Here is a 72,089-nt window from a genome sequence, read left to right as displayed (position 1 = left end):
TTTGGAATAAATTGCAAGAAGCTTTAGGCACCAGATTGAATTTTAGTACAGCATTTCATCCTCAAACAGATGGACAGTCAGAGCGAGTGATTCAAATTTTAGAAGATATGTTAAGATGTTGTATACTCGAGTTTGGTGACAGTTGGGAAAGGTATTTACCATTGGCTGAGTTTGCTTACAACAATAGCTATTAGTCTAGTATAAAAATGACACCATTTGAGGCTCTTTATGGTAGAAAATGCAAGACTCCATTGTGTTGGTCTGAATTGAGTGAATCAAAAATAGTTGGGGTTGATTTGATTCAAGAAACCGAAGAGAAAGTCCGGATTATTCGAGATAGTCTAAAAGTCGCCTGGATCGTCGAAGTCATATGCGGATTTAAAACGAAGAGACATAGAATATGCAAGTGGATGATCGAGTATTTTAAAAGTTTCACCATGGAAAAGGGTGTTACGATTTGGTAAAAGGAAAATTAAGTCCGAGATTCATAGGGCCATATGAAATTGTGGAAAGGGTTGGTCCTGTGGCTTATCGTTTGGCTTTACCTCCTAACTTGAGAAGATTCATAATGTGTTTCATGTGTCTATGCTAAGGCAAGATAGGTTAGATCCTTCACACGTAATTCCCCATATTGAAATTGAGCTTCAACCGGATATGACTTATTCGGAAGAACCGGTGAAGATTTTGGCTCGTGAAGTTAAGGAATTGCGAACAAAAGAGTACCATTGGTTAAAGTATTATGGCATCGACATGGTATGGAGGAGGCAACTTGGGAAACAGAGGAGTCAATAAGATCACAAGATCCAAATCTATTTTGGTAACAAATTTCGAGGACGAAATTTTTAAAGGGGGAGAGTTATGTAACGCCTAATTTTCAAGTGGTGTCGGAAATGGTGATTTGAGATCACTAAATTCGATAAATAAGATTGAACAAGATAGTAATTTAATATTTATGAGTCAAGTAAGAATTTAGAAGAATTTGTGAAATGGTGAAATTAGTGAATTAAAAGAATTTATTAGGTCAAACGGGTCAAAAATGAAGTATCGAGACCTCAAAGTCGAAAATCGAGCTATAAATATTTTTATAAATATTTATGGAGTGTCATTGAGTTAGTATTAAAGTTTCGTTGGAAAATTTTAACGTTTGACTGACTAACTAATTAAAAAGGACTAAATTGAAAATAGCACAAAATTTGTTAAATTGTGAGTAAATAGCTTAAGTATTTAAAAGATGGATTTAAAGAGCAATTAGACCCAAAGGTTAATGGCTGGACGGTTTGGGTATGAAATAAGCAAGAAAACAATGTGAACAAGGGCAAAATTGGAAATAGAAAAAGTTAATAGTTAAATAATGATGTAATTGAAAAATCTAGACATTTCTTCATATTTTCTCAGCCAAAACGCCATAGAAGGTCTGGAGAAAGCTGGTTTTCATATTTTTACATCATGTGAGTTTAATTCTTGCTTTTTCTTGATAAGTTTTATGTTTTATGACTTTTACAATTAGGTCCACTTGTAGAATTCATTAGTTTTTGATTTTATGGGTGAAATTGGAAGTTAACTTGGATGGATAAGGAATTTTATGATGAATTATTATGAAATTTAAGTTCTAATTTCATATTAAGGTGGTTTTATTAAGTGATTTTGATAGGAAATGATATTTAGGACCTAATTGTGAAAAAGTTGTGAATTGAAGGTTGCTGTTGAAATTCAGAATATAAAAGGTTTTAAATAGTTTATAATGATAAAATAAAGTGTTAATTGAGAAAAATTAGTTCAATTGATGGGTGAATTGAGCAGGACTAAATTGTGAAAATTGTAAATTTTGGGGTAAAAGTGCAATTTCGAAATTTGAACAGCATAAATTGTGAAGTGAAATAGAAATCAAATAAATGCTAATGAGTAGAAATATTTTATATTATAGATCAAGAATCCAAAGAAGAACGAGGAAAAGAAAAAGTTGCGAATAGTCCCTAAATTTCAATATCTTCTACAAATTAGCTGTAAGTTCATATGGTTGGAATTAGATGTTTATTTGTGAATGATTGAAGTTTATAATGTGTTATTATATACTGAATTTGTTGTGGGATTGTGTAGATTTTGTTAATGAAAGAATAAATGTGGAAATGCAAATTAGGAAAAACGCAGGATTGAGTACGCTCAGTATCGTGACGTGTGATGAATTGATTGGATAAGACCATGGTTGTTCCATGGAAAAGTGTGAAATGTAGGTATGGTATCATCCATACTGAGTTGTGAAATGTAGGTATGGTATTATCCATACTGAAATGTGAAATGTAGGTATGGTATTATCAAATCCATACCGAGTTAAAAAATGTAGGTATGGCATTTCCCATACCGAGTTGAAAATGTAGGTATGGTATTTCAATGAGGAAAACCATACTGAGTTGTGAATCGTGGCATTGAGCAACGACGTACTCAATTTCGTAAGCCGCTTCCTAATTTGATTATAAGAAATAAAATGTAAGTGATCCAAATGAAAGAGATTGAGTAGTTGTTATTGTTGAGCTCAACTATGTGAATTATTATAACAATGGTTGTGAATCACAGAAACTTTAGTAAATGTTTTGGTATTGTTTGGAAATATTATGTTTGGTAAGCATTACTTTTAACCTATGAACTTACTAAGCTTCAATAAGCTTACTTGTGTGTGTTTAATATTTTATGTAGATTGACTTGAAGTGAAGTGGGTAGATCGGATCAACACAACAAAGCATACTATCCAGATCAATTCGGTAGCTTTTGTTTTATGTTTGAAGATTTATATGGCATGTATAGAGTTTAAATGAAATGAAGTAAAGATGTTATAAACTAGTTAACAACATTTTGTACTAAAACAGTTTTTGGTTAGTAGCAGTAGTTTGAGTTTGAAAATTTACCATAAATCATGAAAATCTAATTAGAGGTTGAATAAAATGTGAAATTAAATCTTATTGAATCTAGTTTCACATAGAAGAAACGATGTAAGCAAAAGGCTTTCATATCAGGAGATATTTGAATTTCTGTGAGACAAGGTCAGAGTGATTTTGAACTCCCCTGTTCTGATTTGTAAAAATAATTAAAAATTTTAAAAAATTAATTAGGAGTCCTACGATATATGTATGGATTCCTTATTGAGTCTATTTTTAAGAGAAATAAACGGCTTGGTTATTTGAATTCTGTACATGGAGAAATTTGGTTCGTAGTGAACAGGGGTCAGAGCAGCTTAATCCTGAAACAGGGGAGACTTCAACTAATAAACTGTACTAATTGGCTCAACCAAAAATTCTAGAAAAAAATTAGTAAGTAGATATATGAGCCTAGATTTGGGGAAAATTTACGGATTTGGATTTCGAGTTTTGTAACTTGAGATATGATTTTTTTTTCATCTGTAATGCAGTTGGACAGCTTGTCTGGAAAGTGTGATATAAATTGTTTGAATTTGTTTAAGTGCTCAAATAAGTTTAGTAATGCCTCGTGCTCGACTCCGGCGACGGTCTCGGGTAAAGGGGGCGTTATACTGACCATCAAATTGACTTGGATTTAAGGTACATTCTTCTACTTGTCGATGAGTACTGATCTACTATACCAATCGTCGAATTACTTCTTAGAGCTCACTTACGAAACTTTTTTTTAGAAGAAAACTTAATAGCCCAATAACTTAAATAAAAATTTTTAAATAGTTTAATGACGTAAATAAAAAATTTTGAATAATTTAATGACTAAACTGTAATTCCCTTTAATTAAATGATGAAAACAAAAATTTATATATAACTTAGTGAGTAATAGTGTTGTTTAGCATTAAGATAAAAATCAGTCAATGTGTATAAGAATAATATTGGGTGTAACTTTCCGGACCTTAACATGTGTTGAAAATGGAATAAGAACCGGTTTCCTTGAAATGACCAAGAAAGAAAGCCGACGCTTATAAACAATGGGCAGCGGATAAAGACAAGCAAGTTCTACAGTTTTGTGGATGACAAAAGATGCCCCTAATGTCTCTACGTTTTTAAATAATAATAATTGCGAAAAGGAATGATTTCTTAATCAGTAAAAGCAAGAAAGTCGGTAGTGTCCCATTATAGCTCAGCTATGTCTATATGGCAACTTGACAACCCCTTTTTCCATCATTTGCTTTTTCTTTTTTCTTTTTTTTAATAAATTTATTAAAAGTCTATTTATGAAACATTTGTAACAGCTCCATACTAATGGTAAAAGTGTAGCTTGTTTATACATTTGTACATTTAAGAAAAAATCTCTTTTGTCAATAGAAATATAAATGAAATATTATTAATCTAAATTTTTCTCACTTTTCAAGGATAAGAAAAATGATAAATTTTGGGATCACTCTATTTCTCTAGTTTTTAGTGTCTATTGTATTTGTTGTTTAATTCAAAGATAAGGTCACTATCATGATAATATATAGTTACATAGAAATTTATCGTATCAAAAACCTTTTTTTTTGTTGATATATGGTATCAACGGTTCTTCGCCTTATAAGGGTGAACCGTTCTAAATTTACAACAGTTATTTTATTTGTAACAGTTACTACCCACGAGGGTAACTTATGGATGGTCTCAAGGTAAGGTCACTTTATAACCTAACTATCAATTGAAGGGAATATTATAACATCCCTACCTCAATTTAGACCTGGTTGGACCCTTCATTGGGTTACCCAGGGTCCACTAAGTGACATAATTGGGTAAGAACCATCACTCTCTTATAAATATCTAAATATATCAACATTGTAAGTAGACTCCTCTCCTCTTCCAAAACCCTAATACATTAAGCATTCATTCTCTTCTACTTGAGCCCCTTTACTTTTTTGGCTCTCGGCCTTAGAATGGGTGAATCAATCTTCTTCAGCATCGCCCCCTCTCATTCTTTTCCACTTCTGTTGATACTGCATATCAACACCCTTGATAGCTGAGAGTGCTACATTTGTATTATAGAAATCAATGTCGATGTTGAGATCATGTAGCACGAATATAACACTATATTTTAAAGGTCCCGAAAAGAGAGTTATTTTCTATTTCATAAAATGATAAATTTTACTCCCTTTCCGAGGAAAAATTAGCCAAATATGTCGATTTCAAACAAAAAAAAATAGAGGAATAGGACTTTTTTTAAAATTTAGGGAAATAGACTGATTTCGTGGGACATACTTGCCACATAGGCAAAAGCACACCCTGCACAAAATTTTTTAAAAAATGAATCGTTTGAACCTCAACGGTTAGAAAACCTAGACTGTTGATTTTCTAACCATTGGACCAACTGTTAGAAACTAAAAAAAAAATTTAAAACACCCTAACGACTCCCAAAGCTTAACCTTATATAAATCCCTCTACTTATATTTCTTTTTCATTCAATTTCATCCATCTTTTCTTTCAATTTCAAACTCATTTTCTCTTAATTTTCCATCTTAATCTCTCAATTTTCTCTCAAATTCTTCTTCTCTAAATTTTATATGTAACGACCCGATAGTCATGGGTATTAAAAATATTTACAAAGCTAGTTGTGTAGTTAATTAGGTTTTGGTTAAGTGAATTTGCATGAATTAAGAGTAATTAGGTATAAGGACTAAATTGCATATAGGGTGAAAGTTGAATTATAGAGTAAAGAAAAATTAAAGGAACTAAAGAAGTAATTATTCCATTGTCTTAAAATCAGGCGGCATAAGGTGAAAATTAATGTAGAATTTAAAGTTAATATATATTATAATAGATTTACTTAAATGTTAAGTGTATATATATTACTTATTATAATAAGTAAATGAATAAAGAAAGAAAAGAAATAGAAAGAATTAACAAAACAGAAAGGAAAAAGAAAGAAAAGAAGAAAGAAACAAACGCACCTAGGGGCTTCAATTGTTCAAAATTCAATTGCAAACGTCTTACCGGAATCTTCGACTAAAAAGGGGAAAGATAAAGTCGATGATGGATAGTTCGAAATTTCTGGTTTGTAATTCTATAATCTGAATTTAGTTGTTAATTGTTATAATTCAATTTAATGTATATGGTAAGTGTTGATGTGAGAATTATTGTGTTTTGCAATTAAAATGGATTGATTTAGTATGTGATGACTTTATTAAATTTATATTGATTGAATTGATATATATATATTGAATATATTGATTATTTGAATTGAAATGAATATTGGTTATATTTGAAAAGTGAAATTAAACCCTATTAACTATATCGGGCTGAGTCGGATATAGATGGCATGTCATAGGATTGGAAGAGTTCAGGGATTTCTTCGATTTCAAGTCGATGAGACACTGGGTGTCAATTTACTACTTTGGATTAATTCGATGAGGCACTGGGTGCCAATTTACTTCGGTTTAGCCGATGAGACACTGGGTGTCAAATTACTACTTTGAATTATCCGATGAGGCACTGGGTGCCAGATTGGTGTGTTTTGGTTAGGTCCGTGTATCTGTCTAAGTTCGAGTCATGTTAATAGGGGAAAATGAATAATAAAGTTTTATAATTGATATTGAAATGGCATGGTATGGGAAATGGAAATGAAATAGTGAATTAAAAATAGAATGTGAAATATGTTGCAAATATATGGAATATATGAGTTATATACTCCTGAAATGAATATGGAATGGATAATCCAATTGTATAAAGAAATGTGAAATAAATTGTGAAAAGCTAATTATATAGCAAGTATGTGAGTTGAGATATTTGTGAAACAAATCAAATATGGTATGGTTGTTGTAATATTTAAATATTAATATGTGTTTATATTTCAATTGTATATTTGTAATTTCTTATCTTTAAATATTCGGATTATAAAAATATCACTGAGTTTTACTCAGCGTACGGTTTTTTTTTTTTGTGCGCAGATTAGGTACAATAATTTTGAAGAATTGTAATTGAGGTTGTGAGCATCCATCTCATCACATGTCCAAGTGCCAGGACGGTACGTTTCAAAATTTTGAATAGAATGACATGTACTTAGGAATATCAAATGTGTTTGAAGTAGTAGGAACTAAAATATAAGTTATATAAATTTATTTTTTTTAATGCTCAAATATATTGGTGATTAGCCAAAATCACTTTAGCACCAAATGTAATATTTCTATATCAAGTTCCTTGGGTCGAACCGGGTATAGGGGTATTACATTTAGATAATCCTGTTGGTTAGTAACTTCTTGCTTTTCTTCAATTTTTCATAATCTCAAAGATTTCAAGTAAAATAATGTAATTTATTTTTTAATTTTTTAATTTTTGTTAGGTTTAACAATATTTTGTATGCTAAATAAATTGTTAATTTAGTGGTAATTTAATAATATTACAATTTTTTAGTTTATTTCATTGTCTAGATTAATTAATCTTTTTAATTTGAGGAACGTTACAAATTTTAAACATGTCAATGTGACCTATGTTGGAAAATATGGACATCACATGTATAATAAGGGTAATTACATGTTATTATTTACTATAATGATAGGTTAGCCCAAATTAAAACTGATCTAATTTGGTTAAAATTTTGTTATGCTTTAATTATTAAATAAAGTATGGGTCAAATATGTGTAGATGTTCTAGTAATTGAATTCTAATCAAATTCTGATTAATGATGGGAAAATTAGAATTTAATTAGAACTAATATGCTAAGGTTATAAATATTAGGGTTATGGTCCCAAAATTATACACGAGATGTCTTTTCTAATATCCTATCATTAGGGAAGAGAGAGCAGTTATTCTCTGAATTTCTTGTGTGCAAATTTGGAAGATCAAATCCCCAAAATCTGGTAAAAATTCAAGGAGTTCATGGGTTCAGGTATGCTTCCGCATTTAGTTTTTTTCTTGATTTATTCTTGATAATTTGACATGATAGATCCTAGTTTATTCAATTTTATTTTAGATTTATTTTACAAATCTAATAAGTGGTATCAGAGTTTTGTCATGTTGAATCATTGAGAATGGATTGATTCATTTTTCTTTTTTTAATTTTATGGATTTGATATTTTAATTATATATTATGTTGAATCTTTGAGATTCTTGATAAATTTTTGGATTTTGATTCTTTAAATAAAGATTTTAAGGTTTGGTATAGAAATTGGGCAAGCAATGGTGTTTCGAAATTACACAATTTAGATGCAGATTAATTATTTGACCTTTTTTCATTGGCCTGGATACTTCTTTGGGCGTTGTTGATTGGCCATTGTTGTGCTTAAAAACTCAAGGTGTCTTATAAATAAGACAATTTAACTCACTGATTGAATCATTCTTTCGTTGCCCATAAATTTTACTTTTTCTATTATTGCTCACGTTTTATCTTTACCTTTTAATATTGTTGTTGGCTGGTGATTTTGCCTTTCATCTATTTTTTTTTTGTGAAGTTTTTTGGTTGATCTGGTTTATGTTATCCTTATTTGTTAGCGAGTGCTAGACTCGGGAATTTTTAGTGTTTTGGTATATTGTTGGGATAAAATTCTATTTTAAAAAATATATAAATACAATTATATATATTTGGTGGTTACAAAATTTTTTAAAGTATTCATGCATATAAAGGTTTTTTACGCTAATCCACTTAATTATAAATTCAGTCTTGGAATTATATGTAGATGCAAAGTAAAGTCGGTAATATATTATATATATATATATCCATGAATTAAGGGAATAATGCATGATTTTATTTCGCGTGAATTGAGATTGATTTTAACGGTACAGTTATAAACTTTGGTCGAATTGGCTTGATGATTTTTTTTATGCAATTTGATGTTGGTTATGATATGTGTCTAAAGAATTTTTTTCATATAATTTGATTTATGGATTAAGTTACGCTTCCACCTATTTTAGGCAATAAAGTATCAGATATGTCTATTGACTTCTGTAAATTCATTGTTAATCGACTTTATGAGAAAATAAACAAGAAAGTTATTCTTGGATTTCGCATAGAATCTATGCGTAGTGTTGTTCTTTAGTGATTTGGTTCAAAGGATTTTTATGTACCAATCTATTAAGATTAGAGTTTTACATTGTTTTTAAGGTTGAACTTACATTATTTTTCTTTTGAGTATTTGATTTTGGCATATTATGATCTCAAATATTTAGTTAAGTTATGATGATATGTTTTATTGTATGAATTGTGAGATATGCCAACTATTATGATTTTGGTTTTTGAGATTTATTGACTTGAAAATATTTTCAAGTATTCATGTGAATATCTGTTTAATTATAAATACAACTTTGGATTTATATGTTAAATTCAGGTAAGTTTTTCTATTTGATTATGAATACATATATATCGTTAATTGCTTTGGTATTTTTTATCCATGCCAAAATTATGAATAGATGTGTTTGTTAATTATTTGGCTTTGAACCACTACATTATTTCTATTTGGTTTTGATATATATGGTTTTGGAACAAAAAGAAGTCAAAATTAAGGTTTTCGATTTTTATTGCATTATTAAGACAACCTTATTTTAGGTTATTTTGGAGTTTATAAAGTAATAAAAATATAGTTTTTGACAATTGGGTAAATTTTAAATTTAAATATTGATATGTTTATTTATATTTTAAAACAACTTAATTGAAGCAATAAGTCACCAAAGTTTTTTTGTATAAAATTATTATTTTTAAATATAAAAGGTTGTGTGCATATAACTTATGTTAATATTGATCGGCCCAAATGAAGGTTAATAATATTACATGTGCAATTATGGTAATAAACATGTGACAATTATTCAATTTTACATGTGAGCAATAAATTGGCCCAAAAGAAGATTTATGATTTGACATGTTCTTATTGTCAATGTTTGATTATTACACCAATATATCACTTACAAGTTAATATTTTGTCCAAAGATAAGATATTAATGGAGTGTCCGATATCTTGATATGAGGTTTACCTTTATTCAAATTATTTTAGTTTAAATTTGAAGTTTTCTAAGGTTATTTATGGTTTATTCAACTATTATTATATTTATCAACATCATTGTATGTTGTTTTGGGATAAATATACATACATATATACACTATTATCTTTTAATATGATTGAAAGATGAAATTAAAAGAGATATTTTGAAATAAATACATTCAAATTTTGGCTTTTAATTAAGGATGTCTAATATTTTAAATAAATTAGTTGAAACAAAATACCGCCAAAGTGACTTCTTTTGTGTAAATTAGTTTATTTGAAATATCAAGATGATTATATATTGTGATTCATGCGTTTATTAATTGACCCAAAGGTAAGTTAATACTTGGCAGAATTTCAATGCCATCAGTGGTGATAAATGTGTGACAATTATAAGGTATTTTATGCGAGCAATAAGTTAGTCCAAAGATTAATTAATTGTTTAACATAATTTATTGTTAATGTTTGATTGCTACAACAAGAGTACTGCTTACTGTTAATATTACTGTCCAAATACTTAATAATGTTTTGTTTGGTATCTTGAGATGCGATTAGCTATTATCTTGAATTTATTGTTTACTTATGAATATTGATGTGAGCTTATTTTTTGTTCTATATTCATCTAATTCATCTTCTACTGCCAGAATATCTGCTAATATAAATTCTATACCCATGCTTAATAGGACTAATTTCAATGAATGGAAAAGGCACTTACTTATAATGTTTGGTTTTATGAACATAGACATTGCACTAAGGGAAGAACAACCTTCAACTCTCACTGCGGAAAACACCCCTTATGTTAAAAGGGATTTTAAGAGGTGGGATCGTACAAATTGCATGAGTCTAATGATCATAAAGCACAACATTTTAGAAACCATTAGGGGCATAGAATCTGAAAAGATTACTCAGGCCAAGACTTCTTTGATATCTGTAAAGTTAAGGGTTAAGAAAATTCTGAGCGATCTAAGGGCTATGAGTTTTATGATCCTACAATTAGGAATATTTTGAGACGATAATTGCAACATTCTTTGAGGATGTTGAGTTTGAGGGGAGAAATAGGGTTAGAAACATTACTTTTGAAAAGGAATTGGTTTTTAACTCAGTTTTTACTATCACTTTTGATGATGTTTATGTTCTCATACCTATTATTGATTAAGAAGTGAATCTAGAATCTCAACAAGATAATTTTGAACAACACCTTATTCAAGATGAGGTAATTGTTTCAGAAGAACAAACTCAACAACCTCCAGAATGAATGTCATTAAAAAGGTCCACTAGAGAAATGGTTATAATGGCTTTAGTGGAATATTTTGACATTAAGCTACATCAGATGAATATTAAGTTAATGGTTTCTCAATGGTAACATTGATCATACATTTATATGGTACAATTAGAAAACTTTGTGTCTGATGATACAAAAGTAATAATTTGCAAATTAAAGAACTTCATCTATGGGCTTAAGTAGAATTCTCGTCAATACTATTACAAAATTTACCAAATGATTATCTTATTCAGTTTAGAGATGAATTTTATTGATAATCGTTTATACCATAAGTTTAGTGGGAGTAAGTTCTATATTTGGTTTTATATGTTAAGGTTCTATATTTGGTTTTATATGTTAATGGCATATTGCTTGTCAATAATAAGTATAGCCTCAATCAATGCCCTAAAAATGATTTTGAGATTAAAAAAATGCATTAGATTTTTTACATTTTAGCAGTGGAAAGTCTAATGTACGTTCAAGTTTGTATGCATTGGAATATTGTGTACACTATTGGGATGTTGGCATATATTCTAAGCAACCTTGGTTTGGACAATTGGATAGCATCCAAGAGGGTTATAAGGTATTTTCAGAGAACAAAAGATTACATGCTCTCCTATCGGAGGTCTAATCAGTTAGAGATCATCAGGTATATAGACTTCGATTTTGATGGAATGTGGATACAAGATTTTTTCATTAAGGTGGCAACAAGAGCACATCAAAGTCAAAACACATAGACTTTGAGTTCCTGATTGTTAAAGTAAAAGTTCAAAGTGGTTAAGTGCCTATAAAGTATATTAGGACAAACTCCATGATTGCGGATCCGCTTACTAAGGAACTACACCTAAAGTTTTATAAAAGCGCACTACTCATATGGGTGTAATGTCATTTAAAGAATATTTGGTTTTAGTGGGAGTTTGTATTTTTAAATGTTTTTATGTTATTGGCACATTTTTAGTTATTGCAGTTTAAAGATATTAAGTTTATTTCTGCAGAAATAAAGTTTATTTGGTTTATTCACACTCTGATTTTGGTAAGGTTTGATCTTACTAAGGAGGACCAATTGGAAATAGATATGTTTAGATCATATTTCATGTAATTTCCATGCTACACATCCATACTTGATTTATGTCATTTGGTTGTGTTAATATACATGATCATGAATGGATTTAGTTACGATATACATAACGAAAGTCGCTTTGGTTCTATGTTAATATAATTAATGGACGAGATTGTTCGGAATACTTTTTGGATATGATAGTAAAATTTTAAGCTCATAAGGTTATATAATGACATGTAATTATAGAGTAATTAGTATATATATGTGGTCCAAGTGGGAGATTGTTGGAAAATATAGACATCACATGTATAATAAGGGTAATTACATGTTATTATTTACTATAATGATAGGTTAGCCCAAATTAAAAGTGATCTAATTTGGTTAAAATTTTATTGGGCTTTAATTATTAAATAAAGTATGGGTCAAATATGTGTAAATGCTCTAGTAATTGAATTCTAATCAAATTCTGATTAATGATGGGCTAATTAGAATTTGATTAGAACTAATATGCCAATGTTATAAATATTAGGGTTATGTTCCCCAAATTATACACAAAATATCTTTTCTAATATCCCATCATTAGGGAAGAGAGAGCAGATATTCTCTGAATTTCTTGTGTGCTAATTTGGAAGATCAAATCTCTAAAATCCGGTAAAACTTCAAGGAATTCATGGGTTCAGGTACGCTTCTGCATTTAGTTTTATTCTTGATGACTTGACATGATAGATCTTGGTTTATTCAATTTTATTTTAGATTTATTTTATAAATCTAACAACCTGCACGTGTTTGTGCACAGAAAAACAAATGATTTTATAAAACAAATTTAAAGTGAGGTTCTAAATACAAGCGAACAGTGTCAGTTGTAATATTTATAGTTCTGATGGAACGCAAAGTGTAACATCCTCAAAACCCCTTTGGTCGTAAATAATATGAGATAAAATCTTAGCGAAATAAGTTATAAGATCAAAGAAAATGGAAACATCATCCAAACTCCGTAATAAGAGATAATTAATTTTTAGTAAAGAAAGGTCGAAGCGGTCAAACAGCAAAACAGGGGCAAATTTGAAGAATTTATTGTACTTATTGGCTAAGTCATAAATTTTGAAATTTTTATGGTAAAAAGATATTTGAGTCTAGTTTCAAAAACATCAAATGGATCTTAATTTTGAATTTTTTAGCTTAAGATATAAATAATTTAGTGACTATGACTCAAGTGGACAGCTTTGATATGAACACATAAGTAAATAGTGGAATTATTGATAATGTTACATATAAGCATGTTATATACTAAAAGTTAAAGATTCTAACAAATATGAATTTGAAATGTTTTGAAATGGTTGTAAGTGATGAAATGATTAATATATGTGAGTATGTTTAAACGAATTGATAAAATAATAAGTGAATAATTGTTAACGATGTGATATTGAATTCTTTATTAAAATTTTATGAAGAATTAAATTGATTGGCACAATTTAGAAATAAATATAAAATATACGTAAAGTGGGTAAACTAATTTTGAGAGTGCAAGTCCTCCAATGGTCTTATTTGTCAAACTTTAATATTTGCGTTAATTTTATATATTTTGTTATCTTTGATTGAATATCATGTTTTTATGAGGACTTGATATTAGAAATAGATGTAAGTGGATGATATGTAAAATGAAGTGGCGGTTATGACATCTGAATATATATTCAGGTAATGATATAATAAATAAATAAATAAATAAATAAAGTGTGGAACTTGTAGGAAAATGGGGACGACGTCACGATGACAAGTTCGCAATGTCACGACGTGGAAACCCCAACGTCACTACTATAGTTTAAATTTTTTTATGAACTATACAAATTGGCCTTTGATCAATTTTGGATGTTTTAATGAGCTCCTTTAACTCATAATTAGTTCTATCGTAAATTCAATTATTACTAAAATGAGTTCATGATCTATATTAATTAAATAACATGATACATTAATCTGAAATTTTTAGTAGTTGCTTCGGCAACAAATGTGACATCCTGATGTCTCGACTTGGCAACTGGGTCAGGTATGAAGGTGTTATACGAAGTATTCCAAGGGTTCGAACCCAAATGATTGCCAAGTGGGTAAACATTTTTATCAAGTTAATTACAAGTTAAACAATTACTAATCTAATCTAGTCAGAAATTATTAGTGCAAGTCCAAATAAAAAGATTTATAAATTAAAATTAAACTATTAACTAAACTAAGTTAAAGTTTCTTCATAATGTTTTAGATAGTGTAAATGATTAAACGAGGGCCGATTGATTAGTTGAGTGCTAATTAAACTAATAAAATACCGATTATATTGGTTACACTCTTAGTTAGGAATCTCCTCTGGATCTCATCCTAGACTAAAAGATACCACTTAAGATTACCTCTCAATCTCACTGCTCGACACAATCATATCGAACTATCTAAGGATAAACTCTCCTCTCAGTCTCATTTATCTAGGTTTTACGCTAGAGGCATCAATTATGGCGTATTAAGTATTTCGATATAATTGAACAACCAATTAATCAAGAATAGACATTAACTTAAGCTAACGAACAACCAATCAACCAACCATCCAACAAATTTAGCATATACTCAAACTAAAATTCCAAATAAGCATTTTATCAAACATATTGTAAGTATAAAATGAAAGCAAATGGTTTAAGAAAATACTCACGAAGATCCATTGAAGCCTAAGAGTTTGTTCAACCTTGTTTACAAAATCTTTAACAATAAGGAAGAAAGAAAACTGTCACAATAAGATCTAACCTAAAAAGAAACAAAGAAAACCTAAACTAAAAATGAAAAGGAAAAGAGAAAGAAGACATAAGGAAAGTTTTTTCAGCCACCAAAAGCTAAAAACAAAGGCATATAAAGTTGTATTTATAGCCTACTAACATTTAACCTAACATTGATCATTTATCCCTTAAGTAAAAAGAAGACATAAGCTTGTTTGGATACAAAATTGCCCCTGCAACTTTTTTCACTTGTCAGGCTTAGGTATCGTGATACCCAGGTTTGGGTATCGCGATAACCACAACAGTCTTGAAATTGGGAATCTTGAGAGACACAGTATCGTGATACCCATGATCTGGTATCGTGATACCACTGTAGATGACATTTATTCTCCTAAATTCAGCACTGTCAGGGGTATCACGACTTACATGTTTCGACATCACAATACCCCCTTCTAGGTGATGTTTTCTTCACGTTCGGGCCATTTTCGATTCCCTACAATACTCAATCAACTTGCTAGGTTCCCTATGGCACGATTGGCCAATATGGGTCTAAAAAATGACTTAAAACTAATAAAAACAATTTATTAACGAAAAAATTAAAAATTGACAAAAATATATAAAAGACACATAAATTGTTTGATAATAAGCTTCTTAAGTATATTGGAGAGCCTAATTTGACGTATCAAATTACGGCAGATCACAATGTTTCTAATTCATTTTGGATCACAAACACATATCTTGCATCCAATTACAAATGGAAAGAAAATATTGTTATATTTTTTTATTTTATTTAATATCATTATCAAGTTGTTAATATTATTATATTTTTAAGTTTGTTATATTTATATAATCAAGAAAAATGTCGAATTATTAAAACATATATACACAATTTAAGTGCAAGAGCACCCTGTGTTATTAAACAATACTTGAAAGATGTGGGATTCTTACACATGTCCTGTATGCTCAGCGGGACTAAATTGGAGCCTATATATTATTCAGTGCTTTGTTGGAGAGATGGAGACTCAAAACACACACATTCAATTTTTTGCGCAATGAGTCTATGATTACACTTGAGGATGTGGCATTACAACTCGGTCTACTGATTGATGGGCATTGGAGGCCAATTTTCCACCAACTATTAGGAAAAATGCCAGATAGTTTAGTGGTAATCGTATAGGTATGAAATAGTTAGAAGATAATGTAACACCCTTTACCCGTATTCGACGCTGGAATAGGGTACGAGGCGTTACTGGATATAAACTCACATAATCATACAAAACGAGACATGAATATCCATCCAAATTTAAAACTTTTCATTCACATGCATATTGTCCCTTATACAGGCCCACGAGACCCAAAACATACATTGGAAATGGTTTGGGACTAAACCAGAAACTTTGGAAACACTTGGAAAACTTAGAAAAATTTCTATAAAAATAGGGTCACACGCCCGTGTAGGTAGGCTGTGTGGTCACAAACACCCGTGTGCCTTGGGACACGCCCGTGTCCTCAACCAGTGTAACTCTCTATTTATAGCGTCATCAACCAAAATAATGTCAAACGGCCAAGTCACACGCCCGCGTGCTGAGGCTGTGTCCTACACATGGCATCGGACACGGGTACGGGGTGTTACAGATAATTTTTCACATCTCGATAGCTCTTCTAGTGCAGTTGAAACACAAAAATTTACTTGAGCATTCATACTGAGGTTGATCGGTGGTCTTTTAATGCCAAGTAAATCTCGAAATTTGGTACATATAGTGTGGCTCTGACAACTAATCGACCTAAAAGAAGTTGGGGACTTAGTTGGGGATCAACTATCTTAGATACATTGTACTAAAAGATGTATTGGGCAATTGAAGCACAAAAAATTAAAATTGATGAATATATACTTCTTTTTCGGTCATAGACATAGTATCGCTTACCATTTTTACATCCCCGAGTAAACTTTTCTTATCAATTCTCACTAGAAATAAGATAAGATTCATTTAATAATCTAGTTATCATATTATTTTTTTCATTATTATATTTTTGGAATAACATATTATTTGAATAGGTGGAACAATGATGGAAGTCATGTAGGTCTACCAACTGAGCTTAAAGATATTTGGTTATTGTTAGATCAACAGTCAGAAATTAATGATAGTTTTTGAATTTTTCAATTACATAATAATTAAATAAGGATTTGAAATTTAATATTAGATGAAATAGCTCGTTTTCAATGAAATTGGAACAGTGGTTTTGGGACCAAAAATCTGAAGTCAAAAAAATTATTTTATTTTTATTTTATGGTCTACAGTATGATAGAAATATCGTATAAAAATTTCGTTAAGAAACTTTACCATTTACATACATAATTTGATAAAAGGGACTAAATTATGTAAAGTGTAAAAGTTGTGTTCTAATAGCTAATGTATTAAATAACTATAGAATTTTAAATTGGAGATCCTTATATAGTAATTAGTCATTAAGGTTAGTGGATAAGTATGGATTTGTCATCATTGAAATTAGAATGAATTATTAAGGTTAATTTTGGAAATTAGTGATTAAAGTTATTATTAATTAAATAAAATAAACTATTATCATCCATTATCATCATCTTCCACCAAAATAAGAAAAAATAAAATAAAACCTAGCCATGGAAGCTTGAAATTTAGGCAAGCTTATTTTGCTCAATTAGGTATGCATTTTTGTCCTGTTTTTTATGATTTCTATATTTCCGGAATCGTTGTAATTTAATCTAGCTATCCCGAGGATTAATTTACAAAATTGTTAAAGTATTAAGGTTTTTTCATTGGTGGACATGCGTGAATTTTGAAGTTTGATGATGGAAAATGAACGGTTGTTGTTAGATAAACAACTTTTGTAAAGAGATTTTTGGTGAAATCATCAATTAGTGACTAAATTGAAAAAGGTGATAAATTTATGAAATATATGGGCTGCTATTAATATGTAAAAAAATTGGCTAGGCCTGAGTAAGGATTAAATTGCATAAATTTCATTTTTCGAGCCTAGGGACTAAATTACAAAGGAATTAAAAATATAGGGCAAAATGGTAATTTTGCCAAAAAATCCATCATGGATTAAATTGAATGAGAATTATATTGAAATGTGTTAAATTCGTTCGTATAGATCCTGTTAGACCTCGTACAGAGTTAGATCGAAGTAAAGAGAAAATATCGGATTAGTCGCCTCCATATCTACGTACACTCGTCGATGTAAGTTCGTGTAATTAAATTGTGTAATTATATGCTTTGATTGAATTAGATGTATGTTATTGGTTTATTATCATATATGAGTACCAACCACATATCTGACGACGTATGACGATTACCGAGTCCCGTTTGAACCTTAGGAATTCGTAGGATACAAATGACATGTCATTAGGGTTAACGATTTAGTTGAGGTCTTGCATGGGTTGCGGACACACCACAGCTCGTTTGAGCTTACCGATTTGCAGCTCGTGAGAGCATACCGATTCATAACTCGTATGAGCATACATGTATATGAATTGACGGATTACAGTTTAGTACACCTCATGTGTACTACCCGCTTATCTAATGATATTCTAAATGGTTCAACGGGCATAGTTAGGTTACGAGTTTATAAGAGTTCAATACAAACTAGTACAGGTATTTACATTAATTACATGGAAATGATTTATATATGATATATGGATACACGGTATAGATGTTACATGTATATGGAATTTGAATAGTGGTTGAATTACATGAATAACATGGTTGTTGAGGAATGTGTTTAGGCTTTTGGCCAAATTGGTTTGGATATGTTTTGTATACTTACCTTAAATGTGATTAAATGGTAAGTTAATTTCTTTGTTATACAAACTTACTAAGTTTAAATGCTTACTCCATGTTATTTTTCGTGTTTTATAGTAATTCAGAAGCTCATTCGGGTTTCACGCTTTTTGGAGCTATTTCACACTATCATCGGCTCTTTTGGTACTTTCAGTAGATTAATATCGGTTATAATGGCATGTATAGGTTAATTTAGCCAATGTTGGCATAAAAGTGTGCTGTTGAGCCTAGCCACTTATATGGCTTGTGTTTGGTATATTTTGATGTGTATATATGTGGCCTTATCATATTTGATGTGTGTTTTGATATGGTAGAATGAAAGAAAGTAAAATGTGGTTTGAATATGCATATATGTATTTGGTCATTTAGGTAAGTTTGAATACTTGGTTGACATGTTTTTGTCATTTGAGGTACTTAAGGGCATATTGGTTGTATGTGGTGATGTTTCATGTTTAAGACTTGATTTTGGCTTGTTTTGAATGTCTTGTTATGGCTTGTTGATGTGCAAAAATGTTGAGTTAGGTTGGTGTCAATTTGGGTGAGAAATGTGGTTTGGAAAATGACCTATTTCTGTCTACACGGGCATGTGTCTTAGCCATGTGTGACACACAGCCAGGTGACACGATCGTGTGACCCCTGTATCTTCTTAAGGGTGCAAGTCAGTATGCTAACACGGCCTAGCACATAGGTGTGTAGCTTGGCTGTGTGACCCAAGTCAGGGAGTTACACTGGTACAGACACGGGCTGGGACACGACCGTGTGTCCCTATTTCGAATGTCCATATGGCCTAAGAAATGGGCGTGTCTCTTGGTCGTGTGAGTCACACAGCTTGACCACAAGGCCATGTGACCCCTGCAGCTTTGAAAAATTTCAATTTTCAAAAAAATTCTTTAAGTATCTGATCTAGTCTCGACTTATTTCTAATGCATATTTTAGGCCTCGAGGGTTTGTATAAGAGACAATATGTTTGATTTCCATTGGTTTCTGGCATGAATAATATATGATATGAAATGTTTGAAATGTCTGTTTATTGAATCTATAAGTTCCAATAATGCTCTGTAACCCTATTCCGGCAATAGATTCGGGTTAGGGGTGTTAAATTAGGTATGTAATGAAATTTTTAATTTCGTATTGCAGTTTGAATAGATGCATACTCTAATTCGAGAATTAAAGAATTCATCTCATCTAAATTTTTGGATGAATCATAGTATTTGGCACGTCAAAGTGTCATTGATAGTTTTTGCAATAGTTGAGATGCATGAATCTAATCGAGTGATGCGCCAATTTGGCTTTATGCAAAATATTCTGCCCTCACCTCAAGACCTTGATAAACTTCACAAGATTGACTTGCTGAGGAGAACTGATGAAGATTGGCCTAAATTCATTATCAAGTATATTAACTTGTGGAAATATAGGTATGATTTTATACCTATACCGAACAAATTGTTAGACCGAATTTGGTGATGTATTCGAATTACATGACATGGTTTAGACTTAATGGTAAGCCATATTTATTATCAAAAGAGGAAAGAAGTAGACAAATTCATCGTAGAAGGCCAACACGTCCCTATATGAGGTCGCAATTGAGAGTACATACTTCGAGTTCATTATCATTAAGTCCAACCTCGAATCCTATATCAATGGGTGCACCTCTCAGTCAATATAGTTCATATTTTTATGGTGCATTCACTAATTGATGCCGCTAGACGTGAAAACGTCTAGACTGGAAATGCTCTAGCAAAAAGATATAAAATTAAGTAGTAGTATCCATAAGTATACGAGTAAAATTGTAATATGGTAAAGTGTTGCAACAAAAAACTCCGAGAAATATTTGAGAATCGTACCCAAGGGATTACGGATTGGAGAATTTTATTATTAAATTAATTATAGAAAATAATTACTAATATAATTGAGTCAAGTAGTCTTGGTGCAGAATTAGAATATTAATTAAACTAATTAAATTAAGTAACCTAATTTAATTAACCTAATGGAATTTACTATTCTTAATGTCAACGATGTGAGTTTCCGGCTTATGATCAATTAAACCCTTAATTATCAATTAAATTTCTAAATACCCTCAACTGAGTTATTTACCACTCTTAGATAGGAATACCCTTTCTGTCTCATCTTTACTAAGGAATACCACCTAAGTCACCTTTTCATTCTCTTTCTAGGCAAACGGATACCCTTTCGGTCTCACCACTTGGCACAAGTTTTTCTCGACAGGATACCTTCTTGGTCTCACCTGTTTCAACAGAATATCTATATTTTAAGCTTGAAATTCTCCTCCAGCTTGAAGTCAATACTTTCCTTCTAATTCTTAACAAAAGCTCGTTCAGTTTGATGCTCGGTTGAAAGGCAGTTCTGTAGATTGGGCTGATATAAAAATGGCCTCTATTTTGGTGTCACAAATTTGACTATCATAATAAATAACGATTTTAATTCGTTTGCTCATCTTCACCAAAAAAAACTTGTTTCACATGTTTAATATAAAATTAAAACAAAAACATTATACAGAAAAATAAATACTCATTAACCAAATTTAAATAACAACACCAAATTTACTTACTTAAAATAATTTACTTGTTGGATCGATTTTCCAACTTCCTGTTTTTAACATCATCAATCTTCTTCTCAACATGCAAATCTTTTGCTCAAAATTTAACTATGAAAACCTCCCCATATCAATATTCATTTTATAGGAAATTTTACCATCAAATATAAAACATTTTTCACAATGTTGAAAAAGATCGAACATGACTTGCAAATCAGAAAAAACGCTTTTAACAAGAACCATTTTTCTAAAATTTGTTTTCTTTCTTAAGATTCGTATTATTGTAATAAAATTATACCATGTAAAAGACGAGATCAATTGTAAATTTTATCACGGGATTCTTAGGTTTTCAGAAAATTATTAAACTTTTCTCGATTTCTCAAATTTCAATCCAACTGCTAATTATTATTTTATTTTTCTTTGAAGTTTTAATCCCATGATTATTTTATTTCGAAGTAATGTTTTTTGCTGATGTGACAAAAGAGATAGGAAAACGTGGTGGCCTACTTTTTTATTTATTTTTTAAAATATGGATATATGTCTAATTTCCCCGTTTCCGACACTTGTATGAAATTTCCATCTTTTTTTTAGTTTTTTGTAATTTTTATGGCATCTGTTTATATAGGAAATTGGTTCGTAATTATATTTTTCAGTTTTATATAAATGACCTAAAAATATTAATTACTTATAAAAATAACCTCGATGAAAAATTATTTAAGCAAGTGACTCGTTTGCTACAGTGACAATCAATGTCGCCTAACCAACAGATGACACCACTCACTTTTCCGGCTTAATCATTATCCAATAATTAGTTTTTTTTTCTTAATTTGGTGCCACCACTATGTCAAGCGACACTTGTATGTATTCTTCAAAATACTCGTGAAAAATACGAGTATTCATGGAGGGAAAAAATATTTTTTAATGGGTGTTGCCGGTTTGTCAAGTGTCATCGGTCAAATTTTATTTGAAAAAAAAAATTAATGTCAGCGAAAAAAAAAATTTGGTGTTGTCGTCATGTTAGGCAACACCAGTAGTTGTCAAGGAAAAAAAATTAATAGGTGCCACCGGTCTGTCAGGCGACATCTCTAATTTTCTTTTTAAATATTTGTGTCGCCATATTGTTAGGCGGCACCACCCACTATATATATCCCCATTCCAATGCAAAATCTTTATATGTTGAAGTATTTGATTTTTTTTGTTGTTGAAGAGAATAAAAAGAAGAAGAAAGATTTGTGGTTAGTAGTAATGAAAAAACTAGTGTTCAATAGAAGGCGAGAAAATAGAAAAAAAATTGTTCGATGTTCAAAATTGGTATTTATGTTAGTGTTTTAGGAAGAAATTGTGATACTTTTAAGATATGTTTGAGCTTACAGTGATGCGATGGTGCTTGGAGACCTACACATTTCATTTGTTGTGTGAGAAATGCACCATCACCCTAGAAGAGCTGGCGTTACAACTCAGGCTCCCAGTTGATGGTGGTTATACGATCACGAGTTCAAGTATAACTCGGGGCCCCAACTGATAGTGGTTTTGCGATCACGAGTTCAAGTTCCATGCCACCAAAAGAAGATGTTTTATAAACCTCATACATAAGATTGAGATCATAATTATAAGGGAAAACAAAAGGAATTTTCAGTATAATTAACTTATTATTTTTCTCCATCTTTACCAAAGTAGTATCCTTAACCTCATTGTCCATAACCTGTGACAAAGTTGGGAGAAGTGACTGTGACGGTGGAGAAAAGCTGAAACGTGACTTGGGGTGGCAGTGATTTTTGTGATTAAAAAACTCATTAATGACTACAATTGTTGCCGTCCTGACTCAAGTTTCAGCTTTTTCTTTACCGTCACAATCACTCCCTCACTGAAAGTCCTCTTACCCCCAGCTCTGTCACAGGTTTCAGATAATGAGGTTAGTGATACTACTTTGATGGAGATGGAAAAAAAGAATAAGTTAGTCCTACTAGAAAGTCCATTTCCCCTATCATGATCTCAAACTTATGGATGGGGTTTATAAAGCATCCTCTTCTAGTGGCATGAAACTTGAACCCATGACCGCATCACCACTGTTAATTGGGGGCCAAGTTATACTTGACTCCGTGACTGCATAACTATGGTCAACTGGTAGCCCCAGTTATACTTTAACCCGTGACCGTATAACCACAGCCAATTGGGAGCCCGAGTTGCAGTGCCACGTATTCTAGAGTGATGATACACTCCCCACACAACAAATAAAATATGTGGGTCTCCGAACATCATCGCATCACCGTGAACTCAAACATAAGTTAAAACTATCACAATTTCTCCCTAAAACACCAACACAAATAAATCTTTCTTCCCAAATTTTCAGCACCGAACACAAAAAAAAACTTTTGGAAGGAATAAAAAGCGTCTTACTGGAAGAGCTTTTGGCTGAGGTGGCAATAGAGAGGTTGAAAGTGTATCCTACAAGGCTAGAGAGCAAATGGAGTAAGGTAGAGTGAGAAAAAAAACAATTAAAAAAATAAAAAAATAAAAAACGATTTAAAAAATAAAAAAAATGGAAAAACATAAAGAGCCCATGGCCACCGCTATGTCATGTGGTTATTCCAATTATAGTTAGTATCATTATTATACAAGTTAAAATGATAGTGCAGATCATCATATCTCGACTCATTGTTCATGTAATTAAAATTATGATAAATATAAAAAAAAAACTTTCCAATTCACTCAAAAAAGAATGATCATTATTAAGCTCAAAAAATTTGTTTTCACTATCAAAATATATGGAATAATAGTGTTGACCATCTAGTGAATTTTTTTATTTTCACTATCATTATCACTACTATCAAGGTAAAAACTTTTTCACAATCATTACTATCAAGTTAAAATTGCTTTAATAGGTGAAAAAAAAAATTTAATAGATGAAAAATATTTTAATGGGTATTCACGATTGGAAAAATCAGTTTAAGAAAAAAGCTAAAAGAGGATAAAAAAGAAAATTAGGGAAAAAAAAAAGAAACCGAAAAAAAGAATGTAAACAAAATTAAATGGTGTGGGTACGTTCACAGGCTCCCTCCCCCCACCATCTTTTATTAGAATTTTTTTCCCGGCTCCACTTTATAAAGGGAGAGTTTGGTTCCCCTACCCATTAGAGCTGATCATGGGTTGGGCCTGCCCTACCAAGGCCACCAAAAAATGGGAGGGTTTGGGTAAAATATAGGCCGAAAAATGGGCTTGGGCAAAAAAGAGGCCTGCTTAAAAAACGGGCAGGCCTCGTAAAAATTTTTGGCTCGGCCGTCCGCCCGGCCAATTATATATTAATATATTTATTTTATTTTATTTTTAATTATTTTAAATTTTAATATAACTATTTTTATTATATTGTTAATTTGTGTATTGTTTTAAGAATTGTTTTAGTATTATTTTTATTTGTTTTAATATTTATTTTTATGTTTTTAAATATATTTGATTTATTATATTTTTAAATTTTTTATTTAATGAAATAAGAAAAAAAAATTAATATGGATCTGGTCGGGCCGGGCCGGACTCGGGCTTAGTAATTTTATTTCGGGCCAGGCCGGGCTCGGGCCTAATAGATGGGCCTAAAATTTTATTTGGGCCCGGCCCATGATCACCTCTACTACCCATCAACCACAACCAAATTTAGAAAAAAATAAAAAGCTATGTTATTTTATTTTTTATTTGTTATTTAGTGTTGGAGTTTTTTGAGAAAGTTTATTTGTGTTGGAGTTTCACACGAAAAAAAGTGTTATAATTGTAATGTATGGTTTTTTTGGCATAATATTTTTTTATAAAATATACATATTTATATTTTAGATTATTTTTAATTTTTAGAAATAAGTTTTAAGATTATATTTTTGTTTTAAAAATTAGATTTGTGTTTAAGATACATGGATAGATTAAGATAATTTTAGCGTATGTTTATTTTTTATTTTTAATAATAATCTCAATATTATAATATTCACATATAATTTTTAGATGGAGTTTAAGATAATAAAAATAATTAAATAATTATGAAATTGGGATAGGAAATTTTAATTACGGGAATGAGTTGTTTGTATTTATATATTTTAATAAAGATACATGGATATTAGTTTATGTTTATATTTATATATTTTAATAAAGATACTTAAATTTTAGTTGAAAATATTAGTTTTGGTAAGTGATTTTATTTATTTTTTGTTTAGTCAATGATTAATATATTTTTTGTATTGATACTAAAATAGGTTCTTTGATTAGAGCAACCAACCACATAGCAATGATGATTTATGTGTCATTTATTATTTGTTATTCACTGGTATATTTATAAAGTTGCACGTGGTTTTTTTATTGGAATATTAAACTAATGCGGTAATTTAAAATCGATAGGGTGAGTACCATGTGTCGAGGACGCGTGTCCATGACCCAAGCTACCGAGTGGATGAACGTATTATGCTATACTTGGATGTTGCCAGATTTGGAACAGTGACATTGATCCGAATGTTTGAGTTAAGGGCTGACTTAATATTTACATGGTTGAGTGGTGGTGCCCAGAGATCCATACATTTCATTTGTTGTTTGAGGAGTGCACCATAACTCTAAAAGACATGACAATGCAACTCGGGCTCCCAGTTGACGGTGATGTTGTCATGAGTTCAAGTAAAGTGTTCGAACCTGCAGCGTTTTACTACCACCTCCTTGGACACTCGCATGGTAATGGTGAAGCTAGATTTAATGACTTAGTCCATTGACACCTTCATGCTATACAGTTTGATGACAAATACGCAATCCTTCTTATTTGTGAATTGTTGGCCTATGAACAACTTTTTCGATTCAAAATTTACCACCAACTGGTAAGAAAGTATTATATCTGGGTACTCAAGGAACTTGAATAATCAGGATATATGCTCAACATGTGAGCTCTAAGGTCATTGTGTATGAAAATGTCATGACTCAAGTTCCCGACTAAAGGGGCGTGTACATTTTCACCCTCGTTCATGCCTACATCATCTATATCATCTGAGACTTCATCCAGATCAGGGTCGTTAAAATCTTTACCCTCTTGATATGGCAGCACCACTAATTTTTTTTATCACTGACATGAATTTTAAAAAAATTGACTTGTGCTGCCAAACCGATAACACCTATTAAAAATATATTTTTTCCTTTTTTTCTACTATAAGTACCCCTATTTTTTACAAGTATTTTAAAAAATACATATAAGTGTTGTCTAATATAGTGATAATACTAAAAAATTCTTTTTAAAGAAAAAACTAGATTAAACTAAAAAAGTGGGTAGTATACCAGTTGTTCAGACAACACCGATTATCACTATTGCAAACAAGTGATTTTCTTAAATAAATTTTCTATTTTTAGATTATTTATAATAATAATAATAATAAAAAACTCCAAGCAATGAAAAACTAAAATACAAGGATTTTGAGGAGAGAAATGAAAAGCACCAGGTTTGGGGATCCTCAATTAAACGCACCCCACCTCTGAAATCTTTAATTTTTTTTTTTTTTAATTGTTTTGATTCCACAAACAGACTGCCATGTTTTCTCAAACAATAATAATACAACTTAAGTGTGCAAAATTCAAATCTTACTTGATCATAATGCTTTTCAAGTAATTGGTTTTTTTATCATTTTATTTTGACTTTCTTCATGCTTTATTGCTATCTACTATTATTATCTATGAATTTTGTTCATATTATTTGTCTCTACTTTTGTATTTATTTGGTATATCGTTCTAACGTGTTTATGGGTTGAATTATTTGTTTAAATTTAATAATTCACTCAAATTTTAATAAATTAAGTCTATTTAAAATATATGTTGAGCTTAAACTTAAATATTCAAAATTGCTTTTAAGTTTAAAATATTTTATATTATATTACTTTTATATATTATGTAATTTATAACATATTAAAAAATAAATATAATACTAATTTGATCTAAACATTAGAATAATATTAATATGATTATATAAAAATTTTAATAAATAAAAATATTAAATATTAAATTAATATAATATAAATATTCTTTTTAAAAAATAATATGACGGACCTAAAATATGTTTGAGTTAATATTTTACAAATATGAATAAGTTTGTGTAAAATTTTAAACTTACATTTCGAATCGAGCTAAACTTTTTTTTAATAATCTCTTTATAGTTTAGTATCATTTCTGCTCTTTTCAAGATAATATATTTCTCCTATCCATAAATATATCTCTTTAATCTTAAAAGATTCGTCTGGCCATTGAATTTACTCAAAGAAAAACGAATCTATAATCAAATTCTTTAGGTAATTAGGTTTAATGATTAAGAGCGACAATTTATAGATTATACTTAGAAAAATTAAAAAAAAATAAGAATGCAACTTTTAATGAGGATAATAAATCAAGGTTTAGTTAAAAAAATGATGAGGTAGATAAAATATTAATAGAAGGTACGTATTCCAGTACTAGCATTACTTAACTCCCAAGCGAGGAGAAAAGGACAAATGATTTTGACTAGGAGGGTCCTGCGATGGCCTATAAAACAGAGTCCGTCTTTACCCGTGAACACTTGCTTCTCCTCTGGAATAGCTTTTGATTCCATAAAAATGGCTGCCATGTTTTCTTCTTCCGAAATTTCTAAAACAGCATCTTCCTTATTCTCTGCTTATGCCTCCTTTGCAGGGTCCATGATGCTGGTCCGGTCCATGGCCAATGAACTCATTCCCCACCAGCTCAGATCTTACCTTTACTCTGCATTTCGCTACTTCTTCACTCCTCTCTCCCCCGACCTCACCCTCGCCATCGACGAGCGGTGTGGGATTAGCAAGAACCAGGTTTACGAAGCAGCCGAGGTCTACCTCAGCACCAGGATCAGCCCGAAAACGGAGCGCCTCAAGCTCAGCAAAACCAGGAAACAGAAGCATTTCACCATCGGCCTCGAGAAGGGGGAATTGGTCGTCGATGGTTTCGAAGATGTTCGATTGACGTGGAGGTTTGTTTGTACGGAAGGCCAGAAGCCTCACGGTGGGGAGAAGAAACACTTCGAGCTTAGCTTCAACAAGAAACACAAAGATAAAGTTCTGGATTTTTACTTGCCCTACGTTTTGCTCAAAGCCGAAGAGATAAAGAAGCAAGACAAGATGATAAAGCTTTATAGCCGTCAATGTCCATTCAGCTGTGAAGATGACAATGAAAGAAGGGGGGGTTCTTGGGGTTCCATAATTCTGGAACATCCTGCTACTTTTGATACATTGGCTATGGACCCAGCTCTGAAAAAGATGATCATCGATGATTTGGAGATGTTCCTTAGGAGGAAAGCGTATTATAAAAAAGTGGGGAAGGCTTGGAAAAGAGGGTACTTGCTATATGGTCCTCCTGGAACTGGTAAATCCAGTTTGGTTGCCGCCATGGCTAATTATCTCAAATTTGATATATATGATTTGGGGCTTACCAGTGTACGCTCTGATGCTGAGTTAAGGAGGACACTGCTATCCACTACCAATCGCTCTATACTGTTGATTGAAGACATAGATTGCAGTTCTGAGGTTCTTGAACGACAAATGAGAAACAAAAACAAAAAGCTACCAGATAAAACTGGGGTAAGTACTAAGTACTAATTACATTTTTTTTTATTGCAATTTAGACATTCTGTTTGTGGACTAAAGTGTTAAATATCCTTGATTTTAACAATTGCTACTTGCAGCAGTTGACACTATCTGGTATATTGAACTGCATCGATGGACTGTGGTCAAGCTGTGGGGATGAGAGAATCATTGTGTTTACAACCAACTATAAGGATCGGATAGACCCTGCTCTGTTACGGCCTGGTCGAATGGACTTGCACATCAACATGTCCTATTGCACCACGGATGGATTCAGGCTTTTAGCTTCTAATTATCTAGGAATCAGCAGCAAACACAACCCTTTCTTTGCAGAAATAGACAGCTTGCTAAATAGTACAGAGGCGACCCCAGCAGAGGTAGCTGAGGAATTGATGAAGAGTGATGATCCTAATATTGCTCTTCAAGGTCTTGTTAACTTCCTCAAACGCAAGAGAGATGAAGCCGATGATGAAACCGAGAACAAAGCAACAGGTTGTGGTGAAGTGAACTCCTCCGTCAGAAGATTGAATGCGATAGTATCAAGAGTTAAGAGATTGAAAACCAATGTTGATCAAAGGAAAATTATGATGAGGAAAAGAAAATAGCATGAAGAGAAAAAAAATGTGATTTCCTTTTTCATTTTTGTAGGAACCTTCTTGTTAATAAAATCATCTCTGCAACTCTATTGAAGATTTAATCTGATTTTTACATACTTTAGACTAGTGAAAAAGGAAAATTTATTAGTTAAATGGTTATGATTTTTATCCTTCTTATATCTGACAAACTCTGTTCTGAATGAAATCTCCATGAATTGTTTTGTCCTGGTAAAGATTGTAGGTCCACACAGGTTCAATTATAATAAACTACTTGATTATAATATCATAAAATTTCAACTATTACAGCTACAACTTTACTCTTTTTGATAAATAATAATTTTCAGGTATAAAAAGTTGAATAAAAAAGGACAAAAATCCTCAACCTTTATTTTATGCCATTTTATGTGGTCCTCCGATAATTTATTGACACAGGTTTTAAACTGTTTTCATCTCTTTATTTCCTTCCAACTCTGGTTAAAAGAAAAAGACATGCTGAAATCTATCTCCTTTCTTGGGTTTATCATGTGCCCCATGTCCATGGTCGACAGGTAGTACTTTCGTGGGATTTCACGATTTGAGGAGGCATGAGCTCATTGGGCCAAGCTTGGTGAGCCGAAGTTAATAGTTGCCACTTGCCACCATCGAGCTAGAAAAACCTCATGTCCACCACCATGCCATGGATCTGCTTCCCATAAACCAGATGGGAATTTATATCTAATTGCACTAGGCACTGGTGTCCTAATATCAAGTGTTTCGGGATTTGAAACTGATCAATTTGATGAAAAGAAGGAAGCCCTAATGGCTGTTTTTTTTCGACAGATCCTTTCTTCATCAGTAGTGGAACTTTGATGGTCGTCACACTGCTTATTTACCTAACAAGATAAAGTTGGTCGATACTGGGGTTATGGGATTTGCTCGTTTCCATGTTTGTAGCCGTCTAGATGTTTTTCAGGGACTAAAATATAAAGATTTTAGAAAACGTTGGAATTCCATTAGTTCAGATTTTCCTGGTTATTTGTAGAGGAAAATGAAATTACCTTACAATGTCGAATTATTACATGCGTCAAGATCGGTGGAACAGATAAATGGAAAACAATTTTTGTTCATTATTATCACACCGGCAATTATAGTGATAAATTTTAGAATAAAGAAGTCAAAATTAAAATGATTTTAGTTATTTTATTCTAAATTTAAAATGAATTAATGTAATCTTCATGTACATTTTCTCATTAAATTTATTTTAATTTTTAAATTTTAAAATGTAAAATTTAATGATGTGACATTTTAAAATTTTAGATAATAATATAATAAAATTATTATATAGTAAAATTTTTAAGATATATTTAATGATATCCAAATAAAAATTTAAAGTAGATTTAATTTTCAAATTCAACTATAAAAGTGAATAAAAATATAAATACTAAAATAAAATTAGCCGTAAAAATTTATATTATCGCATCAAAATATAAAAAGGGAAGATATAAAGATATAAGGCATGATGATTTATTCGATTCTCTAATTTTATAAAAAATTATTTTAGTTTTTATTTAATTTTTCTTTTATTTGAGTTTTGAATTTGTATTTTTATCAAATCATGTCAAAATAGATGAAAAAGTTAATGCTTGTTAACTTTGTTGACATGATATACACATGAATTGCTACATAGATAATATGTTAGCATTTATTTTTTATTTTTTATACTTTTTAATTGTAAAATAATTTTTGAATTTTTAAATTTTAAAATTTTAAAAATAAAGTAAATCTTGATGTGTTATCTACGTGTATAGTACGTGGGTAAAGTTAAAAAAAGGTTTAACTTTTTCATCTATTTTTTAAAAAAAATTTAAGTTTAAGAGTTAAAAAAGTTAAAAAAACTAGAGGGTTAAAATTACTTTTTTTTTTTTGTAAGTTAATAAACAATTATGCCAAGATTTAAGCCTAATTCTCTAATTTTGAGCTATTAGCCCACAGTAGCTTCACCGTTCAAACTGCTGCGCTTCCATCTGAGGCCATTTCAAGATCCTAATTTCCTAGTTTTTTTTTTTATTCTTCAGTCTTCACCAAAACATTCAGCAGGTAAGATTCTACCCGTCTCCCTCCATCTGCTTGTTTCATTATTATATCCACTAAAGCCTCGTTTTTTCTTTTAATCTTTCAGTGGTAGAGAAATGGATCCGAATTCAGTTAAATCCACTTTGTCTAATTTTGCATTTGGGAATGTGATGGCAGCCGCTGCTCGTGACTATAGAAAGGTTTTTCGTTTTCCCATATTTTCTCTCTAATTTGTTAGAGAATTGAAGAGAATAATAACCTGTGCTTCCACTTGTAGGTAGTACAAAGATATGTAATTGAATTTGTAATAGCCCAATTTTACTTTATCAGTCTAAGTTTTTACAACCAGTCTAAACTCTATATAGCCCAAAACTAAGATATATCTGACCCAAAACTAAAACAAGCCCAAAATGGCCCAAAGCTGAACATTTTCAGCAAAAGAAAAAAAGGTCAGAAACCCTAGCAGCCCTAAGGCGCCGCTGGCCCTAAGGGTCAGAATTCATGGTTGTTGAAGGTCTATGTTCTTTTATATCTTATAATTGTAAGATTCTGTTTTGGATTAAAAAGAAAAATGTGGGTTTTGAAGGATTGGTTGAGAACTGTGAATTGATGGTTTTCATTGTTTTGATGAAAATGGGGTGATGATTGTCCAAGTCAGCTGGTAAAATAGTCATGCCAAGTGGTATGTGTTTAATATGTGATGATCGTGCAGGAGTTGCTTGCCCAAGAGAAGGCACAGTCATCGACTTCAGTCAACCAAGAGGTTGACCTTGATGAGCTAATGGATGTAAGTCTTGTGAAGCTTTCTGTATTCTATGGTGGAACGCCTTTGTTCCATTCTATGTTAGTTGCCGTTTACGTAGATCATGTGCTATTCTTGTATGCAGGATCCTGAGCTGGAAAAATTGCATGCTGACAGGATTGCAGCTCTGAAGGTTTGAAATTTAATAGTAACTATTTGTTCTATATGATGCAATATGGCATATACATCTGGAGATGGGCAGTCCGAACTTGGTAATCACACTAGGATTTGTTTGAATAGAAAGAAGCCGAGAAGTGAGAAGCACTAAAGAGGCAAGGGCATGGAGAGTACAGAGAGATTAGTGAAGGAGATTTCTTGGGTGAGGTCACTGGAAGTGAGAAAGTGGTTTGTCACTTTTATCATAAGGAGTTCTATCGATGCAAGTGAGGTCTTTACTCTTCTCTCTTTAAGACATGCATGCTTATGTAGATGTGAAGTAACATACATGCTCAATCATATATTGGGTAATAACTAATTTTTATATATATGGGGACAATCCAGGATAATGGATAAGCATTTGAAAGCCCTTGCTTCAAAGCATCTGGATACGAAGTTCATCAAGCTGGATGCTGAGGTGAGCATTAACAAGCCTTTTCTGTTTCTAAATCTTGAGAGGGATTCGTTATATTTCATTTCAGTTTTCTTTATTGCCAACTTAAAATTCTGATTTTATTTTCCCCTTTGTGGCAGAATGCACCTTTCTTTGTTACCAAACTTGCAGTCAAAACTATGCCTTGTGTTATAATTTTCAGGTTAGCCACCTCTTATGCCATTTGACTTTTTTTGCCTTAAAGGAGAAATGTACAGAAATAAAACAGAGTTCATATTATGCTGAAAAAGAAGATTTATGTGTCATAATTGTGATGTTCATTAATTAGCTCTCTATATTCTTCTTATACTCAGAAAACTAAACTGAGTTTGTCAGCATTCTAATAATTTTTTGCGTTTAGTTTTGGCATCAAGTATTAAAGTTAGAAGACAACAATTTCCCTTTCATCATAAGCATCTACTTAAAGAATTGCAATTTTTGGGCAGAAAAGGGATTGCAGTAGATAGGTTGGTCGGGTTTCAAGATCTTGGAGGGAAAGATGATTTTGTTACTAGGACACTTGAGGTTGTACTGATAAAGAAAGGTAATGATTCTTATTGAAGTTGCACTTTTATATATCTTGTAGCAGCTTCTTAAACCACATATCATTTCACAGGTATAGTTAGTGAGAAGAAAAATGATGAAGATGACGAAGAAGATGTTTACGATGAGAGTAAGCGCAAGACAGTGAGATCTTCTTTGAATCAAGACTCCGGGTCTGACTAAAGAAATGGCGACATGACTGTCAACTAATATTTGGTTCCTTATCTCAAGACCCAGAATTAAATATGAACAAGTTAATGCAAGCGCACTAGTAAATTTACAAAGTATCTTGATGTAGCGCTGAAACTCGTCTTTCATGGCACGGTTTTGTGAGTTTGAAGTTCGAATCATATTGTAAAAGATATGGAAGCTTGAGGGACGGACTATTCACTATATGATACTCCTTAAGCAGTTATCTTTCACTTTTTATTATCATAATGGTTATTAATGTATGGTTGTAGTATTTGCCTGGTTATACATTCAAGGTCATATGAAGGTGGTTTCATGTATCACAATATTACAGTAATTAGCAGCTAGTTCTTAGCATTCATTTGTGAATGATTTTGCCTGGGAGGCAATTCAATTAAATAAGCTACATGAATCGATTAAATCTTAGTACTTGTACAAGTTTTAAGGAGGGCCCCACCGTTCGTCATCATTAATCTTTATGTTATATCTTGATTATCATGCGATCATCATGGTTTATGATACTTATTTTGACCTACCTTTATCGATGCGTTGTACCCTTACCACCTTCCTTGAATTGCCATTAACAATGGTTGTTAAAAAGCACGCGGACATGGGGATTCAATGATTCAACAAGACCATGATGAAATAACAGGTTTGGTCCTTATTAATCAATGACCATAACATTCAAAGCCAAAACCAAAATTCGATACATGCAAAGCCTGGTATGAGGATCGACCGTTTGTTTTTGTTATCAAGTGGGAAAAGGAAAAAGATACTTCACAATGAATTTGAATGGATAGGCCTTGCATTTCGTATTCAAAGCCATTGATAAGTTGAGACTTGGTCAAAGAAAAAGCAAATGCCAAATAAAGAAAGAAAACTGACCCATTTCTTCTTTTCCTACAAACATTAACATAAAAATACATTAAAAAAAATATCGGGTTTTGATTGGTAATATCTTGTCTACCTCATTGTCTGTCTCTCCGCCATTTTCGAAGGACTCTAAAAATACCTATAGAAAGAAAGAAAATTAGCTCTCTTTCTCTTACATCCCTCCAATCCTCCTTCCCAGTTTGCAGAGGTACATTCTTTCTCTTACTTTAAGTAGCAGTGTTTCTCTTTTAATCTTCCAAACCTGTGGCGGCCATATTAAACCACTATATTATGTGCAGGCATTCGGAGGAACCATAAATATATATACGTGTGCTTGATTCGCCGGCCTTTTACTGTTTTCTCACCTATAAGGAATCCATAGCCCCTCATCATGGCTGACGTTAACCCAGGTCCTCTTCTTATTCTATGCCTGTTATTGTTGTAGTGTTGGATGTTTCATTTGCATGAATTTTTCTGGCTTTGTATGATTATCACTATATTTAATGCAGAAATGGATGCTTCGGAGGAAGAAAAAAACAGAAGGGGTTCATTCAAGAAAACAGCCTCCAATAGATTCAGGAATTCAAGGAAAAGGAGGAGCAGTAAAGTAATATCTGTTGAAATCGACGATGAGCGTGACACGGAGGAGATGCAGTCCGTCGAGACCCTGCGTCAGGCGCTTATAGCCGAGGATATGCTGCCTGAAAAACACGATGATTATCACACGTTGCTCAGGTAAGGTTCTATCCTGTTTCATCTTTAGCATTGTACATATATATATATATATGCATATAGCTGCTGCTGAGTTTGGATTTGTCATATACTTGTTAACCTCTAAACGTATACCCCTTTGATAATGCAGATTCTTGAAGGCTAGAAGATTTGACATTGAGAAAACGAAGCAAATGTGGGGTGATATGCTCAAATGGAGGAAGGAATTTGGTACCGACACGATTTTAGAGGTATAATCATCTCCAGAGAACATATAATTGTGCTATTTGTTTATGGAAATTGCCCCTCAAAATGTCTCTCTGGCTGAGTTCCATTCCATTTCTTGCTATTTTGTTTAAGGACTTTGAATTCAAGGAGAGAGAAGAGGTTTTGAAATATTATCCCCAAGGGTACCATGGAGTAGATAAGGATGGACGACCGGTGTATATAGAGAGAATAGGCCTAGTAGATGCTACCAAGCTCATGCAAGTCACCACCATGGATCGCTATCTCAAATACCATGTAGGGGAGTTTGAGAAGACCTTCAAAATTAAGTTTCCATCTTGCTCTATTGCTGCCAAGAAGCACATTGACCAAAGCACAACCCTCTTGGACGTGCAAGGAGTGGTAACTGGAATAATAACACCAAGTCTAATCATCCAAATCTTAAATTTCAAAATTATAACTCATGTATTCTGACTATATATATGTATGTATACATCGTTGTATATGAGAATGTCCTCTGGCTTAATGACACAGGGTCTTAAGAGCTTCACCAAAGCTGCTAGAGAACTCATCACTCTTCTTCAGAAGGTTGATGGTGACAATTATCCAGAGGTACCAATTTTCTTGATAGCCAAGTTTTGACTTTTAACAGTAGATGATGGATTCGAGATGTGCAACTTTTTGCTGTTCTTGCAGACTTTGAACCGAATGTTCATCCTCAATGCTGGTTCTGGATTTAGAATGTTGTGGAATACTGTTAAGTCCTTCCTTGATCCTAAGACCACAGCCAAGATCAATGTAAGCATACACGCTTCCTGTCACTGAATTTGCAAGTTTGACCAATAGAAATCTAATAGGTATAATCTATTATGTACCAGGTTCTTGGTAACAAATTTCAGAGCAAGTTGCTTGAAATAATTGATGCCGAGTAAGTCACAATCCTAGCTTGTAACGTAGAAGAACAAAAAAGAATTTTGAGATACATTGTCATTGAACATTCGCATTCCCTGTTGTTACTCTCTTATCAGCCAATTGCCAGATTTCTTGGGAGGTACTTGCACTTGTGCTGAACATGGAGGCTGCATGCTTTCTGATAAGGGCCCATGGAAGGACCCGGAGATTTTGAAGGTAGATCACAACCATCTTCTTTTTCCCATTCTTCCTAGTATTTTATTCTCAGTTGCAGTCATAGGCAGTCCCTAACTATTTCCTTGACTTGCAGATGGTTCAAAGTGGCCAATACAAATCTGGAAACAAATCTCAGGCTCAAAGCACTGAAGAGAAAACGACGACCGAGGAAGAGACTCCAGCCCCAAAGGTTCCCCCACTTGCTTTATGAGCTAGCACTGGCCGCCTCTTCCTCTTTTCCCACTATATGCCTTACCTGTCTCTGAATTATAATGGTCTTGCATGCTTGTCGTCTATTTGTTTGATTGACCGAGTAGTTTGTTTCACATTCTATGCAGGCTAGTGACTCCGTGGATGCTGAGCCTGTTCCAGAGGCAGCAAAGAAACAACCAGAACTTCCTCCTGTTAAAGAAGAGGTAAGTTTTTCAGGCTTTGAATTAGCATCTAGTGGTACCAACATAGGCCACAAAATTGAGCCAAGTTGTGAGAATGGCGAACCCTTAGAGATTGCGATGTCCAATACAGGAAAAGTTCTCGAGTTTGTAGATATATTGAACCTGATTCAACTTATTCGCTTTCCCTTCTTCCTTTTCTTCTTTTGCGACTATGGAAATTCGTTTCATTGCTGTTGTTTTCTGAAAATATCTTTACTTCTAATAAATATATCTCACAGGTCGAAATTATCACACCTAAGATAGTTACCCCGGTGGTTCTTGACAAACCTGTGGTTATAGCTACGCCGGACGAAAATGCTGTAGTTGTTCCGAAAGGTACATGCCTACTTAAGAATGTTACATCCAGTATTCACACGCATACACACTAATGCAGGTTAATGAGGCAGTTTTCTCTGAATGTTCATCAATGTAGTTTAAAAGGCTGATTATTCATATTGTTACAAGACAATCTTATATGTTACATTTAAGCACATGAAGTTTGTCTTGCGCTATTGATGTGTGTAAACTAATTTATAATAGGTACAGAGCTGGCTATTGTTCCAAAGGTAGATGCTAATAGGCAAGAAGTTTTAAGGGTTCCTGACGGACTTAGCTCTCATCTTTTCACCGGTGTCATGACCTTTGTTATGGGCATCGGCGCAATGATGAAAGTGACACGCAACATGCCCAGGAAACCGACTGATCCTGCCAGCTACGTGAGTCAAGTTGAGAGTGTTGGCACAGTGGCTAAGAGCCAGGACCCTTCATCCCAGTTAACCCAACCAGGAGGCCTCTCCACTGCCGAGTTGATGTCTGTCATGAAACGTATGGCGGAGTTGGAAGAGAGATTAAGTGTTATCAACCAGAAACCTACAACAATGCCCCCTGAGAAGGAGGAATTGTTGAATACTGCACTGACACGAGCCGATGCCTTGGAGCAAGAGCTTATGGCTACCAAGAAGGTAAAAACATTGCTGTTTTTTACAAGACATGTAGAAACATCAAATACATAAAAAGTGATTGCCATCATCTTTCTTTTCAGGCTCTAGAAGACTCATTTGCTCAACAACAGGAGCTGGCGGCGTACATAGACAAAAAGAAGAAAAAGAAGAAGAAGACCTTGGTAAGCAATTAAGACCATAGTATTTTTGTTTCCCTTTTATTTATTTATTTTGGTTATCAACATTATAATTGACGTGAAGTAGAAATTGATTTGCTGGTATCCCAGTTCTGGTAAACAATGAAAAAGCTGGATGGTGACGAAGATGCTCGGGAAACCGGTGGCGGGGGCAAAATCGTTTTTATAGGGCCGCCCCCAAAAATGCAACTCTAGTCTTCATTCCATTCATATGATGAAAATGTAAATTTTAGACCATATTTACTTTTATTTGATTCGGTCTGTATCGGTCAATGTACATATAAGCTGTTGGCAGCCACATTTCGATTATGTATGTATGTATGTATGTATTTTTTATTTATTCTTTATATCCCCTGTTTAAATCCAGGGATTGCAAAAGGAAGAAAGTAAAAGTCCCCTGGATAAATGCAGGTGATATATATAATGAGCTGTAATCTTCATTCTTAATTCCTAGTCTCTGTTATAATTATATGTGTGTATATATATAACTCACAAGCTGAATACTATTAAATCTGTTAAATTAAAAAAGTAGATAATTGGGATCACCTTTGAGAGCCTAAAGCTGACATCTAATAACATGTATTTTTTTTTTGTCATATGTTAATGTTTTCACTTTTGCAGCAACTGAGAATCTTCCATGGCATATACACCTTTTTAGCAGTAAACTTTCTGACTTTAGCCGCTTTGGACGACTACATTTTTCTCATGTCTGATCAACTTTTCATTTTTATAATATCAATTTAAAATTCCACCGACGGAATGAAATAGATAAATTGGTTGGTCCAAATCAGGCAACAATTTCAACGTTGTTCAAACAAACCATCGTCAAGTTCCATGGTAATATATAAAAACCATTTCTTAGCATGAAAGGAAAAAAAGTTTAAAAAAAAAAAAAAAAAGGTAAGTGGGAAATGATGAATTATTGGAAACTTGGTACCTTCAACTGTTTTAAAAACAATATTGAATATATATATATATTAAAGCAGTCATTAGTTCTGGGACCATTTAAATATAAAAATTGATAAGGTAACCATTAACCATAATCAGCTTCTCGTGGTTTAGAAGAGTCACATGCTTTTTATGTTAATTAATTGCTAAGATATTTTATCAATTTGCAATCTCACAAATTAATCTTTATTCGCTTTATGTTTAAGTAATATGAATATTATTATCAATATAAAAGATGTTAGTTTAAGTGCTAAATTTCATTATTTTTCTATTTATGAATTAAAGATTATGAATAATTCTAGATATAGTATAAAAAATACAGATATAATCAAAACATATAATAAAATTATTAAAAAATTATATTTAATTATAAAACATAAAATTACGAGTGCAATATTTGAAATGTTATATTATTGGGAACATAAAATTTAGTGATTTGATTGTCGTACAAAAATATATTTTATTAAATTATCTTATTATAGATTCTTTTTACAATTTCAGTTCTTTAGTATTTTCAATTCCAAAATTTTTCATAAACTATTTAATTCACAATTTTACTTTTAAAATATATATATTTTAATTAAATGCCTAAAGTTTGAAAACGTTATTTTTTTATTGGCCCAATAAAAAGAAGCCACGTTTGTGGCTTTTTATATGTTTGTATATTTTCTTAAGAAACTAGGTTAAAAAATAATATTAGAAATATATTGTTATTTATTAGTGGGTAAACTATTAAAATAATCACTTTTTATTTGTCTCAAGTCACATTTTAGTCACTTATGTTTGAAATGTTATGTTTTAGTTACTTATGTTATTGTATTGTAACATTTTAGTCATTAAACGTTAATTGTCATTAACAGTGTAACGGGAAGCTAACGTGATATGTTAAATCATCATTTCAAATGAAAATTTTAGGTTAAGTTATACAATTGATCCGTATATTTTTTTCGTTTTGAGCAATTTAATTTTTTTTTTTTATGTTCTTTGAACTTTCTTTCTTTTTTTCTTTATTTTCCATTCTCTTCTCCTTCTCGATCTGTTTTCCTCCCTTCTCCATTTCTTTTAACGTAACTTTTCTATGTTTTCCATCTTTTAAAACTAGTTCCTATACTTTTATTTTTTTGAACAATTTAATTCTTTTCTTTTTCTTTTCTTCTTCCCCTTAATTATTTCTCTCTTATCATATTCTTTAATGCAAAAGCATAATTTTTTTCCACCAAATAAATAAGTCATTGCTTCTTTCGTGTGATTCCTAAATTGAATTTCACTCAAAACTGACCTAAATTGAATTTCACTCAAAACCGAAGATCAATCATTTTTAATCAAATCTTGATTTGAATATAACCTAATTTTGAAACTAAAATTGTATCTAACTAATCAATATTAAAACCATATCATTAACTAAATCTAAACATAAATTGAATTCTTTATATTCAAAACAATTTTTTCTGTTTCCAAACTTTTACAGAATCGTGTAAATTATTTATTTCTTTTTCTTTTATTTTTCGAAGAATAAAATAAAGCAAATGATAAAATTAATCTAAACATTTTTGGATATTACCAAGCAAGCTTGATTGGAAGCCAAGTATGGATGAACTGAAGAAAGAAAGGGAGCATGGAACCAAACTGGTTTGGATAAAGTTGAGGGTAAGTTTCATATGGTAGTCATTTTAATCATTGAGAGTGTAGAGCTTGTTTAAAAAATCCGTGAAATAACATAGTTTCGAGAGGGCAAGAATAATGAATAAGATAGATAAAGTGGTCGTAGGGGTTAATTAGGAGATTAAGGGAGCAAACTCGAAAAACTTTCCTAAGAATGGACTACCATAAGTCACAATTGGTGAGGTTGTAACATCCCTTCACCTTAACAAAAGAAATCTGTACAAGGACATTACAAATCCTCACAAATCTTTGTTGGATGAGTTGGAGAAGATATTCATTCAACTAGAAGTTGCTCAAGTGAAGCCAAAGCCAAGAGTCTTCCTACAACTTCTAAGTTGAAAAGAACCAATAACATTATATAAGAAAACAAAAAGCATGTTTAAAATATCAAGCCTAGCAATCATTTCAGGTAACAAAACTAATTCATGGAATGTACCCAAACACCTCTAGTGAGGTTCATACACGTCATTGAACCTCAAGTTGAAGTATCATTTTTCATTAAGGGCTAGTTTAGCAATGTTTTTGAAAAGTGTTGTGGAAAAATATTTTTGAAAAGTTTAGTTTAAAATTTGATGTTTAGCATTGCTGTCAAAAAGTATTTTGAAAAATAAAATGTCCATTTTAGATATGTTATTATCAAGTAACAAATATGTATTTAAATAATATTTAAATTAGTTAATATTATTATATTTTAGTAAGAATATAAAAAAGTATTATAACTTGTTGTTAATATTTTAATATATGAAATATAATTTTAAATATTTTAAGCAATAAATGTTAATTATTTAATTTAATTAGAATATATAAACTATATTTTAAATATTTAAATATAACCATTAAATATTTTTAATTAGTATTTTAAAATATATTTTTATTTTTAATTAATGATTTTAACACATTTGTAATTAAGCTTAAAAAAGAAGATACTATGTTATTGGAGGGATGAAAAATTAATTAAGCACGAAAAATAGTTTTAAGAGAGAAAAGCTAAAATTTCAGTAAAAAGTAACTTGTTTAGATAGTTTTTCTTTAAAAATACTTTTAAAGCTAAAAATATTTTTTAAGTACGGCAGAACATACCCTAAATATAACATTAATTATTATTTAATATTAAAATTTCATTAATCAGAATGTATATAATTTTAATAACTTTTAACTATAATTTTAATTTTATTGTTTAATGTAGCCCAGATTTGATAGTTATTATTATGTATTTTAATATTAAATCATTAAATATTATTTTCTATTTTTACTTTACTGAATCTAAATACATGTTGCTGATTTTAATCTCATATCTCAACGTCGCGGGACGGGGCCCTCAATATTTGAAGTTCCAAAGAGCAGAACATGTAGACATATGTAAGTAGGGTAACATGTAATTGCATCGTACATGAACACCATGCAAATCTTGCATGAAGATTTACTGCAAGCTGCCAGACTAGCAAGAAGACGACTGTCTTAAAACCGACAGAAGCAGAGAGAACTGACATGACATTGTCGTAGATAATTGTTACTGCAAGCTTACCATTATCAATTTTAGGCGTGCTACTTCTTCAATGGCCCCCACTTTCGACATTCTAGACGCCATTCCCTAATTGTCCCCAATATTTTTTAATGCAAGACAGCAGTGTGATTTGTCCATTAGTTTATCAGTTTCCAATGGGCATTTCTTTGTTTATAAAGCCCACCGTAGAATCCCCAGATCAACCTCTTTCCTTTATCATCTCCTTTTCCCTCTAATTTTCTTCAAAGGCTTCTTAATTTCTCAGGTTCATGTTTACATATATATTCTGAAAGATCCCTCCCAGAGTCTCTTCATTTCTCTCTTGTGTCAACAAGCTAGCAAAATTAGCTTTAATATCCCTTTTTGATGCTTATTATTAACACCTTGTTCTTGATCTTCGAGACTCATGTCTCCTGTACTCTGTGAAATCCTCCTTTCTGGTTTGATGATAAACTCTACTCTTAGGCGCAGGACCCATCTTGTTCAATCTTTCTCCGTTGTTTTCCTTTACTGGTTCTACGTGTTTTCATGAACTATCTCTTTCTATAATCCATCCCCCATACATATACAGATTTTTAAAACCAATTTTCATATATAATCCCATATTTGTTTTTTTGTTTTTTTTGGTTATAATTGTTATTGTTATGGCTACTTCAAGAACTGGATCATCTTCATCTTCAGCCACGCGGAGGAGCTCAAGCTCGGTGGAGGAGTTTCAGCAGGTTTTAAATGAAAGGAAGCGTAAAAGAATGGCGTCCAACAGGGAAGCCGCTCGCCGGTCTCGGATGCGTAAACAAAAGCACTTGGATGATCTGATGGGCCAAGTTTCTCAGCTCGCACATGAAAACAACCAGATCCTTGCCAACATCAACATAACCACACAAATCTACTTGAACATCGAGGCCGAGAACACGGTCCTTAGAGCTCAGATGGCTGAGCTCAGTACCAGGCTTCAATCTCTCAATGAAATCAATGATTTCATAAGCTCAAACAATGGGGTTTTCGGATATGATCATCCCAACAACTATGAAGCTGACCATGATCACCATCATCATCAGGTCAATATTGATACCTTCATGAATAATCCATGGGGTTGTTTCTATGGCAACCAACCCATCTTTGCTTCTGCTGATATGATTATGTAATGATTTAATCCTTGCTTTCTGATAGTTTTCTTGCTCTTTTAATTTCGTTTCTTTTAAACATGTTATTGTATGAACCGGTAAAAAAATTGGCTAAACCATGGCTGGGTTGTACATTGCTGAAAAAAGTTGCCATTGCTCTCTCTGGTTTTTTAATCAACTTATTGATATAATTAATTATTAAATATAAAATTAAAATAATTAAAACATGACATAAACTAAATAGAATATAGTAATTAAAGAAGTTGTCCTAATGTCGCCTCTATCTCTTTAACTCATCTCTGATGCTCAGGTTTGGTTTCATCAACCCGTGAATCCATATATATATGTATATATAAGCAAATTAACCAAACCAAAGATTCCTCAATTTTATATCAATCAATCATACAAAAAGCTAAGATAATCCGTCCTTGTAGGTTTCAATTATAAGTTTTTATTTAATACATTAATTATAAAAATAATACATTGATTAATTTTATAGATACTTCTTTTGGTTTAATGATGTTTTGTGATTACGATTTCTTAACCCATCTCAAACTTTTTTATATGGTCAAACTCACAAAGCACTAATTAGGTGCACAATATTTAATTAACTAATAAATTAATCTTAACCTGAGATTAAGTTTTAAAAGACAAATATCTCCAACTCCTAATAAGGCATTTTGGGCATATTAATCTAGAAAATAATTTTATAGGAATTCTGTTTTAAATTAAATTAAATAATTAAAAAGTGTAAACCGAACAAAGTTAGGTACTAATTCAAGACAAAATCTATGTCATTTTTCCACCACAACAAACCAACCTAATGATCTGACTTAATTATAAATGTAATTAATTACTGTAACTTGATAGTTAGTTTGGGTTCAAATATATTACTAGTCTTTGTACTTTTACAAAATTTAAAATTTAATCTTTGTATTTTTAATTTAAAATTTTAGTTCAATCATTATCTCATTGGTAATTTTACTAAAATTTGTCAATTAAATATGTTTATTTCTCACGTTACTAAATAACATATCAAACAAACAAATTTTAACAAAAATATTTATGAATTAAAATTTTAAATTAAAAAATTAAAAAAAACTTAATTTTTATTTTTTAAGTATAAATATAAAACATTTTAAACATTACCCTTTCTATGACTGCGTTCAAAACCTTTATGCTCATTCTTTGGATCTTAATACGTACTAATGAAATGTAAAGCAAATATATTTATGTTTTTAATAGACTGATTACGATTAGCGAATTAATTAATTGTCGCATGCCACATCTAATGAATATGATAATAGTGATCATATGTGGCTGCAATGACTTTTTCTTAAAGAAATTTTTTGTATTTATTGCATTTCTTTATGAAGTAAAGTTGAAACTGGAGGAGCAAATTAAGAATTTGGGAAAACTAATCTTAAATTTAAATCATAACTTTTGGAACCTTCTTATACTAATTTTTTTTTAATAAAATTTGGTAGAATAATTAAATTTAATATCTATAAACTATATATAAAAGGCGTTCCTTACATGACAGGTGTTTTCTTGGCATTTTTTTCTTTCCCAGTTTTGATCCCTATATTATAATCAGATTTAAAATTTAATCTTTATATTTTAATTTCACATAATAAATTTCACTCCTACCTTTTATAATGGCATTAATTACTAAAATATTTATATAAATTATTTTTCTAACACAAAAGCTCTATCTCCGCTTGATAAGTCAAATTATATAACAATGATTAAATTTCAGTTTTGGTCCATATACTATGCTCAAAATTTAATATTTATACTTTTAAATTTTTTAATTTGATACCTCCACTTTTATATTTTAAGACCTTTCTTACATGACATACCTCCGATCCGTTCTTAGTTTATAAGATAATGATTAAATTTCATTTCTTATTTATAATGATCAAATTTAGATTTTGGTTTCTATACTACGCTCAAACTTGAAATTTAATTTACAATGTCATTAATTAGTCAAAATACTTTATTGCAATTAAAATATTTATGTGAATTTAAAATTATAAAAATCATTAAAATTCTTTGTTAAATTTAGGTGCATTACAATGTCATATTTTTTGTCACTTGATTACTAAGTGAGTGGGTTTTTTAAAAAATTTTAAAATGTCAAACCGAAAAATTTAACAAAATAATTTTAACCTTAATAACTAGAATTGAATTTTAAATTTTAAAGGTTAAAAAAATAAAATTTTAAAAATAAAAATATGTGGTTTAAATTCTAAATATATAAAATGATAGAAACTTCAAGCATATTGTAAATTTGTAATCTTTAACTTTATAATTTAGCCAAAATGTCCCAATGGATCGGCTTTTCTAGCAAAGTAAATGGGCGTTAATCCGAAATACCCATTGGGCCGCTTTTGAACCTTAAGGGTATTTCAGGAAATAAACAGAAAAAAGAAAAACTGTCTGGTTTTAATTTAAGCGCGTAACAAACACTGACTTAACTGAAACAATTGAGGAACCCAGAAGGAAGGGGAAAAAATGTCAAACCTTGAAAACCCTAGAAACTGGCGGTTCACATGGGAAGCGCAATCTCATTCTCCAAATCTCCGTTTGTTCCTCTTCGATTCTCAAGCAAATCCTTCGGTTCAATGCAGAAACCTCGAAGTTCAACTCAATCTTTCTCAATCTCATCTTCTCGTTTCGTGGCTAAAAGAGGGGGAGAAGGAAGAGGTGTCGCTTAGGGTTCCGATTCCAAGAGTTCTGATAGATTCTGAAGCTCCGGTGAGTTTTAGAGCTTTGGATGATCACATTGAGGTTAAGCTTGTTTTGCTTCTTCCTGTTGATCATCCAATCGTTTCCAGCTTTGATTTGATGTTGGATTCGTCTGAAAATGGCTATAATGACCCCTCATTGGATGCTGCAAAGCCGCTGGTGATGGATACTGGTTAGTTCAATTTTAACTTTCATTTATTTGTTATTTTTCAGTATTTAACGTTTTACTCCCGAAGTGAAAATGCAAAAGCTAGTATTTTCTTTTCTTTTCTTTCTTTCTTTCTTTTTTTTTTTGGGGGGTGGGGGGGGGGGAAGTGGAGAAGAAGGCGTTTTTAATAGAAAAATGCAAAATTTGATGCGGATTTTAGTTCTATGATTTATATGCAAAAGCTATATTTGGGCATGACCTTTTTTTTTTTATCATTTCTCATGGCAACTGAATGGAGGCTTAAATTAGCTTATTCTACGCTTGGCTCATTCTTCTTCTTCTTCTTCTTTTGCATGCGTGTGTGTGTGTGTGTTAGATTTGAAGAGTCTGTCATCAATGGAAGGAGTACACTTCTATTGCAGAAAATGCTCCACTAGGCTGACTAAAAGTCCTCTTAGGTAGGTCATATGTTTTCATTTCGTTGTCCTCATTAATGTCAGTTTCAAATATATATGCTGTTTGATATCCCTTTGCTTGTTGTCCTTTCATTCCTATTTATTTTGGGAATTTTGATTTATTTATGTAGAAATTTTGTGGAAATGCCATCAATTGACTGGCGAGAGGTTGCTGATAATTGGTTTGGAGGTTGCTGTTGTTCATTCGGGGGTATAAGTGAGAAGCTGGTGACTAGATTTGCAAATTCCTATAGATGTGCTAAGGGTGTGTGTCTTTTAAACTTTACGACCATTCTTCTTTTCAAGGATGACCTCGTGGCATTTAAACTTTATAATGGAACTCATGAATACCAGCCTCGACCAGATTTTTCTAGTGACTCTGGTTTGAGTGAAGATATGTTAAGTTCTCAAGAGAGAACAAATGACTTATGCGAGAAGTTGAGCTCTACTCATCTCAAGGATAATAGTGTTAGTACAAGTGCGCTAGTTACTAAGGAGAAAGCCAGTGGTAATGAATTTTTTTCTGCATTACCTCTATCAGATTTCTCTGAAACTGAGACATCAGCGCGAGGGTGTTGTGTTCATACAGCAGATCATATACAAAATCATTTTGACGAAGGTAGCCAACACAGTGTTCCCGAAACTTGTCCAGTGGACCAAAACACTTCACAGCTTTTGGCTAATCAGAAACTGTTTCTTAATGGTTTTCTTGGAAATGTTTTTATGGCTAAATCTTACAATCTCTCGATGGATATTGATTGGATGGAATTTGTATGCCCTAACTGTTTATCGCTTCTTGGAGCTTATCCTTTTTATAATGGTGCTGCACCCATTGATGGTGGAGTTCGACTCTTTAAATGCTACGTTTCCACTTCTTCATCTGCTGGTGGATCAGGGGACTTATTCAGGTGAGCAGAAACCCATTTGGTAATTGAGCACAATTACCATAAATTATTTTGTTTGGATTTTTTCTTACATATGAATCATTTTAGTGATTAGATAGCTTTAGAAGTGTTACTTTATTCTGATTGATGTAGATCGTACTGCATCCTTAAGTTTTCTCATTGTGAACAGAAAATATAGCTTGGAAAGAATGTTCACTAATCAGCTAGTGGAGAATGCAAAAGATGAATTATCATTTCGAACTTTGATTAGAGATTTTAAAACCAAGTCTCCATTGTTGCAAATTGTTCTGCTAAATCCAAACTCTTGGTGCTGTTCTGGTTATTGTTTGGACACAACTAGTGCAGCTGAATCTATTCTGAAGTTAGATTTACTCCCTATTATCAAGGTGATCTTTTCTGATTGTGGTGAAACTCCTGCATCTCAGCCGAGGTTAGTCTCAATTGATCTCAATTGACTGTTAGCTAAAACAATAAGCTCGTTGATTTTCTGACTTGCTTAATAGATTAGTTGTTTCATGTTTGGAAACTTTTGATGCTCTTGGTCTTATGCCCTGCAGTCATTGACAAAAATTTGGTTCTCATTCTTCACTGAACAAGTTCAGTGGCACATACATATGTAAACTAGGAAATTGAAACAAGAAAGAAACGCAAAGCCAAAGCACATTGATACTCTTGAATGATTGTGATAAAAGAATAATATGCCTGACTTGGCACTTATAAAACTCACATGCTTGAAGGATAGAACAGAAATTGCTGTTAGAATTGGATTGTCTGCTTTTGCAAGATTCAGTAAAAAAAATATTTGGACACCTGGAAGAGTTCATTGGTTTCATTGCTGTAATCTCTCTTATTCAATATCTAATTCATTTCCATGGTTGAGATAGCTAAGTTATCAATTTCCTTGAGTATTAATTTTTGCATTCATGTTATTTCCCATTCGTATTTAACTCATCAATATCAATTTTTGTTTAATGCACTATAATTGTTTTCCCAATTCTGCAGGGTACATGAAGATTGGATAACCAGGAATGTAGCAGATGTAGTTTGCATGTTTGCACGGCAATTAGATGAGTTGATTCAATCTCTATCATCGGCAAAAGATATACTGCCCCCTTCATATAACTTTCTCCAGGGTTTACCTCTTTCATCATTGCAGCGGTAGAGATGATTGGTTGTGTAATATCTTTGATCAGCAAGATCCTAAACTTGACACCTGATTTAAAAGAAATTCAACCATGAAGCTGTGATGATATACAGTCAAGTTACTGTAAATGCCACAACAAAATTTAACCTTATCAGGGGACTTTTAGTTAACTAGCTAAAAATTGCGGTTGGTTTGAATTTGACCACTATTCGTATGCAAATGATTGAGTCTTCTTCATGCTGTTTATCCCTTTCAAGAACTGACAAGTAATTAAGTATAAACAAACAAAAGCTTTTATTACTTCGTAACTTAGCTAAACTAAGTCAAATATATGCATCTTGTTTCAGACTCGACAAACTCTGAATTTTGTCTTTCAATTTGCTTTTCTTCTGATTCTTGCTCTTCGTTATTACTCTTTTCCTTCTCTTCAACTGCTGCTTCCTCTATATCCTTCTTCTTCGTGTTAAGAAATTCGATGAGACTTTCGAGTGCAACTTTTGGTTCATTACTGATCATTAGTTGTTGTGCCACTTCAGCTGGAGTAACCTCCACACTTTTAATCATATCATCAATGCGGCCAAACAGTTTGTCATCTTTGATTTCAAGATATGAAGCTGCAAGTTTTCTGAATCCTGCTGGACTACAATATCCCATGTAAATATGCACGTCCATTCGCCCTGGCCGTAGCAGCGCCGGATCTAACTTTTCTTTATGATTTGTGGTGAAGATTATGATTCTTTCATTCCCACAGCTCGACCACAATCCATCAATGAAGTTGAGTAAACCTGACAGTGTTACCTGCAAAATTATGTTAGATTAGAGACTTGAAAAACTTGTTTCAACTTCAACCAAACCAAGATAAGTAGAGAAACAAATGAATTACCCCAGGATCGGTACCATAGGGATGTTTGAGTTCATCATTTTCTTCTTCTTCACAATTTTCTTTGACCTTGGTTCGATCATGTGTGACTTTCGTGCTACAATCTATGTCTTCAATGAGCAGAATGGAGCGGTTTGTTGTGGATGTGAGTACGCGTCTGAGATCAGAATCGTTTCTTACGCTTTGAAACTGAAGATCATATACATTATATCTCATGTAATTTGCAATTGCAGCAACCAGTGATGATTTTCCTGTCCCTGGTGGACCATACAAAAGGTACCCTCGTTTCCAGGCCCTGCCAACATTCTCGAAAAACTCCTTGCGTTCCACGAATGAGTCAAGATCCTTCATTATGAACTCCTTAAGGTCGGGCTCCATTGCCAGGGTATCAAATGTTGCTGGGTGCTTGAAAACTGCGGGCTCCCACATGGAACAGTCTTGATCGTATGTGTAAATGTTGAGGCTCTCACTCTTGCTCAGAATCGCTTGTGCAGTTTTGTTGATGAAAGGGAAATATCTTTGCTCAACCCTTTCTCTATCACTTTTCTTACAGGTCAAGCTAAAGAATCTCTTATTAGGGACGTAGTACTTTTTTGTTTCAATTGAAGATAAAGCCCATTTCAAGCGTATGCCTTAGAAATCATCCGTGATCGTGCAACCAACAGGGATGCTTCGTTTTAGTGGTTTCCTGGCGTCACTTGACTCATCGAAACCTACAACAATACTTTCGCTGGAGGGTCCAATTATGGTTGGCAAGTAGAGCTCAGCAGCTCGAAACATTTGGTTATCGCCTGCGTGCCATCGGTCTTCAATTACGAAGGTGAACTCTGATGAAAAGTAAGCACCTGTCAAGTCATAAATTTTGGAGGTGATGTAGTTTCTCATCCTTTCTGGGACCATTTCATTTAAGATGGTACGGATCAGCATAGCCATGGCTGAAATAGAGGCATAAGCGGAGAAAAGAGTGGAGAAAGAAGGTAACTCATTCCACACCGTAGCCATTTTCTATCCCCCTGTCTGGAAACAGAGAAAAACAGGGAAAGCAAAAAAAAAAAAATTGAACAGAAGGCTGAGGAACACTCGGTACATAGGATAGGAGGCAGGCATTGACTTATATACATCTCAAGAGACGACGTGTTGATGAGTCATGACTCTTTGAGGAAAGCTCCTGGAAATAGACATCATCTGTGTAGACTGTTTGACTGAAACAGGCTCGTGGGCCCTCTGCCTTATGTAAATGCATTTAATGGTCAGTTTATTTCAAGTGTTTTTCGAACTAAAAAACAAAATGGGTAAAAATACTATAGAGCCTCTGGATTAGGAATCATATAGCATTTTTCTCATTTAATAAAAAACATGTAAATTAGTCTTTTTTATTAATAATTACATCTATTTCTATTGTTAAAAATTAACGTAGTTGATGAAATAATTTGATAGTTACACATGTGATACATGCACGAATGAGGTGAAATTTATTAATTTCCAATCATCAAAACTGCCAAATTTTAAGCTTAGGAAATCAGTAGACTTAGACTACTTTTTGGATGTGATCCTGATATTTTTGGGTTGAGATGTCTCATGGCATTTGAAAATCTATCTCTTAGCTTCGAAATGCATTTTGAATGGGAGCTCAAGTTATGACCATTTTAGTGAAGAATATGCGAACAGAATTTCTGAACAGGATTAAGACAGGAATTACGAATTTCGAGCTTTTATTTAGAGTTTAAATCATATTGTGTTCAGGTTTTAGACTTAATTTTTATTATATATGAGCCTAATATTATATTTTTCAAATATTATTATTTTTTATTATTTTATTCTAATTTTTTATAATTATTAAGTATTTTAAGTTATTTAGAGTTTTCTAAATTTTTGTCGATAATTTATTATTATTTTATTTCTTTTTGAGTTAATAAATTCTCTCTAGCTTTTTTTTTCAATAATTTCTTTTGAGTTTCTTTTAGAAGACTTTTACCAATCTTTTTAGATTGTGGGGATCATCTTCAAATTTTTTCTTACCAATGTTTCTATCTTGAAGTGGAAATTAGAGCCATTTGAAAGGGGCTTATGGATTCTTTATGTTTCCAAGGCTTCTTAAGACTTTTACACGTCACATTCTATTTTTCTATTTATCTTCTTTATTTGCTTCCTTAATCTTTGATTTATTATTTTATTTTAGTTATTGATTTTAATTGTTTTATCTGACTTGGATTCAATTTCGTTTTAGGTTGCGTCAAAATCCAAGTTTCTTTCCGAACTTTTAGGGCCCTAAGTCAAATCCGTGACTTTGACAAATTTTACGATCCGTTTTCGCAGTCATCCTTCTCATCCTTTATCAACATGACGTGTCACATATATGTCATGTTGATGTACAAGAATCGATTCTTAACAATAGAATTGAATGAAATATTTAACTGAAGCATTAATTTGCTATTTGTTCTAACTTAAAGGCACTAATTTGCTAATTTTTTAAATAAAGGGGATAAAATGTAATTCGACTCTTAGTCAGAGGCCAATCCAAGGGGCCTGCCCTCCTAAAATGGAAAATTATTATTTAGGTCATTTAGAAATTTTTAAAAATTTAAACTAGTAAAGGTAAAATTGTACTTTCTTCTCTTTAAAATTATAAAATTTGATTTAATTTTTAAAAATTTTAAAGATATAGAATATTAAAATTAAAATTTTATTTTGACCATTCTAAAAAATTTTAGCTTACCCCGATCTTAGTACAAAAATCTTCATAGTACTTTTACCAAATAAATAGCTTTTCAAATTAATCTTTCAAGAAAAAAAACACTGAAAGATCTAAATTTTAGTTTATCAAATTATAAATTTATCTCTCATTTTTATATTAATTATAAATTCTAAATGCTCTAATTAAATTTTATAAACAAATTATACTAATTACTTAAAAATATTTAAAATTTATATAATATATATCATAAAATTAACAATAAATTATAGTAAATTATTTTATTATATTTATATTATAAGTTTATATATTTCATATCATAATACTAATTACTTAATAAATTATTTTTAATATTTTTATTATTTAAAATTTATATTTTATATATATCATAATATGAATATATTTAAATATATAGAATTTTATAATATTAAAATCATACCTTTTACAATATCATTGATTAGTTTAAATATTTTATTTTATTAAAATGTTGATATTATTTTTAAAATTGTAAACATTGTTAAAATTATTTGTTAAATTTAAGTTCATTGTAATTTATTTTTATTATATGGAAACTAAGTGAGTATTAATGTTACACCAAGAATTTAATAAAAGAATTTAATTTTTTAACAATTAAATTTAAATTTTTAAATTTGAAAAATAGAGAAATTAGATTCTTAAAATAAAATTTAAAGTATATTTTAATTTTCGAATCTGTAGTCTATAATTTAGCTAATCAAATAATTAACATAACAAATTAATGGATGATTGAAGTCAAACATCTTCCGCTTTTCCAATAAGGAAAGGTCAATGTCTAAATATTGTAGCCGAAAGGCAAGGGTGCTTCTTCTCCACCTTGTAGAGCAGTAGGGTACAATTCTATTATTAGTCCTATATTATGGGTAAATTCCAGATTAGTCTCTATCCTCTTATTTTCATTTGTGATCCCTTTTTATTTTTTTTTCGCATATTTGTGTAATGTCACCTCAGCTTATTATTTTTATATGAAATAATCAAAATTACTCAAGTTAAATAATGGATTTAATGATTAACATTAAAATTAAAATTAAAATTTTAAAAATATAAAACTAACATTAATCAAATTGAAAAATGGACTAAATTGACAATTTATACATGATATGAAACTAATAATATAATTTAAATTAATAAATTTAATTACTACCATTTATTTCGAGATTAAAATTTTAAATTTAGAAAGTATAAAATTAAAATATATAAATTAAATTTATAGCTTATGCATGCTACAATAGCTAATAACAAAATTTGACCGTATAATAGAATGGTGGGACGCCCACTCTTTCAGCTTGCAGCGCAAGCAGCTTTGGTCAGACGCTATATTCACGCGGTCTATATATGGTATCCGAGGCCTTTTTATGAAAATAACCTTTTAATTTTAATTATGTACTAAAATGACTTATTTTTTTAATTAAATACTAAAATGACTTAAAATCTACAGTAAAAATTAGTGGAACTAAATTAAATGGCACCACCAACTTGCCACGTCAGCAGGGAGTATAAAAAATTAATTTTTTGGTGGAACTATGTAGAATAGAGCCACCTGTATAAATACCAGAGAAATATTAAAATTTTTTAAAACATAGGAGGATTTAAAAAAAATTACCCATTTTTCTGGTGGAGTCAAATTAAATGGCGCCACCAGTCTGCCCATGTCAGTAACTTTTTTTTTTGTCTTTATTTATTTATTTATTTATTATTATTATTACTTTTAAAATTTTTAAATATATATTTAAAATATTTAATATATTTTTTTAATTTTTAAATATATATTTTGAAATTACTTTTTAAATTTTAAATATTACTTTTTAGTATTTAAATATTTTAAATTTGTTATTAGTTTTACAATTGTTTAAATATTATTTAATTTGTTTTATAATATTTTAAATTATAATTTTAAATTATTTTTAAAGATATTCGCTTTTTAATAAAAGTAACCCAAAAATTTAATTAATTATCAAAATGACCCATTTTTTAATTTGGCTCCACCGACTTAATGACCCATTTTTTAATTTGGCTCCACCAACTTTTCTGTAGATTTCAAATTACTTTCGTTTTAATTAAGAAATCAATTATTTTGATAATGAATTAAATTTTTGTGTTATTTTATAAAAAGTCAAGATATTCAAACTATTTTTAAATTCTATTTAAAAGTTAAAAATAATATTTTAATTAAAAAGTTAAAAATAACTCAAATTTCACTTTTTAATTAAAATATTATTTTTAACTTTAAATAGAATTTAAAAATGGTTTAAATATCTTGGCTTTTTATAAAAATAACACAAAAATTTAATTCATTATCAAAATAATTGATTTTTAATTAAACACGAAGTGACATGAAATCTACAAGAAAATTGGTGAGCCAAATTAAAAAATGGGTCATTTTGATAATTAATTAAATTTTTGGGTTTTTTATTAAAAAGCCGAATATCTTTAAAATAATTTAAAATCATAATTTAAAATATTATAAAACAAATTAAATAATATTTAAATAATTATAAAACTAATAACAAATTTGAAAGTTTAAAATATTTAAATATTAAAAATAATATTTAAAATTTAAAAAGTAATTTCAAAATATATATTTAAAAATTAAAATATATGTTAATAAAATATTTTAAATATATATTTCATAATTTTAAAATTAATAATAATAAAATAAATAAATAAATAAAGACAAAAACAAAAAAAGTTAAAAAGTAAAAAAAAAAAGTTACTGACATGGGCAGACTGGTGGCGCCATTTAATTTGGCTCCACGAGAAAAATGGGTAATTTTTTTAAGTCCTCCTATGTTTTAAAAAATTTCAATATTTTCCTGGTATTTATACAGGTAGCGACATTCTACATGGCTCCAAAAAATTAATTTTTTATGCTCGCTGACGTGGCAAGTTGGTGGCGCCATTTAATTTGGCTCCACCAATTTTTACTGTAGATTTCAGGTCATTTTGGTGTTTAATTAAAAAAGTAGGTCATTTTGGTACATAATTAAAATTAAAAGGTTATTTTCATAAAAAGGCCGGTATCCCACGTTAGAGATGTCTGTACTTTTATTTTATTATTATTTTTGAATAATTTTATTATAGTTTTTAATCATTTTTTTATATAATGATTAAAATTACTCATAAATCCTCCCTGACTCATAAATAAGTGGATAATACATTTCTGCACATTCTAACTCATATTCTCCTATATTGGCAACAATGTCCATACCAATCAAGTTAAGAATCAATCGATCTTTACTCTTAAATTTTAAACTTTAATTTTGAGATATCTAATTTTTAAATAATTTTTATTTAAGGTTTGTTGTCCAATGAACAAGTCGGTCCAATTATGTCAAAATGTTGCTCCTATATTTTTTTGAATTTTAAAATTTCAATATTTGTTAAATTTATTAAATTATATTATTTCGATATCTAATGGGTAACCATATTATATCAAATGTGTAATGCCATATCAACATGTTATTTTCACATATTACTCATTAAAAATCCAGTTAATGGATTAGCAACTGTCATTTGTGTTAGATTGAAATTTCAGAATTCACAGAGTATAGGGTCTTAGGGTGATTTAATTGGTGAATATGGACTAAATTTACAACTGTAAGTATAATATGGGACTAGTAATCGAATTTAACCAAATGAATTTAACTGCTATTGTTTTGGTCAACACTAAAATTTCAAAATTCAAAAAGTACATGAACTAAAATTGACCAATTCAAAAAATACAGGATTAAAATTGATCAAATTAAAGTATAATGACTAAATCCATAATTTTCACAAATTACATATATAAATAGTAGAATTTAACTTTTTGCTTTTGTGGTGAGGCTGCTGCTGATTTATATCTGGAAGAAATTATTATTATTATTACTATTTAAATAAAATAATGTATAGAATAATATGGGGGAAGAGAGGGAGCAAATTGCACCTTCCTGTGAAACACGAAATATGGAGGAAGCTGACATGAAATATCTTTGAAGTTTAATTGGTCGGAATCATTTATTTATTTATTTATTTTTGGTTAGATGAAGTTAAAAATCACAACTATTTTTTTTAAAAAAAATTAATATTGAAATCCAACTTATAAGATAATTTCATGATTTCAAAATTCTAGGAATCACTTTTGTTATTATTGAGTATTTTTTCGTCGTATCTTATTAAAAGAGATAATCAAATATTTATACACACGGTTACTGTTCATGAAATTGACATTCTTAATAGGTTTTATGCATGTTGGACACATGTACTGTTCCAGTCTGCTTGCTAGACTTCGTAGCCCCTCACATATAAACTACTTGCGTATATGCGAATTGGAATTACGAATTCCTCTTGCGAGCCCTCCTTGGTATATGCGAACTGGGCTCGCAAACTCCCTTTACGAGCCCCCACTATAAGGCCTGCATGCATCCTTCTGGTAAGGCTCATCTGAGTTGCGGGTAGACAACCTAGATTTTATCTAAGTTTGGGATAGATGATCATAATTACAAAACAGTTATATATAATTTTTTTTAAATTTTTTTTGTATTTTATTAATTTATATATATAATTAATTGAGGAAGTCAATTAAGAAATACAAAGACTGATGTCTCAAACCAAAATTAAAATAAAAGGATTAAATTAAGAAAAAGTAGAATACACAGTGTATTAAAATATAAAAATTGACTGTGGTTGTCAATTTTAATTTGTAAAGTCGTTTTATAAAATTAATACTGAAAGGTGAAAATATTTTATTGGTTGACGATGTGGTCTTGACTTGATAACAGTGAGCCTTTCGGTTACATTGGCACATGGCAGACATGTAAAGGTTTAATTATGCCTCACTCCTTGTACTTTTCAATTTTACCCATCTACTTTTATTTTTACACATTTGATGTGTAAAATTACACTTCATTTAATAATATTGTTAATGGGAAGTGTTTTATTAATCAAATATTTAGTTAAAAATTAAAGTCTAATAATATATATTTAAATTTATAGAATAAATTATATTAAGATCATCCTAAAAGGCATAGTTTTTAGGCATTAATAAATTAGTGTCACGCCATTAAATTTTAAAGATAACAAAGTATTATTATGCACTCATCTATATCTAATATCTTCTCTAACTTAATTTAACTTTAATTAAATTACTTAAAATAATTAATTTTAAATTATAAACAAACATCTTTTTTTCTTTTACAAATTTTAATCATTTTTTTCGTAAGTTAATATATATTTTTTATTTTTGTGCAACCAATTTTTTAAAAAATAGTAATTTTTGTGCAATTTTTTCATGTTAGTGACACATAATTTTGGTAATTATTTTGTCCTAAATCTCGAGGTTCAGGGTTTGGGTTCATGATTTAAGTTTTAGGGTTTGAAGTTACAAGTTTGGTAGTCAATGTTCAAGGGTTTGTAGTCTTAAGTTTTTTGGGTTTAGGGTTCGGGTTCTTAGATTTAAGGTTCAAGGTTTTAGGTTTGGGATTCTAGGTAAAAAAAAAGTACAAAATTGTGTATAATGATATGAAAAAAATTGTTGAGATGTTATTAAATAATTAGAAAGGGGCCATGAATAATATGATGGGAAAGGTTCACAAAATAAATTTTCTATAGATGAGTGTATAATAATAATTTCATGTCTTTAAAGTTTGATGATATGGTAAAATTTTATTGGTGCCTAAAAACCTTAATTTTTAAGATCATCCTAATGTAAGTTATTCCCTTAAACTTAATAAAATTCGGTTATGATGTTATTGATGAACTTTAATTTTTAAATCAGACAAGAAAATAACTAAATTATTTAAAGGAATAACGAAACATTTAGTCCTTCAACTTGACAATTTTTTTCAACTTGGTCTCTTAAAATTTTTTTGTCCAATATACTTTTGAAACATGGAAACTTTTTCTAATTTGTCATAGAACTTGAATTTTTTTGATATCATCACTTGAAACTTTTTTAAAAATTATATAAAAACTAAAGAAAAATATACTGAAAACTATTTTTAAGGTGATGACATAAAACAATTTTAGAATGCCACATCATCATATCTTAACAGTATCCAAAATTATGGATTAAATTGGGAAAAAATTGCCAATGTCATAGACTAATGTGAATAAAAAAAGTTTAACGACCTAGATAAAAAAATTGCTAAGTTTAAGGATTAATTTTTATTTTTTAAAATTAAAAAGTAAAAAAAGACTAAATTTTGAAAATAAAATCGAAAATGCATTAAATAAGAGGATCCTTGGCACACTGATCAAAGATTTAACAATACCAGCTGTCAAGCAGTTGTCATACTATTGTTTGTAGCTGAGGCGGTGCCTCGGTTATGCTTACTAAATAAAAGCCTGAAAGATGAATGAAACGTCAATGAAACTGCCCTAAAACAAAGCAAAAGCAAAAATAAACTTGAAAACCTAAATCCTCTCTTCAATCATAGTCCCATTTCCTCTTCTTTGCATTCTATAAGTGTTGGTAGAGTAAACTGATTTTACCTTTTCTTTGCTGCAAAGATATTCAATTGAAGCTTTTTACTAGTAATCTACTTCTACTGAGTTTCTTCAGAGATCGTTTAAGTATAGGCGTATTTGTGTTATATCCTCGGACTCAGTAAAAAATGTCCTTTTCAACCAATTCTATCTTCTTCTCTGGTCGTTGGCGATGATGTACTCAATCTCCGGCGATACCTCTTCTACCCAATAGTATGGGTTATCTAGATTATAGCCTCGACTACCAAGGGCATGTGCTGCTTCGTTTGTCTTTCGGGGTGTATGCTAAAAAATTATGGTAAAACAGCTTGCTCTTTTCCTCTGGATTTCTTTAATAATGTTTCCAATCACCGATATATCCTCTGTATCTAATTTCAACTTTTTAATAACAGTTAGATCATCACCTTCAACCACTAGATCTTGGAAGCCCATTTCTTCCTCAAAGATGACTGCCTGTAGATACGCCTTTGCTTCTGCAGTAGTCGGATCCCCTGTCTTTCCTAAAGGGTAAGAGCATGCTCCCATAACAAAGCCTTCATAATTTCCTAAGATAACCCCCGCAATTGCTATCGAGTTTTGTTGTGAATATGCAGCATCAAAATTGGCTTTGATTTGTCCTTCCATGGGGGGTCTCCAAAACATCTCTCTCGGAATGATTCTAGTTTCTATTAATGATTGAACTTGCTCTAATTCCTTAAAATAAGCTAAAATAAAACTGGAAACCTCTTGTACCCTTTCCTTCTTACCTTCGTGATAAATTATATTTCTATTGTACCATAATGCCCAAATAGTTATTGCCATGACTATGCATGTTTTAGTGTTATTCATTTGGAAGAAACTTGCTAACCATTGTTTCCATACTTGTCTTGTGTTTGATGGCGAGGTGTCCATCCCAACTTCTTGTAGAATCTGTTTTGTGAATCCACAATCTCGAAAAATGTATTCTACTATTTCTTCTCCAAATGAACAAACTAGACATTCATCATCGTTCCTGAGTTTTCGAGATTTGAGAATACTGAGTGTTGGAATAAAATTACTCACCACCCTCCACAGATGTATTCTTATTTTACTTGGGATCGGGAGATTCCAGATCTTTGAATAAAATTCTTTAGTGATAGTTTGGTCTGTAATATAATTCTGCAGGTGTAGATTCTTAGATATTAGCCATTTGTAACCACTTTGTACTATGTATTCGCCTAATTTGTCCCCTCTTCAGACTAGAACATCTGGCTGTATCCTATTCACCAAGGGAACTGACAATATTGCTTCTGCTTGCTCTACTTCGAGTAAGTTCCATGTGAATGAATTTGTATTAATAAGATCTGCTACTTTTGAATAGCTGATATTAATATTTTGAACTTTTACTCTTCCATCATCAGGTGTGGGTAGCCAAGTATCATTCCAAATATTTGTTGATTCGCCATTCCCTATCCTCCATCCTGTTCCTTCCTCAAGCAAACTTCGTGCATTCCAAATGCTGTTCCAGGTAAAGGATAGGGTAAGCTTCTAACCTTGCATTTAAAAAATTATCACGTGGATAATATTTTGATTTCATAATTCGCGCAAACAAACAATCAGGTTGGGTGATTAGTCTCCATATCTGTTTAGCCAACAGAGCCGTATTAAACATTGTTAAATCCTTAAACCCTATACCCCCTAATTCTTTTGGACTACACATTGCTACCCAACTACACTAGTGGATGCCTTTATTTGTTTTTAAATTGCGCCACCAGAACGTACTCATCAGATTTTCTAATTCTTTGCAAAATAAAACTGGTAACTTAAAACACTGCATGGCATAAATCAGAAGTGCTTGTAAAATGGATTTGATAAAAATTTCTTTACCTCCAAAAGACAAGTTGCGAATGCTCCAATTTTTTGATTTTTGGATGAATATTTCTTTTAATTCTAAAAACGCACCTTTCTTTCTCCGCCCAATCATTGTAGGTAACCCCAAATATTTTTTTGGATTGATTGAAATCCAAACACCCCAAATTCCCTCTATCTGCCCTTTTAAATCGTCTTGAACATTCTTGTTGAAATAGATCAAAGACTTCTCGAAATTCACTAGTTGTCTGGATAAACTTTCATATTCATTGACTATTGCCTTCATTGTCATTGCGTTATTCATTGTTGCCTTCCCAAATAAGATGCTATCATCGACGAAGAATAAATGAGTGATAGCAAGCTCTCCTCTTCCCACTTTGACCCCTTCAAAAAATCTCTCTTTTAGCCTTGTTCAGAGCTTAGAGAATCCATTTGCACATATAATAAGTAAATACGGGCTCAATGGATCTCCTTGTCTGAGTCCCTATGTTGGTTTAAATTCTGCCCATTGATTCCTATTAATTACTACTGAGTAAGACACTGTTCGTACGCATTTTATTATGAGCTCAATCCACCTATTGCAAAAACCTAGCATCTTCATCATATTTTCAACAAAATTCTATTCCACTCTATCATATGCTTTGCTCATATCCAGTTTTAAAGCAAAATACTCTGTGCCACCTCTTTTCTTTTTTTTGAAAGAGTAGTAATTCATAAGCAATCATTATGTTGCCAATAATTTGTCTACTTGGGACAAAGGCACTTTGTGTTTCCTCTATACATAAGTGTAGTACCCTTTGAAATCTATTAACAACCATTTTTGAGATCAACTTGTATATGACATTGCAAAGGCTTATGGGCCTAAATTGTCCCAAATTCGTAGGGGTTTGTACCTTTGGGATAAGCACGATATTGGTTTTATTAACTTCTTCGAAATCCATCCCATTATTTAGAACTTGAAGGCAATAATGAGTAACGTCTTTTCCTATTATATGCCATAATTTTTGGTAGAAAAATGCTGGGTATCTGTCTATTCCAGATGCTTTGAGAGTTGCCATGCCTTTTAAAGCTTCCACTACCTCATCTTCCTTGAAATCTCTTATAAGTTTTTCATTTAGAGATTTTGATATACACGGCTGGATTTCACTTTTGAGCCCTTCACAATTTTGTAATGGATTGGTAGAAAAAAGATTCTGAAAGAAATTAGTTGCTTGGAAAAAGACTAAATTTTAAAAATTCATAATTAGACCATTCCTAAAACCATGAAAGAGGTTTAGATGAGTAACAATTAGGGAATGAATGATTTTGGGGAGACATTGTGATTAGTGGGCTTAGGTTTGGAAGGTTAACCCAACCTGACTTTTCCTTTTCTTGATGCTGAGAATTTTATGGTAATAAAAAAAGAAGCTAGCCCCAGATTGGGCCCACGTATATATGATAACTTCCTTTTTAGTTAAAGCATTGGGTTGCTGCAAAAATTGATATAGGAGAGGAAAATAGCTGTTAGATTCAAGGGGGAAATGTTTGGACACCTGGAAGAATTTTGCGTTGATGTTATTTCCCCTTCATATTTAAAATGTTAATATCAATGCACCAGGATCCTAAATTGATTTAGGAAAGAAATTCAACCATGAAGATTGTCATGAAACACACTCTTTTGATGATATGGAGTCAAACTCTTTTGTAAATGCCACAAGTTTACCCGCTTTTAAGCCAGATAAGTAAATTAAGTCAAAAATATTTCAGTGTCTCAGACCCAGCAAGCATTGAATTTTGTATTCTCTTCAACTGCAGCTTCCTCTATACCCTTCTTGCTGTTAAGAAATTCGATGAGACCTTGGAGTGCAACTTTGGGTTCATCACTGATCATCAGTTGTTGTGCCACTTCAGCTGGAGTCACTTCAATACTTTTAATCATATCATCAATGCATCCAAACAGTTTTTCATCTTTGATCCCAAGATATGAAGCTACAAGTTTTCGAATCTGTTTGGACTACAATATCCCATGTAAATATGCACATCCATTCGCCCGTAGTAGCAAATACGGATCCAACTCTTCTTTATGATTTGTGGTAATGATTATGATTCTTTCATTCCCACAGCTCGACCACAATCCATCAATGAAGTTGAGTAAGCCTGATAGTGTTACCTACAAAATTATGTTAACTTAGTGACTTCAGAAACTTGTTTTAACGTCAATCAAACCAAGATAAGGAGAGAAACAAATGAATTACCCGATAGTTGATAGAGAAGGGACGTTTATTCTCATCTTCATCTTCTTCTGCTTCACATTTTTCAATGACCTTGGTTCGATCATGTGATGCTGTTGTGATGCAATCTATGTCTTCGATGAGAAGAATGGAGCGGTTTGTGGTGGATGTGAGTATGCGTCTGAGATCGTAATCGTTTCTAACGCCTTGAAACTGAAGATCATATACATTGTATCTCATGTAATTCGCAACTACAACAATCAATGATGATTTTCCTGTCCCAGGTGGACCATACAAAAGGTACCCTCGTTTCCAAGCCCTGCCAACGTTCTCGAAGAACTCCTTGTGTTCCATGAATGAATTAAAATCCTTCATTATGAATTCCTTAAGCTGGGGCTCCATTGCCAAGGTCTCAAATGTTGACGGATGCTTGAAAGCGGTCGGCTCCCACATAGAACATTCTTGATCATAAGTGTAAATGCTGAGGCTGTCACTCTTGTTCAGAATTTCTTGTGCAGTTCTGTTAATATAAGGAAAGTACCTTTGCTCAACTCTTTCTCTATCCCTTTTGTTGCAGGTCAAGCTGAAGAATCTCTTAGTAGGGACGTAGTACTTTTTGGGTTCAATAGAAGATAAAGTCCATTCCAAGCGCATGCCATCAAAATCATCCTTGATCCTGCAATCAACAGGGATGCTACGTTTTGGTGGTGTGGTGGGATCACTGGACTCATCGAAACCTACGAGAAGGCTATCGCTGGAGGGTCCAATTATGGTGGGCAAGTAGATCTCCGCAGCTCGAAACAATTGGTTATCGCCAGCGTGCCATCGGTCTTCGATTATGAAGGTAAAGTCGGATGAGAAGTAAGCAGAAGTGAAGTCATAAATCATAGAGAAGATGTAGTTTGTCATCCTTTCAGGGAGCATTTCATTTAAGATGGTTCGGATTAACATAGCCATGGCTGAAATAGAAGCATAAGTGGAGAGAATAGTAGACAAAGAAGGTAACTCTTTCAACATTGTACCCAATTAGGCTTGCGGCTATTTTAGCCCAACACAAAATTATTTTTCCTCAGCACTAAGAATCTGTTTATATAAGGACATTTATCTTAAATGTTCTAGTGATAGAAAAAGGCATCGTTTGTTCGTTGATTACTACTGTTTTGATCATTGTGTTGTTGTATCCTGGAAGAAATTCAACCAAGGTTTCTCCAAGTACCGTAGGAGCGGTTGAATCTGCCTTAAGGAGACTGTGTTAAACAGGCCTCAACGTTTAGTAAATCTCTATTCTTATTTTCAATTTTAACTATTGTTACGGTTTTTATTGATTTACGTTTTTGACAACTTAAATATAAATTATTCTATTTATATTTTATATTATATATAAATCTGTGTTTATTTATATTTAAATATTTTGTTCATTAACGTGTTTTGTCCAACAGAATCAATTTAAGACAACAAAATATCAATTCAAAGAAACAACAATGCTTTTGGCGCTTAAGCAAAGAAAAGAGAGAGTAAAAGAAAACGAGCTAAAAAATTTCAATTGAACAAATCTACAATCTGATGTCAATTACTTTTTCATTTTTCAAAAAGTGCTTTATTATTATTATTATTATTATTATTATTATTATTATTATTATTTGTGATTTAGGAATCTTTTTATCATTGTATGAAAGTGAAGATTTTTCTTTGTCTTTTTTTTTTTTCATTCTCTTTAATTAAAGATTTTTTGAGTTTTCCACATCATTATACAAGGAAAGAATCAGGTGAAGAAAGAAGAAGACTGAAAGCTTGAAGATGATAAAATGGTAGAAACTTTGTACAAGGAAGCAATCGATATATATATATATATATATGTTTTTGGTGTTTGGTTGATTAGAAAATGTAAGAAAATTTGGTAAAAATTATGTGATGAGAAAAAAATATAAGAAAACCTGATAAAATCAACACTATTAAATTGACAATTGAGGTAAAATAAATAGAGATATGGCTAGAAGGCAATGGTGTGTGGATGATGTTTGAGGCTATGCTACTACATGGATTTATTTGGTTGATTATTATATGAACTTTAATTGTATATTGTTTACATTGTTTGAGCTAAACTAGGTGTATTGTAAATTTACAGTGTTTCTTCTTTCTTATGAAATAATATTAACTTTTTCTAGGCAAAAAGAGAAACAATACAAAAGGTATGGCAATAAACACAGTGCTCTTTAGTCATTGTAATTAATAAGATATTGTTGTTGTCAAAATCATCATTTACTTTATTCTTTTAATGTAATTTTAAATTAATATCTCTTCTTTCTTTTGCTTAGAATAAAAATTACAAAATGTCAACTTTCAATTTTATTAATTTTTTCTTTAAACTTTTCTAGTACATTTAAAATGTTAATTTACCAACAAATATTTAGAAAAATTAAGTAGTGAAAGTATTTGGATCAAGTTCAAATCTTTGAGTCAACATTGTTGAAAAACTCTAACTAAATACCACCATTAACCAAATACGATCATACTCAAACCATAAAACAGACAAGGACACTTGTAATTATACAAAAGAAATATTATTTTTAATTTATGAAGTTAATTTTTATTTTATACTTTAAATTTTTATATAAATTAATATTTACAATTAAAAATATTTGATTCAATTATTTACATTATTTTATAATATAACATGTACAAGTGTAATTATAAATATCCAATTCTTTTACATTATATTACCATTTAAGATTTTTCAAGCTATATTAAAAATTAATTTTTTATTGTTCTTAATTTAACAAATTATTAAGATTTTTTATGAGTGAAATCAGTTGATAATATAATGCTTATTCTAGCAAAAGACCAATTTTCACTTATTATGGCTTTTATATTTATTTAAACAAGTTTGGATCATTGTTTTGATTCAATTACATATTTAATTTTTATTAAATTAATTAAATTTGTACATATTATATTATAAATGTATTTTTTTATTGTGAACCTTAATTCTCTTTATATGCAATACTGATTTATATTACAACTATCATATATAGAGTAGTACTCTATGTTATTTAGAACACATAAATCAATAGAATAAAATGATTTCATCCCAGGGATGATCAGATGGATTTCTGGGATTGGAAGAAATATTGGCAGATATAGTGTTGAATAAGTTGAGTTACGAGCGATTTATGATAGTCTCCAATTAGCTTGATTTGTTAAATGGAATAATATAATTGTTAAATCGGATTATGCTTTAGCTGTTGAAGCCTTTAATGGTAGGCTCCAAGAACAAATAAATAGGGGATTGATTCTGAGAATTCAAGAATTTTGTAAAAGAGATTAGAGGGTTAAAATTCAACAGGTTTCCAGAGAGGTAAATACTGCTACTCATACTCTAGCTAGGTTGATGAAAGATTTTCTTTTTAGTTCCCATATTTTGAAGGAATTACCTTCAGAAATTGCCGATCAAATTAGAAATTATGGTCAAAATTTGGCTTTATGACTTTACTGCTCCTTTGTAATTGATCTATAATTTTTTTCTTTTACCAAAAAAATAAAATAAATGACCCATCCATAATTATTGAGCTTTTAGATTTTAAAAGTAAAATTAATAGAAAATACATACACTAAAAATATATTTGAACAAATAACAAAGCATACAGTGCCATTTTGAAAATAAAATTATTGGTGACTCATCTTTTTAATTCAAAATTCTAAGTAATTTTATTTTGTTTTTATTTCATTCAAAGAAAATGAAAATGAAAATACAATATTTATTTTATGAAATGTTAAATACTAAATATTTAAAAATCAAATAAATCATTTGTAAGTGCCTGAGTTATAAATCTAATAAATTGAAAATATCTAGGATGATAGAAGGATTATTAAAATTTACATAAATAAATAAATTAAAGAAAATATAAACATTTAAATAATAAAATGTCGAACCATGGTCATATTCCTCATTATGGATAAAGGATAGATGTTACTACATTAAAGTGATTGCCGTGAAAATTGTGATGTATGTTATTTTTTTCGTAATGAGTTTGCTATGAGTTAAAAATTTGATTGAATTTTAGCTCATCTGACATTGATATTGTTGTTATTGCAGATAGAGGTGAGTAAAATTTGATTTGTCTTGAATTCTTTTTCAAATTTTAAGTTGAGTTTTCGAATTTAAATAATTTAAATAATTCGAATAAATCGAATATCAAACTATACAATTTTAAATTTTAAATTTATATTATGTAGTCTAATTAATAATTATTTTATACTCCCCCTCCAAGCCCTTTTACTTTCCCCCACCTGCCCCACCATTTTCCCCCAAATCAAAATCTCATTCCTATTTCCTACCCCTGAGTCAAAATCCCTAAATCAAACCCTCCATCCTTCAATTCTTCTTCATCAGTTTCTAAGGTTAGGCAAATCCCTCACCCGTCTCCGGTCTCCCTGTCCATCACTTTAGCTGTGGGTACTAGGTGTTGTTTATACTGTTGCTGTAACAAAGGTTGTTGATGTTGCTGCTGCTACAAAACAAATTGCCCTAGGATCTTCGAAACTGGTGTTCCTTTTGGCTGCTCTGTTCTCTTCAGTCTCCACTCTTCACCTCGACCATTTTGCATCTCTCCTCGACCCCAAACCCAACAATCTAGATTTGGCTATGAAACACTTTCGCTTTTATTTTAGATTTGTGGGATTGCTACATGTTCGGTTTATTACCTTTTTCACTCACGAACTAACAAATCGCAAATTTGCTCAGTAGAAAAAGAGCAGTAATTGACTTCTTTGGTCATTGCATTAATTTCTTTTTGTGTTTTTTTTTTCGTTTTTATTATATTTTATTATGAGAATCAAGACTTGAAGTTTAATAATTTTTTAATTTACTAGTTCGATCAATTATTTTTGCCAGTCAATTTATATAAATTCGAGGATTGCCGTTGAATCGAGAAAATCTCGATCTTGTGGATATTTTCTTCAAATTTTAGAATGAAAGGTAACCCCATAATTTTTTTGCTATTGCAGTTCGCTGATAAGCATCAATGTCCCTACTTTTTGCTTATTATTTAAGTTGGAATAACAACTTTTTATTTGTATCCTGCTTTTAATAAATTTTGAAATTGTGCTTAAAATAATTAATTGAAGACTTTAAGACGTTTCATCCCTAATTGATTTCGAAACAAACTAAAGTTATTTTTTAAATTTAACTCAAACAAATATATTTGATTTGAATTTCATCTCACTTGATTCGATTTGAGAAAATTTCAAATAGAGTTGGGATGATAAAATAGAATTCATTAACTTGATTAACTCGAATTTTTTTCATTCGGTTTGATTCGATCGAACGCTCATCCTTAAGTATAGGAGGACATGAACTTGAATGTGCTAAAGCACATTATCCTCAAGAGTTGAGAAGGGGTTATGAGTAGTCCTTGATATTGTATCAAAAAGATTAAAAAAATATATATATGATAAACAACCTATAATGAGATTAATGTTAAAAAAGAAGAAGATAAGTTTAATTTGTTAATGTACCATCTTACCTAAACATCTTTATTTTTTTATAATTTTAAAAATATTAAAATATAACAAAATATTATAATATTTAAATTTATATAAATTAAAATAATAAAATAAAAATATTACTGTACAACCTAAATTTTGCCCAGGCCCATAAAATATAAAAACCAAAAGCTCAAATATCAAATAAAAGTAGCAACCCAATTACCAAACAAAAAGACCCAAATCAAGAAAACCCTAGCCCAAAATACAAAGCCCAAAACCTAAACTTTTTCAGAAAAAACAAAAAAACCCTAGCTTCTGACAACCACTTGCCATTGCTACCGCCCTAATCCCTGCCACCGCCTTTGCTCCACCGCTCAACTACCACCTGCAGCAGAAAAGATGTTAGACAGTAGCAAAATATAATATTGTATTAAATTGGCTATAAAGCCATAGGACTTCATGTAAATTTTTTTCACGGATTTTGAATACAAAAAAACACAAGATTGAATCCAAAAAAAGAAAAAAAGAAAATCGAATCCAAACAAAAAAAATAGAGAAAGCAAGTGCCAAAAATACAAAGCAAAATCGAATCGATTACTAAGGTGTTTTTTTTGTTCTTTCGTTTCTTTTTATTTTATTTTTCGTCGAATCCTTCTTTTCCTTCATACATATATATATATACAAAATATAATGATACAAAGGGAAGGAGAAAATTTTACTTTTTTAAATCGTCGAAAAAAAACTTTTGACCTTTCGGCCGCTATACACGACGGCGCCGTCGTCGGCGACCGGCACGGCGGTCGATGGCTGGACCCCTGGCCAACCAAGAAGCTAAAAGAGAGGGGAGGAGAGAGCATTTTTCAGTTTTTTTTTTTTGGAAGAAGGTAAAAAATGAAAGTTTTTTTGTTAAAAAAATTGACTTTTGTAGGCCTCCAAAACGACATCGTTTTAGGACTGGCCTTAAACGCCTAAAACGGCGTCGTTTTGCCCTTAGGATCAGTGTGTTGACCCGACCTGCCAGGGAGGATCCGCATATTTTTTTGGGCTAATTACACTTTTAGCCCTTTCGCTTTTTAATGTTTTTGCAATTAAGTTCTTCTTATTTTTAATTTTTGCCCTATACTTTATTTCGATTTACAAATTAGTCCACCTTGAAGCTGCGCGTTTTGGAGGGTAAGGATTATTTCCCATTTTGGTCCCTCATTGTTATTCGCAAGTTCCTTTTCCTTTTTATTTATTTCTGATTTGCCCCAAATTTCTGTTTTAAAGTTCAAATTAGTTTTTTTTGTTATTTTGGTCATTTTATTATTAAATTAATTAATTTAACATTATTATTACTATTAGTATTATATTTCTTTTATTTATTTATTTACTTATTATTATTTTTTAAATACACTTATTTTATTTTATTCATTTTATTATTTATTTATATCCTTTTATATAATTTCAAACTTTAGGTATTCTATTAGTTACTATCATTATTATTAATATTATTATCATTATTATTATTATTTTTAAACTGTTTTATATAATATTTATTTATTTATTTGTTTACTATTAGGTTTTATTACTATTATTATTTATTTATTTAGTTTTTACTTGTTAATTTTCTTTTATAATTAGCTTTTTTTTAAAAAAATTAGTCCTTATTATTGTCATTCATATTAACGCATTTATTATTATTTTGTTATGCATATTAGTACCGTGATTTATTTTTACATTTTATTACAAATTTGTGTTACATTAATCTTTACCCGATGCATAATTTTTTTTTTAAAATAAGCAACGTTTCGTATTTTGAGATTCAAAAAGTCGTTCCCTAACTTACAGGGTTTCGATTTTCTCGATAAATCCAAATAAACGAACATTTTTTTAATTTTTTTCATAATCTCAGGAATTAAGAGAAGGTCGTGTTCTAACTCACGGAATATGATTTTTTTCTAGAACCGAGATAGTCGAATGTATTTTAAAATAAATTTTTATCATTTATTCGCGTATCGAGAATTTAAAATATTGTGTCCTAACTTACAGGACGTAGTTCTTTTTCTCGATTAACGTAAAATATGTCATTTTCTCAAAAAATTTTCAATTAAATAATATTTTAACAAATGATCATATTTTTAAAATCTTTTCAAATTCTCAATTCTCGATACTAAGACATTAATTAATCAACTAGGTACCAATTTTGGGCGTTACAAGGGTGCTAATCCTTCCTCGTGCGTAACCAGCTCCCGAACCATTTTTCTGAATTTCGTAGACCAAAATCATCATTTTAATAAATCGAACTTCTTATTAAAAGGATCAAATTACGAGGTGATCCGATCACACCTCATAAAAAATGATTAGTGGCGACTCTCATTTTTCATTTTCGTTTTCAAAATAAAAAGTAAACCCCTTTTTCAAAAAAAATGGTTTCGACAGCTTGGCGACTCCATTGGGGACAAAATAAAAGAGTCAAGCCACGAGTTGAGTATTTCTTGTCTTTTTTTCGAAAATTGATAATTCAGTTTAAACTTACGATCCTTTCGTTGCATTTCATTTTTATGGTCTGCATCATTTTGATATGTTTGCTTAAATTGGTTCGAGTTTTTTAATATATCTCTGCATATTGCATCGCATAATCGGTCGATTTTACCCTTTTAAGTGGGAGTGAGAAACTATTTCTTCGTGAGGCTTCACCTTCGTATAGGATAGCGGATTGCTTTCGGGATACATCCGTACCTATGTCTTCGTAAGATTTCATCTTCGTATAGCCATAGGGAAATGTATTCCCTTGAACCGAACTCGGTTCATATGAGCCTATAATGGGTGAGGATCGAGGAATCTGCCTGTTCAGGTACTTTTGCTTTAGAACCAAACCGCATATAGTGAGCTCTAAGAGCCCACCCTAGGTAAAACCGTGCTGAAACCCTAGTAGTTACCCGAGTAGGTGCTTTACTTATTATTCTTCGTTTGCTTTAAACTGTGTATGAAGTATTGACTTGTTTTGTTTTACTTTTATTATAATTGCATGACATTTTTATCACAAAAAAGTGTTGATTCACATTCGGTTGCTAAATAGATAACTTGTCATGGAAAAAAGGGTTTCTTGATAAAGTGAAGAATAATGCGGCCGTCCGGATATGGGCCGAGACAACGCAGCAAGAGAAGGGTGAGGGGGTACGTGTCAGAGTTGTGGGATTTTACTCGTATCAGCGTAACCCAAAATAATCTTCAAGATATGAAAGAAATATGAGATCAATGGGATAGCGAGATCAAGTAACAATTCTACTATAATTATGGTGATTTGCCCTATCTACTCGATATTAAAGTGGGAAAGCACTTATTCTGAGCTTTCGCCCAGTATTGGAACCTTGCTTATAGTTGTTTTACTTTTGGAAAGGTAGATTTGGTACCTACTGTAGAAGAATACACGACCTTACTCCGTTGCCCTAAGATTCAAATTGATAAGACTTATTCTTGAGCTGCCAACGTCCCAACGTTATTAAAAAAGCTGATGAACATCACGGGAATAGGCGAACAGTGGGTTGTAGCCCAAATCAAGTAGAAAAGTGATATTAAGTGCATTCCTTGGAGAAATTTGAGAGATCTGATCCTAGCACATCCTGATGTGAAGAAAGGGGTTGACGTATTCACGGTAAGCATTTACAGATTGGTTATCTTTCCTAAGGTTTTGGGGCATA

At 31.1% G+C, this 72,089-nt stretch overlaps 4 protein-coding genes and 3 pseudogenes across 7 annotated transcripts; 5 read left to right on the top strand and 2 right to left on the bottom strand.

Annotated features, from left to right (window-relative positions):
* The first annotated feature begins 27,793 nt into the window (after positions 1-27,793).
* On the top strand, positions 27,794-29,692 carry LOC108473937 (AAA-ATPase At2g18193-like). Of its 2 annotated transcripts, none has more exons than XM_017775769.2 (2): positions 27,794-28,888; positions 28,996-29,692. In XM_017775769.2, the coding sequence occupies exons 1-2, from the start codon at positions 27,794-27,796 to the stop codon at positions 29,494-29,496; spliced, it is 1,596 nt and encodes a 531-aa protein (XP_017631258.1). In that variant the 3' UTR covers positions 29,497-29,692. The 2 variants fall into 2 exon arrangements, with proteins under 2 accessions (XP_017631258.1, XP_017631257.1); XM_017775768.2 differs by having other exon boundaries at positions 28,993-29,692.
* Positions 29,693-31,449: 1,757 nt separating this feature from the next.
* On the top strand, positions 31,450-34,083 carry LOC108473938 (thioredoxin domain-containing protein PLP3B-like; annotated as a pseudogene).
* Positions 34,084-34,532: 449 nt separating this feature from the next.
* Positions 34,533-38,618, top strand: LOC108473936 (phosphatidylinositol/phosphatidylcholine transfer protein SFH12-like). Of its 3 annotated transcripts, none has more exons than XM_017775766.2 (15): positions 34,533-34,743; positions 34,835-34,945; positions 35,045-35,270; positions 35,398-35,497; positions 35,607-35,873; positions 36,006-36,083; positions 36,168-36,269; positions 36,350-36,399; positions 36,500-36,599; positions 36,694-36,789; positions 36,938-37,015; positions 37,273-37,369; positions 37,574-37,995; positions 38,076-38,156; positions 38,239-38,618. In XM_017775766.2, exons 2-15 carry the CDS (start codon positions 34,927-34,929, stop codon positions 38,275-38,277), a joined length of 1,755 nt encoding a protein of 584 aa, XP_017631255.1. In that variant the 5' UTR covers positions 34,533-34,743; positions 34,835-34,926; the 3' UTR covers positions 38,278-38,618. The 3 variants fall into 3 exon arrangements, with proteins under 3 accessions (XP_017631255.1, XP_017631256.1, XP_052876893.1); XM_017775767.2 differs by having other exon boundaries at positions 34,534-34,743; positions 38,262-38,618; XM_053020933.1 differs by lacking the exon at positions 34,533-34,743 and having other exon boundaries at positions 34,761-34,945.
* A 3,790-nt stretch (positions 38,619-42,408) lies between these two features.
* Positions 42,409-43,525, top strand: LOC108472642 (bZIP transcription factor 2-like). Its single transcript, XM_017774190.2, has one exon. It carries the CDS (start codon positions 42,930-42,932, stop codon positions 43,428-43,430), a length of 501 nt encoding a protein of 166 aa, XP_017629679.1. The 5' UTR covers positions 42,409-42,929; the 3' UTR covers positions 43,431-43,525.
* Positions 43,526-45,855: 2,330 nt separating this feature from the next.
* Positions 45,856-49,284, top strand: LOC108474012 (uncharacterized). Its single transcript, XM_017775870.2, has 5 exons — positions 45,856-46,332; positions 46,685-46,766; positions 46,895-47,671; positions 47,838-48,098; positions 48,671-49,284. Exons 1-5 carry the CDS (start codon positions 45,927-45,929, stop codon positions 48,828-48,830), a joined length of 1,686 nt encoding a protein of 561 aa, XP_017631359.1. The 5' UTR covers positions 45,856-45,926; the 3' UTR covers positions 48,831-49,284.
* Positions 49,083-50,807, bottom strand: LOC108474013 (AAA-ATPase At1g43910-like; annotated as a pseudogene).
* Positions 50,808-62,462: 11,655 nt separating this feature from the next.
* On the bottom strand, positions 62,463-63,948 carry LOC108471959 (AAA-ATPase At1g43910-like; annotated as a pseudogene).
* Between the last annotated feature and the right edge of the window lie 8,141 nt (positions 63,949-72,089).

The sequence above is a fragment of the Gossypium arboreum genome, chromosome 11 (genome assembly GCF_025698485.1).
Source record: "Gossypium arboreum isolate Shixiya-1 chromosome 11, ASM2569848v2, whole genome shotgun sequence".
Lineage (NCBI taxonomy): Eukaryota > Viridiplantae > Streptophyta > Magnoliopsida > Malvales > Malvaceae > Gossypium > Gossypium arboreum.
This window is presented reverse-complemented; position numbering and strand designations above follow the sequence as displayed.

Bases quoted from the DNA above. Each gene is read 5' to 3' on its own strand.
- LOC108473937 (XM_017775768.2), top strand. From the start codon at position 27,794: ATGATTTTGACTAGGAGGGTCCTGCGATGGCCTATAAAACAGAGTCCG. The intron at 28,889-28,992 runs GTAAGTACTAAG...TGCTACTTGCAG, and splicing joins AGCTACCAGATAAAACTGGG to CAGTTGACACTATCTGGTAT.
- LOC108473936 (XM_017775766.2), top strand. The intron at 35,271-35,397 runs GTAAGGTTCTAT...TTGATAATGCAG, and splicing joins GATTATCACACGTTGCTCAG to ATTCTTGAAGGCTAGAAGAT. The intron at 35,874-36,005 runs GTAACTGGAATA...TTAATGACACAG, and splicing joins TCTTGGACGTGCAAGGAGTG to GGTCTTAAGAGCTTCACCAA.
- LOC108472642 (XM_017774190.2), top strand. From the start codon at position 42,930: ATGGCTACTTCAAGAACTGGATCATCTTCATCTTCAGCCACGCGGAGG.
- LOC108474012 (XM_017775870.2), top strand. From the start codon at position 45,927: ATGTCAAACCTTGAAAACCCTAGAAACTGGCGGTTCACATGGGAAGCG. The intron at 46,767-46,894 runs GTAGGTCATATG...TTATTTATGTAG, and splicing joins CTGACTAAAAGTCCTCTTAG to AAATTTTGTGGAAATGCCAT. The intron at 48,099-48,670 runs GTTAGTCTCAAT...CCAATTCTGCAG, and splicing joins ACTCCTGCATCTCAGCCGAG to GGTACATGAAGATTGGATAA.